Raw genomic sequence first — 72089 nt, forward strand, 5'->3', positions numbered from 1 at the left:
ATCTGTGTGGTTTTGGGTCCAGGCCAGCTCCTTTACTTGTTAGCCTAGAGTAACTTTGGGTGTTCATTCTTTACATCAAGTGTCTTTCTGTAAAATTGGAATAATAACAACAATGATATTGTTGACCTACTAAAGATGAAAAGTGCTTAGCTACTGTATGTGTAGGAAGCTCAATAAATGTTAGATATTACTTAATGTTCATTAAAAGTTTAATTTATTAAGATACATAGTAATTATAAGTCACTCTAGGCCTAAAAAGAATTATTGTAATGCATTTAAAAAATATTTGATAGCTATATAAATTAATTGACAAATCCACTATTGTAATGATATTTTTAAAATTAACCTCCCTCTGAAACTGAGAGAAAACACATTAAAAAAATTATAGAGAGATGTTAATAATATAATTAAGCAGTTTATAGTTATAGATAGATAAACATAATTGTGTATCCAAAACACTGGAAATAAACTTATATTCAACTAAATTTAGACCACTTGATAAACCAGATAATAATTTTAAATATGATATTTACAAAGAGTACCTGGTAAGCTTTTTTTTCCAAGAATGAAACAATTGTTTATCATCAGTTACTATGCTCAGGATTAATTTTTTTTAAAGATGGTTATTTAAAAAATGATAAGAAGAAAATTCTTTATCATTTTAAACACCAGTTTATGATTTAAAAGCAAAATAAAATTCAAAATACTTATTGAGGATAGAAGGAAAATTCCTAATTCTTAGATATTAATAAGAAACCCAAAACAACCCATATATACCATTTTTGTTAAACTCAGGGAGAAGGTAAAGATGCCCACTTTCATCACCTTATTCAAAACCAAATCTCCCAGATAATGAAATGATATTTAGAAAGCAATAAAATGTCTATATACTGGAAAGAAAAACACAAAAAATGTCAAATTAACTCAACTATCCAAACACTGTGATGCTTCCTTTCTTTTCAGCATAAACGTGTGGAGTCGGCAGTCTTGATGTGTCATTGCGGAATAATTATGATCCAGATCCTGAATTAGGGAGAAACAGAACAGAATGATAGAGACAAGAAAAGGCCAATCGGAGAGACAGCTATACAAAGAAATTGCTGAGCTAGACAAGTGAGGGGGTAGAAGGGAAGAAGTACAAAGAAAGAAACAGTCAAAAAAGTACGAGACATAAAAATCAGGGTAGGGTGGAGAGAAGGAAACTACCATAATTTTGACATAATTGTTTCATAAGTAATGACAAAAACATTCTCCTTTCTGGAAAGTTGTGAGGAAAGCACTTGAATTGTTCCCCACTCCCTTCCACAAGCTGCTTTCCCACTAGTGGGACAATTTTAAACTAAGCATTTGTTCTTTGTCTTGTATTTCCTAGTTTTTTCTTATATGTAGTAGAGGTATAGCTGGGGCTAAATTCTGGAGCCAGATCACCAGGTTTTGCATCTGTGAGTAGAAATCCATTCCTCTCATGTGCTACCTTCTGCTGGCTTGGTTTTCTGCTAGAATATTCGGTATTTGTGCCTGTTTATTCCTGCATTTGGAGCATTGCAGATTTTGTGATTTTCTTTATGCTGTTTACTCGACTTTCATTCTTGGATGAATGATTTTGAAAAAGTGAGAGTCTTTCTTAACCCTGGTTTCCTCATCCATAAAATGAGAATTATAATAAGACTTAACAGTTTTGTTTGATCAGCCACTAAAATAATGTTTTGCAAAATGCTAAACAAATATTAGTTATTTTTAGAATGTCAAAGTATCTTAGTATACTCTGCTCTGCTACCAGTCACAATCACTAAGCTATTATCAATAAATTACTAACAACAATTCAAAGCAGCTCTGAAGTTTCACCTGAATAACTTTCAAATTATAAAACACTCAGAACATTAAAAAAAGACAGAGAGAAAGAAAACACTGAATGAGACCACAGAATCATTCAACTTTAGATCTAAATAGGGACCTCCTATAAAAACAAATCTGTTGTCACTTAAATTTCAAGGTTCTGGGCTTCATTAATATATGTCCAGCTTGCTACGGAGTGAATGTGGCACCTTACCAAATTATTACTAATATATGCCACAGACACAATTTCTGCATCTTTAAGTAAAATAGGAAACAAGATCACAGCTTTGTTTAAGCTGTTGATGAATCTACCACAGAAGACAGAAGGGAATTGACCGAATCTAAAACATAAGACAAAACTGTGAAAGACTTATAGGGAACTAGAAATCGGTAGAGTCCTTTCGAGGGAAGAAAATGGGGACCTAAAGGTGAAGGAAGGCCAAGAGCCAAATAGAAGGACAGGCGGTGGAAGATCTTTCTTGTGTACTAGTCATCTCTTTCCTCCATGCAAGCTCGGTGGATCCTTGCTTTCTTGTGGCCTGTGTGGCAAGAAAATCTCAACATCAACTGAACACAAGGTGGAGACAGCAGCATCAACTAATTCAGTCAAGCTGGGGTGGAAAAGCAAGGCAGGCTGCTTGGAATGGTCCTGCCTCCTCCGTTCCTCAACTTCGAGGGTCACATAATGTCAACCTAACTGAGCACTTGGAAAATCGAAATAAGGTTCTTCTTTCTCTGACAGGCAAGGTCACCTAAGGGAAATGGAGTTGAGACTCCATGAGAACACCAGAAGTTCTTAGCTCTGAAGTCTTATCTCAAAGACTCTTTTAAATTCACCTGAACAGGCATAGGGTCCGACTGTGGCGTTTTCAAAAATTGAATCTGTTCAGGGCCACAAAATATGCCATATATAGTCTTTATATATATATTTTTATCATAATGCAGTAATATTAGAAACCAACAAATACAAAAACAAATATATGTAGCTAAAAAGTTCTACATGTTGAAAACTTATATTAAATAATTCTTCATTGAAGAAGGAATATTTAATGAAATTATGAACAAAACGAAGTCATTTAAATTAAAAAAGTGTGGGATACAGTGAAGGCTTTGAGAAAAATATTTGTGCAACTTAAGAAGACATAAGTAGAGCAACAAAGTAAGTGCAAAGAGTCAAAAAGGATAGAGATAATAAAGAATAATTAATACGGGTAAGAATAGAAAATCAAGATTTAAAGAAAAATGGACATGATAATTAAAAGGTTTTTATATACAAAAAACAAAATCCTTTTTCAAACTTTTAGCAAAACAGATTTTTAAAAAGGTTTCTAGAAATGCACACTATAGAATGGAAAGAGAAAGTATTTACTATAACGGAATATTTAAGATACAGATTAAACATAACAAAATATGAAAATTCTGATACATTGTCATAACATGAAGATAAGAGAATATAAACACGAATGGATTTGAAAATTTAGAAAAGATGGATACATTTTTGGAAAAATATAAAATGCTAAAATTGATAAAAGAAAAAAAAATTGAAAAATAAAACCAATAACCACAAAACAAATTAAAATAGTAATCAAAGACACTCTTCTCTAATTCAACCACTAAAAATGCAGTCCAAAGCCAGGTATAGATAAATGTTATTTAACTATAGATAAATGTTATTTAGCTATAGATAAATGTTATTTAACCTAGCCCTTTCAGGAAACATAAAATTCTTTCTTATGTAAATTGCTCAAGAAAATAGAAAATGAAAGATAGCTGTTATCTCATTTTGTCAAATTAATACACTAGTATTACAGTAGCAGAAAATAAAATTACATGATTTGTTATATTTATGGATAAATGTAAAAACCCTAGATAAAATAAGGTATATTTTACTATCCAAACTCATGGTATCCAAATTCTCAATGTTCTAGCCCCAGAGACAAGTACATTTGGAAAAATTTTCAGATGAAAGTCTTTTTATTCCAACCCTGACTACTTGTTATCCAGTAGCATGATCATTTCAATAGATGAAGAAAAAGCATTTGATAAATGTAGTGCTAATCTCTCATACCACTGCAGAAAACAAGGAGAAAATGGGAACATCCTTATTTTGAAAAGCAAAAGACTATTCTGACTGCAGTAATTATTAGTAAAACTTTTCATGCATAAGTATTAATAAAATTTTTATGATAAGGAATGGATGCATAGTAGTGGGGAGTTAAAGAAAAACAAATATCTATTACTAGGGAAGAACATAATAGAAATTTTGTCTTCATAAAGGATGGAATACGATAAAGCAGTGAAAAGTAAAGAAGAATAATTTATTCATCATCATGATTAGATGTTAAAAACAGTGATAAGTTTAAAGTAAGCAACTGAGAAATATCTAAAGCACAAAACCCATTAATATGAATTTTAAAAAACAAATAGACTATACTTTTCAAAAACATATGCATAACGTAGAATATATTTTAGATATTCTAGCTTTGGTGTCTATAAAGCCAGACTCCAGTTGAGAAAATGGACTCTATGCCAGGATATTTAATACATGGAATACAATACAAAAAAACTAGTAACATAGTGGTGAGAAGGCGGGCCTAAAAATTGCAGAAAGTGCAATGACTGCAGAAGGTACCACCACTCCTAAGATGGCAGACATGATGGAATTACAGAGCCACGAAGCCAGGCCACGTAGGGAAGCTGGAACTTGAGAAGAGGCACTCAAACATGTTCTTATGGAGCCTATGGAACTGGAAACTGGGAGTGTGACGCGCATTCCCCTGGTGGTGCTGGAACCAAGACAGTCTGCATAATTTCTTTGGTTTAGTGCAGAAAGAAAATGTGTGACCCCTTGTAAAAAAAATTAAGAATTTCAAAATATCAACAAAAGAGCATTAAATCAAGTGTGGGGCTATGTGCAAGGTCCTGTGCAAATGCACAGGTCTCACACCTATGCAGCTGGCCCTATCTGAGTGAAATGATGGTACCTGGTGGAAACAAAAACCATAGAAGGGGGCTACCTAGCAGGAGCTTGGACACACAGTCAATGCCCTGCTGAAAGCAGAGAAACAGGAGGAGAACCACCTGGCTTTTCCTCCCCTCCTCTTTCTAACATGGTCTCATGAGTACCTCCCATTGACCCAGCGTAACTAGATGTCAGAGGGTAAGGGCATGGATACTTATTTCATGGAGAATCAGTTCCTTGTGTTAAAAAGGACACCAGGGAAGGACAGGGGGAAAAGCCCTTGGATCTGAGCGTCCACAGGCCCACGACTAGCACTGGAAATGGAGGCTGAAATAATAAATAAAGTGAGGGGTTAGCTTTATGCAAATTAACACTACAGGTGCACCATGAACTAAGCAACTTTGTGTATCAGAGATAAATCATAACAAAATAATAACATTCTTAAAGATAATAAAAATAGCATTAATGAATGCACAAATCATATAGTAAAAGTTTTCAAATTAGCCAGTGTGTTTTAAATTTGATTTGTGGGAGATGAGAAAAGGAACAGTTGTGCGTTTTGATAAATCTACAGTATGTCCATGATACCATACCATTTCTAAACCCAACTTTAATGGCAATGAGTAGTGATTTGGATGATACAATTAGCTTGACATTTTGTAATTATCAATCATTACTCTAAGAAATGGTCAGAACCCAGATTATTCTAAGCTAAACTAAGGAGAGAAGCTAAGGAGAGAAAAGAAATGATAAAAGATAAACAGATATCCAGTGTTAGGCCCTAATTTGCATTCATTTTCTCAAGAATGAGAACTGTGAGAGGTGTTTGAGGTAATAGATGAGAGCAGATGAGGACACTGATGACCAAAATGGTTAAAAGCTTGCCCACATCACACTACTACTAAATGGCAGAACCAGGATTTGAACTCATTCATCCTCTCGATAAAATGAGTTAGAAAGATAAGAAATTGGTCAATTGATAGGTAGCTTTTACCCTCTAAATTCCATCTCATCTTCGCTCTAAGTAAGCCAGCTTACTCACATACTAAAAGGTCTAAGAAGTATTCTTCCCTCTTGGCTTAGAGTAGAATCCGGACAGATGGGCAGGTTCTTGTCTCTAGCAATCTCCATCCTGGCTCCTGTGTAACTTTCCAAAGGCTGTGGTGCCTCAACCACAGTAGAGGGTTGTCCAAATAAGACCTACCACAGTCTATAGGAGGTAATGGGGTTTGAGAGAAATCAAAGAGAGAAATCAAGGAGCACAGAGTGCTTATTTCATGTTTGTGCATAAATTCTTTATTCCTTTCACTGAAAACATTATACTCCACTTATCTTCATAGCCTGGGACTCCATCTAATCCTGTATATCTACTGAGGGTGTCAAAAATATATATATATAAGTGAACACTTTGGTCAATGTTGCTCAAGTTCGTCATAATCAGAAGTGTCTGGATGCTGATGGGAACCACTTTGAGCACCTCTTGTAATTGCAGACGTCAAACATGATTTGTATTCATCTTCTGTTATCGGTATATATTGAGTATTGTAATTGTAATACAGTTTTCCTTTCTTAAAATGTGTACACATGCTTTTGGCACCTTCTGTATGAGATGGCTTACCCTTTAAAATACCTTGGAGGTAGGCATCAATTTCTCCCCATGGCTGGCTGAAATGACATATGTAATCAGAGCTACTAAAATATTAAAAGTTCCATTTATTTTGTATCTATTCGAATGAGAAAACAATAGCTAGAAAGGCTAAAGGCAATTAAAAAAGAAGAAAATAAAATATTCAACCTTCTGGCCTTTGTCAATGAGTACATGGTTGTCTGTATTCATTACACATGGAATTTGTTAAAAATTCATATTCATATTGATATGTGTGTTCTCTTGATTAACTTGCTCAGTGATTATAGGCAGAGCTTTCCAGTAAATCTGAAACTCACTTGCTTCTGCTTTGGATTATTTTGAACAGGAAGCAAACAGCCCTGTATACAAAGAATCATTCTGGAAAGCCACGGAAGAATTAATGGCATCAGTTCCACATCAACATTTCAGGAAAAGCTGCTTTATCCTCCAATGTTATTTCAGGATCTGCTCCTCTTGCTTTGCTAAATGGAAATAATTCAGCTTTTGAATTTCTCCAGGAAGATGAAGTTTGAATGTCAGGATCAAGACCAGTGATTAGGAAGAGGTCAGGCCAAGGTGAAGAGTCCTTAATCCTCTATAACAAATCCCTATAAAATCAAAGAGTAACTGAGAATTCTGGAAGGATTGTGCTGTTTGGGGAGGTTTTAAGTTGTCAAGATGATGTAAAATAGAAAAAGTGCAGTGATGTTCTTCAACCCCCTTGCTTGTCAATAGCATGTATCACAACTGAAATGGCAGAGGTGACATCTGCAGAGAGACAGTGTGAGCAAGCCTGTCAGGTGTGCACCGAGAGAAATGAGAGGATACTCGGCTGGGCACTCAGGGCTGAAGGATCAAGGCGGTAGGGGGCCTGGAGAAAGTGACAAGGGAGTAATGAAGGGGTTCATCACTGATGGTCATAATCCCACTTCCTATCGCAAAAAAATTTTCTCCTCCTAGATCCTTAGAAACGTCACTGCTCATTTGGTATCAGTTAGTTAACATGAGGCATACTGAATTATTATTTGTATGCATAATTCTTTCACACATGCGAAAGGACAGCAAACTGAAAGCCCAACAAAGAAGCAAACTTAAGTTTCACAGACAGGCAGGTTCCAGGAAGGTGTTCTTTCCTCTCTGGGTCCTAGTTTTCTTTCACCTGCAGCATCTGCCTGTGCCGAGAGAAATGACAGACAGTGCACCTGAGCAGGCTTTTCACTGCTCCTTTCCATTTGTGCAGACAGCATATCTTTAATCTTTTTTACTTGCCTGCATAATTATATATTTAATAATTATAAAAGTGATATAAGCTCACTACCGAGAATTTCTCCAATTTCTTAAAGGTACAAAGATTTTAATTCAGAATCCAATTTTCTAGAAATACTACTTTTAATAATAGGTATGCTTTCTCAAGGTTACACACACACAAACACACACACGCACCTACACACACAGTTAGATATATCTGTAAATTGGAGTATCTCACTCTGTATCAAATGTGTGATTCAACATTCTCTACATGCTACATTGCAACTATTTTCTCACACCATTAAATATTTCTGGAAAACACAACTTATAGCTGCTATCTAATACATCATCACACAGATGTACCACAATCTATTTAGCTATTTAGCTACTGCTCCAACACTGAAACATGCTCATTTTTTCCTGATGTCATTTATTTCTAGTTTGTAATTTAGAATTGCCAGGACCTTTTCTCTAGTATATAATTTTCTTTCTAATGTGGGTGATTTGCTTTCTAATTTTATATTTACAAAAGTAACTAAGGAGTCTGACTCCAGGCAAAAAGCTTCCGTGTGATTTTTCAGACCTGACCACAGGTCATTATAATGTTTTGCCTGGCAGATCTCTTAGGCAAAATCTTGCCCTCCCCGTAGCAGACTTGGTGCACAGCTAGTGCATTAAATTTTCCTGGAGGGAGTTGCGGTTAAGGGCTCTGCTCCTCACCCCACCTCCACCCTGTCAGCCATGCTTACAGGAAGATCTGCATTCCTAGTTTAGGCCCACCAAGACCGCCTTATCAGCGGGCATTGGCTGAGGCACTTTGGTTGATTCTGACTCTGTACCTTTCCATTGCTGCCCTTTCCACTGCCTCTCCTACCCACCCCCTGGTATCCTGGGTCCATAAAAAGACAGGAGACTTTTCCTTAGTGCACCTGATGAGTGGGGCTGTTTCCTGAACCTGCACTACATGTCATCTGCTCATCGACTAGTGCTGTTCCATGAAGAAAATGAAACACTAGGACGCTGGATTTTATTGTGCCTCTGAATTACACTATCACAGTAAGTGAAGGAAGGCTTTGTTACTTTCAATTTGGCTCATTGTGCTAAGTGAATACCTTGTCTTCTAGCAGCTCAACACGAGTAGCTGTTTCATTTTTCCACCTTTGTGATTTACAGGTGAGCACTCTCATTTTTTTTCAGTTTCCCAAGAGAGGAGAGGAAAAACAAAAACAAAAAACAAAAAATTAAAAATTAAATGAAAATTAAAAATGCAAATGAATCAAATGAAAAATGACAGAATAATGAGATTAATATTTATGGGTCAATGTTTTACTTTGAAGAACCGTTCTAGGCATTTTTAATCTAGAGATGACATTTAATTGGTATTTATTATCTCATGCAGTCTATACAAACATTTTATATGGGAGGTAGTATTCACCCATTTCACAGATGGGAAAAATTAGATGTCAAATCAAAATAACCACCTCTTGAAAATATTCAACTTTCTCTCTGCAGAAATAAAGCTGAGCAAATTTCCTCTTGGCAGTCAGGAAAAAAGAATAGAGAGAGTCTGTATTTCTTCTTATATTTAAAGACAGTATGTGTAAACACATACTGAAGATCAACAAACATCTACTTTGAGTTCATGGCACCAAGTAAAACATTATTCTCCTTGATGTTTCCTTAGAAATGTGTTTTGCCCTTGGGGAGACAAGATTTCCAGAGGAAGTGAAAGCAAAATCCTGACTTTCATTACACTGTGTTCCCTCCTCTGGTTGGAGGTGATTGTCAGGAGAACTTTATTCCTCACAGGAAATAAAGCATATTTAATTCCTGTCAAGTTGAACTCCAAAACTCGGACAGACAGAAAGAGCACTGCAAAACACTGTAAGACAATCTCCAGCTTCCCAGTCTTACATGCTTTTACCGTTTTCAATTATTCACCCTGGAGAAAATAAAATGCAAATAACAGGATGTAATGAAAGGGGGGGGGGTACACAAATAAGATAAGATCCTCTCCCTTTAGAAAATAGTCATAAAGGCAAAACAAAAATTTGAGTCATGGGTTTCAGAGAGGCTTGTAAGATAAAATATAAAATGGATACATTAATTATGAACAGGCATGTTTACTAGTGTGCATTCTAATAAATGTTCATCTGTGTGCTGTATCTTTATGCCTGTTCTTCTATTTTAGAGATTTATATTTGATGGAATCTCAGAGAAATGACATAGAAATTATTTTTATAAGGAAATCACTGGAGATACATAAATTACTCCTATGCTCCATACTTCAGTAATTAGTTAGATAAGTTTCTTTGCTGTCAGTATTGGCTTGAACGTGCCTTATTTAAGTAAGAGCTAGACATTTCAGGATCTTGGTAGATTAATTAATTTATCTGTTACTCAAATATGTTTGAGAGCCAGTATTAGCTATGCATTACACAGTTTCGAGGATTCATTTGACAATGAATAAGAAAAAGTAAACAAATAAAGAAACCCAGGCCTCTAGGAACTGGGCCAATAATGTAAAATCAGGCATTAGAACACGTAGCTAGAATATAAAAATGGAAGCCACAGTGTTTTATAAAGTGCTGTGAAAACACATGGGAAAGAGAATGAAACCCCATGAGCAAAACCAGGTTTTTGTATCTTTCAACAGCAGCCTGCTGTGGGTTGAAATGCAGCAACATCAGAAGTTTTTGGATAAGAAAAATAAAATGGTGTGAAATAAGAAAAGCTATTTTCAATATATATTTAGGGCATTCATCCTAGCATCTACATTTGATGACCAAAGATAAAATGTTAGTTTATATTAGCAGCAAGTAAGATCAAACGGTGTATAATTGTAACATCAAGGCTAATTGTTGTGTTGTGTCGGTGTTACCAGATGTATTAGCTAATAAAAGTGAATTTGAATTCTCAAGAGTGTATTTGCATTTCACACATTTTATATTTCAAAGAAAGGACTGTTGTCCAGTCAAAAGGAAATATGTGGATATTTGTAATTAATAACTCCTGAAATGTGATCTTGATTACAGAATGGTTTCTAGGTGAGCTTAATTTACCAACACTCACCATAAAGTTCAATCTAGACATATATTTTTTTTAATACCAAGCATTTTAAAGGAAGTGTGTGGGGAAATGAGATGATAGATATTGTACTAATTACTACCTCCTTTAATTCCCATACAAAATCCCAAGAAAATGTCTCATGAGTTGGATATTCTTTTTCAGTCATGGATAGCAATGACTCTTCTGTGGGCTTTGGCTATACTGGGTTTTCATTATTTGTTATTTGGCTTATTTTTATGAGGAAAATGCCAAGGATTCCTTGTGGCTCTTAAACCATCTTTGAAAGAAGGAGATGTCCTCTACAGCATCACCAGGACATGATGGATAGCAGCTTCTATTTACACCCCTGTCCTTCAGAACAGGGCTAGCTCTCCATGTGGCTATGACTCAAGACTATCACATTAAAATGGAGTTCTTTTCTTGAATAACTTATTTCCTCCAACTATACAGTTGGAGTAGAAAGACATTTGGCTCAATGACTTAAATTTAGGGTGACAAGTTTGGACACTATTAGACATTAAAGAGTTTTGTACTTACATTAAGCTAACCAGCATAAAATTATCTTAGAAAAGAGTATGTTTTATACCAGTTTAACATCTGAAAGATAAACAGATCATTATATTATGTTATTCTATTTTAAAAGACAAAAAGCTGTATTTGTTCAGAAAATATCCAAATTACAAGCTTTCAAATTTGCAATTTAAAGTTAAATAATCACAATCAGAACTTTAAAAATATTTTTCATAGACTTTTGTGATATAGATTGATATTTAGTTATAAACTATTTCTACAATGTATATTATTTCTTTCATTTCATGAATGCATAATGAATGCTAACATTTAATAAAAGAAATGTGGCTATCAGTGTAAAACAGTATTTTTTTTCACAAAGGACAGTTTCAGAAAAGGACATTTATAGAAATAAGGGCAGAAGTGCAGAACTCCAAAAATTTTGAAAGTATCAAAAATATTAAAATTTTCCAAGAATGAGTAGTTAAGAAAATTTATAAGACTAATACTACTACTGCTAAATATCTAAGACTCTTTGAGAGTTTAGATATGTAAAATATGTTGTGATATACTTGATTTGTTATTTGTGTTATCATGTTAGACATATTTAATATAAGAAATATTTAGGAAAATATATTAATTATATTTTTTAGTTACCGATGAAAACCTAAGAGTGCTCTTGGTGTACACGAGTATATGTATGTGCACATGAGTGTGTTTCATCTTTCCTTTTTCTATGGATTTTGTTTTTACTTTGCCTCTTCCCTATGTTTCTGCATCTCTCACTAGAAATAAAAATTTTAGATTATGTCATAAATTATTCTGCAAGTTTTTATTTAGTCTTTTTTTTTAAAGTACAATTGAGATCATCGTGATTCTAATTCCTACCACTTATTAGCTTTGTGTAGATATTGCAAAGATTAAAAACATCACACTTGGTAAAATCACAATTATTAAAAGTCTGTGTGCTCTTAAAAGATAAAAGCAATAGAAATATATGTTTCTAGTCTTTCTTATTATTGATGTTACTAAAATTGGAATTGAGAGGCATAACAATTATCAAAAGGGGTATCCCTTTTGTGTGGATGAAATTCCTCTTGCAAAATTATTGCTCTAAAATACAATTATTCTAAACTAAGGAAAAAGATGTCATCTAGAATCTTCTATATTTCATTATTTTATTACTCATTCATTTTGAAAATGAAGATCAGCAATGTGTTTTATTTTTATGATGCTTTAGTTTATTGTGCATAATATAAATTGTAAATGTTTACCAATCATATTAATATGGAGCTTGCAAAGATGAAAATAGTTTAGATCATATAGTCCTATAATACCATCAGTTATTTTTTAAGCTACAGTAAAATAATCCTCCTGGTATGTTGTCTGGGAAGTGAACTCTTTTTTAAATCATCTCAATTTAGATTTTCTCCCTCCTCCCATTTGAATGCGTTTTATATATGTGTAACTAATAAATAGTAATGATTTGTGCTTTGGTTGTGCGAGCAAATCTTATATGTGACACAAAGAAGAAAGAATTATAATGATTCATCACAATATATTTGGAGAGATACAAATGCTAACAACAGTCTTTCTAATCTATAGTACTGACTCACAGAGAAATCATTGGGAAAATAACACTTAGCTTTAAAAATGCAAGAAAAGAAAGCTGATCTGTAATGGAGCAAATCACTTTGTATTACAGATGGGAAAAAAAAGGGGAAATAAAGTACTTATTAATCATTTTTTGTGTGTGACAGACAGATTTATGGATATCAAAATTATGAAGGCAGCAATGGAGGAAGGAAAAAGTGAAAATGAATCACTTAAATGACAAAGTAAAGCCCTAAAATTGTGGAAATTATAACTAAAAACCAGCCTGATAAACAGATGCAAAATGTCTCAAAAATTTAGCAAACCAAATTCAACAATATATTAAAAAGATCATACACCATGATCAAGTGGGATTTATTCCAAGGATTCAGGATGGTGTAACATCTGTGAATCAATCAACGTGAGATGCCACATTAACAACATAAAGATTAAAAAGTATACGATTATAGGTGCAGGGAAAACACTTGACAAAATTGAACGTCCATTTATGATAAAAACTCACAACAAAGTGGATACAGACAGAATGTATCTCAACATAGTAAAGACCATATATGACAAGCCCACAGCTAACATCATATTTGACACTGAAAAGCTGATAATTTTTCATTTAAGATAAGGAATAAGACAAGTATGCCGACTCTTACCACTTTTATTCAACATAGTATTAGAAATCCTATCCAGAGAAATTAGATGGGCAAAATACATTTAAAAAAAAAATTCCAAACTGGAAAGAAAGAACTGTCACTATTTGCAGATGACATGATTTTATATACAGAAAACCGTAAAAACAATACACACACACACACACACACACACACACACAACTGTTACAACTAATAAGCAAATTCAGTACATTTGCAGGGTACAAAATCAAAATACAAAAATCTGAAGGATTTTTAAACACTATGTACTAACAGAAAGAGAAATTAAGAAAACAATCACACAATTGCATCAAAATGAATAACATACCTACAAATAAATTTAACCAAAGAGGTGAAAGGCCTGTCCACTGAAAACTATAAAACTTTGATGAAAAAAAAAACAAAAAACTGAATGAGACACAAATAAATGGAAGTATATGTTGTACTCATGGATTGGAAGAATTAATATTGCTAAACTATTCATGTTACTCAAAGCAATTTACAGATTCAGTGCAATCCCTATTAAAATGTCAATGGCATTTTTCACAGAATTAGAACAAACAATTCTAAAATTTGCATGGAACCACAAAAGACTGTAAATAGCCAAAGTAATCTGGAAAAAAAAACAAATTTGGAGGAATCATGCTCCCTGATTTCAAACTATATTACACAGCTATAGTAATCAAAAACAGTATGGTATTGGCACAAAAACAGAGAGTGGTCAGAAGAACAGAATAAAGAGTCCATAAATAGGTCCATGCATACCTGGTCAATAAATATACAACAAAGGAAGCAAGAAAATACAATGAGGAAAGGACAGTCTCTTCAATCAATGGTGTTGGGAAAACTGGACAGCCACATGCAAGAGAATGAAACTGGACCCCTATCTTACACCATACACAAAAATGAACTCAAAAAGTGTTAAAGAATTGAATGTATTACCTGAAACCATAATACTCCTAGAAGCAAACATAGGCTGTGAACTCCTTGACACTGATCTTGGCAATAATATTTTGAACTTGACTCCAAACGCAAGGGCAATCAAAGCAAAAATAACCAAATGGGACTACATCAAACTAAAAAATCTTCTGCACAGCAAAGAAAACCATGAACAAGGTGAAAATGCAACCTACTAAATGGAAGAATGTATTTTCAATTCATATATCTCTTAAGCGGCTAATATCCAAAATATATAAAAACCTCATAGAACTCAATAACAAAAGAACAATCCCTTTTAAAAATGGGTAGAAGATTTGAATAGGCTTTTTTTTCTCAAAGAAGACATACAGATGGTCAATAGATACATGAAAAGGTGCTCAACATCAGTAACCATCAGGGAACTACAAACTGAAACCACTATAAGATATCACCTCAGACCAATCAGAATGGCTATTATCAAAAAGACAAGAAAAACCAACTATTGTCAAGGATGTGGAGAAAAGGGGATCCTCCTGTACTGTTTGTGAATATGTAAACAGGGGCAGCCACTATGGAAAACAGTATGGAGTTTCCTCAAAAATTAAAAATCGAACTGCCATATGATCCAACAATTTTACCTCTGGATATTTATCCAAAGAAAACAAAACCACTAATTCAAAAATACATATGCACTTCTCAGTTCATTGCGACTTTATTTACAATAAATAATCAAGATATGGAAATAATCTATATGTCCATCATGGATGAATTAATATAGAAGATATGATACACACACACACACACACACACACACAATGGAATACTACTCAGCCATAAAAAGGACATCCTGCCATTTGTGAGAACACGAATAGATCTTGAAGTTATTAAAGTGAAATAAGTCAAATACAAAATTTTTAAAAACACACCAACTCATAAATTCCGAGAACAGATTAGTGGTTGTCCAAAGAGATTGGGAGAGGGAGCAAGACTTGTGAAAGGGATCTGAAAGTATGAACTTCCTGTTATCAAATAAATAAGTCAAAGAAATATAATATACAGCATGATGACTACAGTGATATAAATATTGTACTGTCTCTTTGGAAATTCCTAAAAGAGGAGATCTTATAAGTTGTCATCACAAGAAAAAACATTTTTTTTTTGTAACTGTATGGTGATGGGTGATAACTAGACTTGCGCTGTTTATTCTGCAAATATAGAATCATTATGATAGAAACAAACATAAAAGTGTAAAAAATAATAAATATACAAAATCATAGGGTTGGAAAAACTGAAGTAAAAGTATCAATACACCAATTTCCTGTTCTTTCATGGTAGGAAGTTAATACTGAAAATATTGCAAATGTTGGAAATATTGAAATGTGTAAAATGTTTATCTAAAAATCAGTGTACAATGATTCCTATCTTTGAGGTATTTCAGGACTCCCCTGCACTTATTAGCTTCAGAGGGATCATGAAGAACTTTTGACCTTAATTCCACAATATTTGTCTTTTCATTTCAGGTTTATTTTCTTCTCTTATATTTGCATAAGTAAATATATTTAACTAAAAAGACCATAAAATACTAATAAATGTTTCATCTATCTACCCATATGTCTACTATCTTGCTATCGATTGATAAAAATATCTGGAATTATGTCAAACAAATGTTAATAATTCCTATTTATGATTCATATTTCCCTTTTACATTTTTTACTAATTTTACATCTACCAATAGGAAACCATTGCCCCATTTATTTATATTATTATTTGCCACATTTAAATCTTATTGAATACCTTGCTGAAAAACACTTAATGGTTAAGATGTAATTAAATGTAATATTAGGTTAGTTAAAGCTTACTGAGCTCAAACTCTCGAAATTTCATACAAGTTCAATTCCTCACTTATCATTAAGGAATCCAGAAAAATAAAACATAAAATTGATTAAAATTGCAATCATCCCAATAAACAGAAGATATAAATCAATAAACTGAGAAAAATTACTAAAGATATAGGAAACAAGTTTAAATAGCAAATATTATAGTTGTAAGAGATAGAAAAATTAACAGGAAAGAAATTTTCTTTTTCTCAGAAAGTGTACATACCAGTGGTGTTTTTGAAGTGTCCTTTTTGGGGTGTGTGTTAGAAAATAAATTTAATGTTTCTAAGCTACTTTCACAGTGACAAGCAAATAAAGATAATACTCAGGATATTTGTATAGCTTTATTTATCTCTTTAGCCACCAAGATTTCATTCACCTCAAGAGTTTGGTGTATGTTTTCTTCCATGGTTAATACTGTTGGGCACAAAATGTAACATGTAGTAATAACACTTTCTGTGTGTTTTCAATGTGCTAGCTCCTTTTCCTGTATATAGTGAGACTGCCTCTGCGCTTTCTTCAGAAGCTACTTCCAACACCCCAGAGAAGAAAGGACCTCTTCTATTAATAGTCAGCTGAATGCATAAAAGGACTTTGAATGCTTGAAGCAGGAATTTTTGCTGTGGAGTTTCTCACTCTTCTGCTTCAACTTCATATCATTTTGTGCACTTTTCAGACTATTAGACATTTTTAACATGCTGTGGTAGAAAGTGAATTTTAGAAGCTAATGGAGATCACAGGAGATGATCCATGGAAATACAGTTTTAAGTATCAAAGATTTTAGGACAACCATTAAAAACTATCAATAGCTGGATGAGAAACTATTTCAGCCCTTAGGAATCGAAGTGTAGGAAGCAATATATAACTAAACAGACACAAAAGGGCTTTTTCTTGAAAAGATAAAAGAATGAAAAAAAATTCTACATTAAGATACAATCAGAAAAGATAAACAAGGAATAAGATAACTTTTTGTAATATAGTAAGGAATACTATATTTACATTCAACAAGTATTGTGCCAAACACTTTCAGCTTACATTGTTTAATTTAACACTTTTTTACATGCTGCTAAACTGGGAGGTGTTAAACTGAGAACATCAACTGATAGGATGTAGCCTGCAGAATAGATTAATAAGGGATTATCTAGAAGCAACTTGGAAACAACAATCCTATATGTGTGTTTCTGGAAGGGAACAGGAAGGATTATAGAACTGTTAGGTATCTCTCTGTTCATCCTCATTACCTGTTTCCAAATCCCTATCTCTACTTTTGGGAAACACAGTTGCCCTCTGTTCTGCTTTCTTGTTTTTGAATACGTAAACATTGTTTGTTATATTTTAGGTAATTAGTTCTTCTTCCTAGGTGAAATATAGGTGATGTCCAAAAAATGGCTGTATGGAAAGATGTTGTACACTGTTGACCAAGTGACCAGAAATCTAATCAACTAATGGACAATAGGGCTAAGAAATGACTAAGAGGGCCATAAATGTCAGGGCCCTGCCTTAAGCAACAGCAGTCTTTGTTCTATTCAGGTTTTTTTCAATGATCAAGATTTAAATGCAAGAATTCAATACCTGTTCGACATCTCCTTAGAAGTGTCTGTATCCCTCTTCCTGTCTGTCAGATAAGAAAACAGGAGTGTGAGACACTAGAGGGACTAAGTTTTCCATCAAAAAACTATGTGCCTTTGATGACCTGATGCTGTTTAATTATATATTAATCTATTCTTTAATTACTGCTTTATTTTGACTAAAGATATTGTAAACTCTTTGCAGACAAAGATAATGCATTATACATGTACATCATCTGGCTTCCACCCCAGTGTCTATAGGACAAAGAACGATGTGGTAGATTCTCAAAGTTAATTCTTAAATGGTCATTTTGCTAAATTATCAAAATGAAGTATCCATATATAGAAAGACTATTCAAAAAGCGAAACTTCTAATAAGTTATTTTTGTGTCCAGTTTTATTTTTAAAGTCCCACTATAGAAATTTAGAAAGAAAAAAAAGGGAAAAGCCATGTGCTCAAATATTTTGTTCCTAGTGACCAACACCCTCTGATAATGAAGACATTAATTGAATGGTGACTTATACCATTTTTAAGTTTCTACATTTAGACAATCAAGAAATTAAACTTGAAGATTCTTAATAAAACAGATCTACACTACTAAGTATATTTATATTCGTTTCCCAACCCACAATATAGATCACAAAGTAATGATACATTTTAGCTAAATTTCAGTGGAAAAAAAAAAGAAGATAGAATTTATCATCAAAAATCAATTGGCAACAGCTAGATGAACACCAGCTACTTAGTACAGGGAAGTAATAAACAAGGCTGCATAAAGCATGAATCATGTCAGATTAATCTAATTTCCTTATATGTCAGAGTATCTTAGGAGATCAAAGAGAAGCAATAGATTAAATATATTTTGATGTTAACAAAATTTTCAATGCTGTTCCATTTAACATCATCAATCATTAACAAACAAGGAAAAATCTGGCAGAGTCTCTACTTATTAGGTGGCTTGACAGATGTATGGAACATTTTTGATGTAATGTCAATGGTTATAGGGGTGGAAAATGGGATCATACCAATTTTTACCCTATTCCATGGTGGTCTAACATGAAGCAGCAGTCATTTATGTAAACCAGTTGTTTTTCAATAGACTGTCTTTTTCCATATGTTGACAGCAGACACCAGAACCGTTTTGCTTCAATACGGCTTTACAAATTTAAGAAGAATAGGAGAATTTTGCCTTAGTTTTCTCAACTCTATAATAAGAATATTAATAGAGCCAATTCAAAGTATTGCTGTAATAACTAAATGAAGTAATATATATAGAATGCTCACCACAATGCTTGGAATATAGTAACATAATAAATGGTGTTATTTACAATTAGTATTATTCTCATCAGTGCATAACTTGGGGGTTTTGAAATATACAGACAATATCTTTTCCAGATATTGTGTGGCATATTCTCCACACTTCACTCATTGGCTACCTGATGTGAGATGGTTTGATTTTATGTGCTGTCAAACTCAGAGAGGAAAAAAACCCAACACAAATATATTATAATAAATAATAGCTCTGATTAAATTTATAAATTTAAAATAAAGTATCCTTGCACACCTAAGCAAAATTAAATATAGTAAAAAATCAGTGAGAATCACAATTTTAAAAACAATTACTCAGAAAATTATTTCTAACTATTGTGTCTCACTTCTGAGACAGTTTCACAAATCTGTCTCTATATCAGAATTTTTCTCCAGGTTTATAGTTCCAGATATACAAAGAATCTGCCAATATCTAGTTCAATTTTTTTTAAAGTAACCTGATTACTTGCTTCAATTAAGCACTCTGTAACAAATAAGTTCTGTACATAACTTATTTGAAATTAGTCCACATTCAAGGAATTTTTCTTCCTGCTCAAGTCTAACTTCAACTCTGGTTTGCAGATCCCTACAATACAAATGCAATTATTTGTGAACATAGAATTACTTGATATGAACTTATTTTTATAGACATAATGTCCATTTTATTTGCTTTTTATGTACATCGAAGTCAAAATAGCTATAAGCTTAAATATATTCCTAGATTTGGTAAAATAGTTTATACAAAATTATTTTCTAATTATTTTGCAGTGAATAGATAGATAGATAGATAGATAGATAGATAGATAGATATTAAAAATAAACAAAAACATTTCTGAAAAATAAGAAGGCATGACTAAAGCACAGTTTACTATTGTTCAATATAATAATGCTGAATAACAAAAGACCCCAAAGCTTGGTGTTTTACACGGTCAATTTTTTTATTTTATTTTATTTTTTTCCTGTGGGTTTGCAGGCTGCTTGCAGCCCTGCTAATCTAGCTGGGGTGTACTGTTGCAGCTTTACAGTACTGCTTCAGGCTATGGGTTTGCTGGGCTTGACTGCAAGCTGCAGCTTGGATCCGTATCCCTCCAACCCTCCTTCGGTCAGAGGCTATCTGATGTATATTTTTCTCATGACATATTATCAAATGTAAAAGGCAAGTCAAAGTGAGCAATCATAATTCAAGTCTCTTCTAGTGTCACATCCACTAATATCCCATAGACTAAAACAAGTCATATAGCCAAACCCAAAGTGAAAGTCTCTGTAAATTCACCGTGACATAGCAAGGATGTGGGAGCCCAATTTTCAAACATGACAGTAAAAAAGCGTCACCAATAATTCAATGCCCCACATAATGTTTGATGAGGCCAAGATCAACTAGAGGCAACATTGAGAACTACGCAAGGATATTGAGTGTGATTCTATCTTTCTATGCTCCTTTCTTCTCTTGTCATCAATCCTAAGATTCTGGAATCGTTTGCTCACCAGGAACACCCACTCTTGCTTGTTATTCATGCCTGCTCTCCCAAACTGAGACTCTCGATGTAAAACTCTTACTGTATCATCCACTATGCTGTCACATATTTATGTCCTATTCCTTTAGAATTGGATCAGTAAACAAGACGTTAATTTTCACTCAAGTGCTAATGACCAACTAAAACGTATAATATGTTGCTCAAGGATTTTACCCTATATAGCTAAAACCTTAGCAACAGCCCATTGCATCAAATTAAGATAAATGATTTCAGGGTTGTTAGACATCTAAGGAAATAGGATGTTTAAGTGTAACCACATTCCAATTGTTTATGCTAAATGTAGTGAGCTGGAAACAATTTTGGACTATTTACATATGGTTTTGAAATAAAATGAGTGTAAGAGTATATATCTTTAGTTATCTTCAACTGAGGATAAATTTGATAGATTGAAATAACATGCACAATGCATCATGTATTTACTCAGAGTTCCTTATAAGTTACCTGTAGCTCCATCTCATTCTCTCCTATTGATATGAATTTGTTACAGTAACTCAGCAGCAGCCAATGCTGGGGACTACACACAATCATGTTCCAAAAAAGGCAGTCACTGAAACACAAGTTTAAGTATTGGATCATCTAAGATTTTTTCCAGAAGATAATCAAAAGGGGGTGGGGGGAAGATATAATTATTGAATTTACCATTATATGAACATGAAGGATATAAAATTACTGACTTTTCAGGCCAAAAAGCACCTCAGAAATCAATTGTTCAAAATCTCTTCTTTTTCAAATGAGAAAAATAAAGTGGAGTTACTTACCCAACTCTCATTATTAATGGCAGAACTAGGCTTGACTCCAAATCATGTCTTCTTTCCATTATGCCATGCTTATCACTAATGGTCATGGTAGATAACCAGTAAAAGGGAATCAATTTATAGATAATCAATATCTTTAAATGTTTATAATTATTATACAAAGAGAGTTGCCTGAAATAGTCTTGGGATTTCAGTGGTTTAAAAGAACAAAATGGGCCTGAAACAATGTTATCTCAAATGGAGAGCTTGGTCAATGAATAGACTGTAAATATAATAAAAGCATATCTTTATCTCAGCCCAATTCCTGCCATAAATGATCACCCTGGGTAATTTTCTGATAGATATTTTTCATACCTGACTCCCCAGTGCAGCACTGAGCAGATAGTAACTCCCAATTCTCATAGACCTATTGTCAGGAATAGCTGATTGCAGAACATTTTAGAAAAATATGTCATATAAACACTTTACAACCAATCTTGTATCCCCAGTGGATCTGTAATGTTTAGACCTAATAAGTACAATCCTTTAACCAGTCATTCTATGGCTACAATGAGGAGGTGTTTGTGCTAGGAGTCAGCAGCTTTTCCAGTATATAAGCAAAGTCAGGTATTTACTACATGTTTATATTATGTTCATTTGTTCCTTGTCAAAATTTTAAGAGAAGTTGGTCTTTAGGTTGAATAGTTGGTATTTAGTTTGAATAATGAATACTCAATATTACATTTTGAGAACGGGCAGAATGAGCATCCACAAAAATGGATATTTATTCAACTGCCCGGGGAGCTATTCATAGCAATGGGTAGTACAAGGCTAGACTTGATGCTTTATGTATAATTCAGCCAGCAGAGGTTTATGAAAATGAAATATTTTGCAAAAATCAAAATCTGGTAGGAGAAATGAGCTATAAATGATTGGTTCCATTTCCAAATCACTATCTACAGTGGCCCGACTGTTATTTTGCAAGGCCAAAAGAAGAAGCTTAGAATTATATATATATATATATATATATATATATATATATATATATATATATATATATACATATATATGTCCACCTTTGACCCCTTTTAGTGGGAGTTGTGCTACATCTGCTGGCTGAAACATTAGCCAAATGAACCCACTGGCAGGTGTCTATTTCTTCTCATTACATTAATACAGAAAATTAACTAGAAAGCATGCTTTCTCTCCCATTAGGCCAGCAGCGCATTTATAAAGACACAGCCAAGAATGTTCCTTTCATTCCATCCTCAAATTCTCTCTGGGTAGTTGCCGCTCACAACCCATTTGTAATTTCTCTTCATTATACTGCAATATGAGGCTATGGAGAGTCTTTTGTTGCAAGTGGCTATAGACATAGCTGTCATTTTGTCCATTATTAGGTCAATGGTGTAAATTTTGAGAACAAAGGAAATGGACATAACAGTAGTTTGTATTAGATATTAAAGTCACTAAATTATCCCAAAGGATACACAAAGAGAAGAGATCATTGCCCTTGTTTTCACAGATATAGGAACAGATACCAAATGACTTTTGCAAAGTCAAGAAAACCAGCATGATGTGGAGAGATTAAAACAACTTAAGTCCTTACTTCAGTATATTTTGTGAAGTTAAAAAGTCTTGTGCTTTTTCGTTTGTTTGTTTTGTTTTGTTTTTCTTTTTTTTTCTCTACAGCTCCCCACAGTTAGATTGTGGATTGATTTATCTTCTTTAACATCAAGTTACATTTTCAGTATCGATTGCCTTATTTCCTCTTTGTATACCAATCCTTTTTTAAAAAACCAGAAATCATGCTTTTCTTTGAGCAACTCTCCTTGAAAGAGAAGATTTCAGAGAAAGCTTCTCACCATTGTTTCAAAAATATGCTAGGAAAAAGTATGACCTACACTTAGGCCATATTTTTTTTCTATTTCCTTTATTCTGGAATAAATGCGTTAAATCTTTGGAAACAAGTGAATTTAATATGTGTTCGATGAGCTTGGACCACATTTAAGATGTGGATGACAGGAAAGATGGGGAAGGCTTCCAACTCCGCATGTCATCCTTGCTCGTGTTTTTCATGACAATCTCTATGGTTGACAGCGTGATCCCAATTTATCCCCATTTTAGGACCAAAAACAACTGATATAAAATATTAAATTACAAATTAGTTGACACAGTTAAAAGGAAAAATGGGTTTCTGTTTACATGATTTGCATCTAACAATCTACCCGAGGGTGAGAAACAGACCACCAAACTCTCAGACAGGGTAAGTGGTGCAGCATAGCGATGACAGTAATGAAACTTTCAATCAATGGTCTTGACATTGCCAAGCTGAATGCTGCCCCTGCTTTTTCGGGCCTGCTCTAGCTGCCTGGAATGTTCTTTCTCTAGATACATGCTTGACTCACTCACTCACCTCCTTCAAGTCTTTGCTCAATCCTCACCCTCTTAATGAGGCCTGCCCTGACTGCTCTATATAACACTGCAACCTAACTCTGCTGGTTGTCGCTACCCCTACCCCTCTTCTACCCTGTCATCATATCCTAGGCATTTATCACATTCTGACACGATATGGCATTTGTTTATCTATTATGTTTATTTTTTATTCTTATCTCTGCCAGCTAGAATTTTATTCTATGAAGATGGAGGTCTTCATTTTCTTCTCTGACACATTCCAAATGCCTGCCTGACCAGTTCCTGGCACATAGCTGGTACTCAGCAATTATTTGCTAAAGGAAAGAATGAATTTGGCTCTGCCACTGTTTTGTGACTTTGAGAAACATTTTTTCACCTCTCTGGTTCTAAATATCTTGTTCATTTGATGCCCAATCTCAAGAGACACAAAAACACATTTTGACCTATTACTTCTACAGCTAATTTATTTTAACATATGAAGAAATATGCCTATATTGTTTCACATGTCATAAAAACAGTAACATTTTACATACTGAGGCCTGAACTTGGTTTCATTTTTGTCTTATTTTTGCACATAATATAACTCAAAGACCATATTCTATAAATGCTTAAAGAGCTTCTTTATTTATTATAAACTATTTGATACATAAAAAGAAAAATAATGATATATATGAGATTCACAGATTAATAAAATGAACAACACCTCAGATTTATCACACAGATTAAAAAATTGAACATTAAGAGTCAGTAAAACTGAAGTCCTCTAACTCTTCCTCTGTAATTACCTGTCTCATGATGTATCTCCCTCTCCTCCAAAAGGGGAACCAAAGACTCTCCTGAATTTGTGTTTATATTTCTCTGCCTTTTTGCATCGTTGTATTATGTATGTATCATCCTTAAAACTACACTGACACTTTGAATTTAATGTAAGTGAAATTATAATATATATATTCTGCTGTGACTTCCTTCTTTTACACCTCATCATATTTCTGAGACTCATTAAATTTTATGAATTCTGTGTTGTTCATTACTTGTCCTATTGCACAGTATTCCATTGAAAAATACAATTTATTTATCCATTCTCTTGGTTGTTGAATGTTTGCTTTGTTTCCAGTGTTTTGCTACACAAGCATTGCAGCAATTTTCACTCATATGTGTGCTGCTTAGTGTACATACAACAGGCTTTCCCTGGACTACATTCCTGAGGGAAGTGCTGAGATTTTAGGATATGCACAACTTCAACTTTACTTGATAATGCCTCTTTTCCAAAGTTGTTAAAAACCTTATGTATCCTCCACTAGTAGATAGGAATTCATATTACTAGTCTATGCCCTTCCCAAAACTTGATAACTTTGTAATTTTTGCCAGTCTGGTTCCCATTAAATAGGATCTCAGCGTGGTTTAGTATGGATTTCCTGAATATTAATGTTTTATGTATTTTTATATTTATTGGCCATTTCTATGTTCTCTTCTGTAAAAAGTCCATTGCTGTCCTTTGTTCATTTTCTACTGAGAAGATTTTTTTATTTGTGTTTTTAAATATATATATATATATATATATATATATATATATATATATATATATACTATGTATACTATGGGTATTAACTCTTTTCAATTTTATGTGTCTTGTATTTCTTATCCTAGCTTGTGGCTTATATCTTTAATTTTTCGAGGTATCTTTTGATATTTAGGGAACTTTTTAATGGAAATTAGCCCATTTTCTTTTAGGGTTTGTGCTTTTTATGTCTTATTTAAAAATTATAAGATTTTCCTGTTTTTAAAACAATTTTCCTGGTTCTACCTGGAATTACTGTATTTTATGTGAGGAAATATTCTCATTTTTTTACCGTGTCATATGTCACTACTTCTGTTACATATTATGCTTCTAAATATGCATAGATAAATTTGGGGGTTCTTGATTCTGTTTCCAGAGTCTATAGCAGCCTGTTTCCTCTATGAAAATCCATAAAACTTTTATTTGACAATATTAATTGACAGATAGCTTTTGCCATGAAAACATTTGTTAGAATTTTAATAGAAATTATATTGGTTCACTATATCAATTTTGGGGTAACCAATACAATTACAATATAGGTGACATCTTATTCTTTATTGGAATATAATTTTATTTTTAAAAACTGTATCATAGTACGTAGTAAGCTAACTACTAAATCTCCAGTAAAAATTTTAGTAGGAATAATGATAATAGCATTTTTGTCTTATTCCTGGTTTTAAAGAGAATGCTTCTACTATTCTCAATAAATGTTTTTGCTGTAGATTTTGATAGACATATTTTATCAGAAAAAGGAAGTTCTGTTTTATTCTCAGTTGCTTATATTTTTATCAAGAATTCGTGTTTTGTTTTATCAAAAAGCAATTTTTCACATCATTAAAATTATCAATTTTGTTTTTCTTCTTTGGTATAAGGATTTCTGATATTACCCTCCTCTCTTTCATTCACTCAATGTAGGCATGATATACTGCATTTTTAATCTGATGGCACATTTGCGTTGCCAATATTTTAGTTAAAAAGAAAGTAAGAGATGCTTCCAAACAGGTAACTTTAATCCATTTAAAAGCAAAAGCAACATTTTTTTTTAAAATCAGTAATTTAATATTATTGATTATGGTTTTAAATGTATTTTCTTAAATATCTTAAATTATATGTAGATAGATAGACAGATAGATAGATAGATAGATAGAGACTATGACTAAATAGCATATGTAAGAACCTGATCATTATTTAGTTGTACTAAATTAGACAATAATTATTGATGGTTACGTTATAGGAAGCAGCATGAATTTTAAAAACAATGCCAAATTTTTGTCCTCAAAGTTAGATATACCTGAGTTGAAATAAATTACTGACAAACATTGTTGGGGAATTTACTCAACCACTTGATATAAAATGTCTTCTTTTATTAAATGGAATTAGTCATACCTTTCTGATAAGAGCATTTTGAGGACAAAATGATATATTTGTGTATTTTAAATAGTAGTAACTTTTTGTCTTTCCTTAACTTCATCTTCAGGAGCAATAACTGAGATAAATAACTTTAATATCTTGGCAGCAAATATGAACTGCAAATGCAAATACTTAATTAATACAGGCCAGCCCTACTGAGACATGTCTCAATTTAAAGTAGTTTGACTTAAATTAGTGTGAAATTAAAGAGCTTCTAAATTAGTAATTTAAAAAGCAAACCCTTCACTCATCTCTTATATCAGAATTAATCCTTTTGCAAGTTCACTCGGGTCAAGTTTAATCAGTTGCCATCTGGGATGCTTATATTATAACAAAAAGCAACCTTGTGATTTCAGTGTTAATGGGATTGTACCGATACCGTTTCCCAACTCCAGGTTAGTAGTTCAGTTGTGACTTTCTCCTCTGTTTCCATGGTATGTTGTGAATAATCCTAATCATGGCACTTCGTTTCTATTGTAATGATTTGATTACATCCCTCATTCCCTTTCTCAGCCATGAACGTCTTTAGTTAGGCCTATGTCTTATTTGTTTTTATTTCTTTGGTCTTTTATACAGTTCCCAAAACTTGTTGAATAGTAGTAATAATAATAATAACAATAACAATAATGGCTAATGTTTTTACAGCATTTTTTTCTATTGGGTACTCTTCAGATATTCACATTATTAATTTATTGAAAGGTCACAGCGACCCTATGAGGTAGGTGCTATTAGTATCCTAATTTACCGATGAAAAATAAATGGTTGAGTGAATGATCAGGGCTCTCGTTATTTACTGTACCTTCTGTAAGCCCTAACCTATAGCTCCCCAGCTTCTTAAGAGGAGAATAATAACTGTGTGGCTCTCTTTGCCTGGGTGTTTAATAACTGTCTATTGACAACAATTTTAGCACCAACTTTGTATGTGTCAACATGTGATATTTTTGCCCCTTTAAAAGTCCTTTTCATTTCATGCAAGGGAAATCTACAGGATGTTCAAGAACTAATGGGAGTCCTAGCCAGTTTCTCCAAAATTTCTTGTTATCTACCATCTACTTCGCTTATTATACCTCTCTGACAGCCTAACTCTCAAGTCCTCTACCACCCCACACAAATCCATCCAAGTCCACTTTTGCTTGCTTAGAATCCTCCTTTCATACTAATCAATGCACCTTCAACTTTGTCAACTCCAATTTAATCTCTGGCTTCATAGAAATAATTGTGTTAAGAGTTACTCCTGCCATTATACTCTGTTAATCATCTTTTACAGCCTTTCTTAAATAGACTTCTATCCATAACTTCCCCCACATGGAAGGGGACTAAGATAAGACTCCAAAGAACAATGAGTACCTCTGGCTATACCTATCATTGCCCTTGGATGAGAGATTTGGTGGCAGCAGCTGACATGGCAACTCCATCCAGTCCCTGACTTCCATATCTTGTTTTTTGTTTTTTTTTCATACACGCATTATACTTCCTCTGTAGCTATTCTTACCTTTGAAGATTTTTTCAATACAGTCCTGAAAACTGTCCTATTTTTGCTTAAATTTTTTCTATGAGACTGAATATGCAAATTAATAATGGCTACATGAAATGTTACTAGAACTCTGACCCACAACCTCTGAAGGAATCAGCCTGCAACATCCAGTTCCCAGCTCAGGACCAACCAGAGAAAGGCAAATATGTTTTCTAAACTAATGATATGAAATTCTACTTCTAGCTAATCTGCCTCCAGCTTCCCCATGCCAATGATCTCCAATCATAGTTTAACTATAATTGATGATGACTTCTCTTTTTTCCACTATAAAGCTTTTCTACTCCCCTGCATACTTTTGAGTCACTGCCAAAAGCAAGAGTTTGTTGCTGACTCCCTTGTTATAATAAGCTCTGAATAAATAGTCTCTGTTTGTATTTATTTAGATGGGTTTTATTTATTTCTGCATCTGCATAAACAGTCACTAAGTTGCACGTCTCTAGATAAATTGGCGGTGATAATACTTGTTTTCAACCTAGAGAAAATCATGGAAAACTGGAAGTTTCATGACTTGAAGATGATATGCTTTTCTGTATACTTCTGAGACATATGATTGCTAAGCTCACCTGCCCCAAACTGCCCATCTGCATTATTCACAGACTTTTTTAATGGTTGAAATTTAATTATTCCACTGAATTTTGCCTCCTCATCAATGAATTAAATAAACTGTCTCCATTCTCCTGATAATGTATACCCCCAAAAGAAAGAGGGATAAAGTGGATCCCTCTTTCTTTTGTGGATGAAGATCTTATAATGTTTTAACCCAATCTTCACTGGCTTAACAAATTCTTCGGTCTCTGGTATATCTAAACTCTGGTGTTCCCTGCCCCTGACTATACATCTTTGGGAAATCTTTATATTGAGGTGAGATGCTGTATTAGTGAAGTGAGAGGCAGTTGTTAAAAGCACTGAATGTGGAAACATGCCTCCGATGTATAAACATACTTTGCTATTTACTACCTGCTTTATATTGGTCAAATACTTGACCAATTACTTATACTTTCATGCACATCCTCATCTTCGGAAATGGTAATAATAATTTTACCTAGAAACCATAGGGCTGTTGTGAGAATTAAATGAGTAAATTCGTGTACAGACTGGAGAAGACTACTTGCCACAATTAAATTTTCAGTAAGTGCTATGGTGATGATGATGATGCTTCTTAGCTGGGGTCAATTATACCAAATGGAATGAAAGTCACCAAGCATCAAAATAGGTACGCAGGTATTATTTTAAAGTAGTTGGCATCCCAGCTAACATTGTCTGACTGCTGTCATTTAGAACATTTGAGCCAAAAAAAGAAGCATATTATAGTTGCCAGTTTGATCTCAATATTCATTATATGTGACCCCAAGTATTAGTGCCCTATGAGTGTTTTTAGTCTGCAAAATACCAACAGCTTGCTGTATATATTGAGAAAGCTGCCTGTGGTTTATTTCTGAGTACTTTCCTGCTATGTAGAATTATTGAAGAAGGATCAACTGCTTATGGTGGATACAACCTTTCTGATTGTCACGAAATTGATGTTGATCTTAATGCTTCTATTTTCCCATGCCAGTTCAAAGACCAATTAGATCATGGGATCAGTAACAAGAATAGATGGCAGAAAGATCTGTATTTGTTTCAGCAGAAAGATCTGCATATGAGTATGCTAGAAACAGCACACTGCATGTGAGCCACAGCACTTTATTAAATGCTATTGCTCTTGCTGTTACACCGACTACTTTTCTCTGTGTGGCTACTTATTACACCTACTGGAAAGGATAAAGCATAGGTTTCTCATAGACTTTCCTCTCCACCAAAGTGAACATAGTGTTTTTCAGAGGAACAACCACAGAACTCTGGAGAACAAAATAATAGTAATTTTATAATTTTATAAGAATAATGCTTTAATAAAACAAAGGTAATAGTAATAATAAAATAATGCAAAAATTAAACTACTCAACTCTGACAGCTACCATAATGTCTCCAGATATTGCCATTTATTGAGCAGATACCACATTCTATCTGCGAAACTATCTTATTTAATATTGAACGCAGCTTCGCAATAGAGTGTTACTCCCAATATAAGATGAGAAAACTGAGGCACTCTAAGGATAAGTAACTTGTCCTAGACCAGGGATTGGCAAAGTACAGCCCATAGTTCTTATACACCACACAACCTATTGTTATATAATCAACGAATTTAAAGGATTGTAAATATACACATACTATGTACACGCAAAGCCACAAAGACTTTGTGTCAAAAGGCATATGTGGTTTACAAAGCCTAAAATATTTCCTATCTAGTTCTTGATCGTAAACATTTTCAGACCCTTCTTTAGACCACACAGCTTGTGCAAAATTGCACTGGGTGTTCAATGCAGGACCTTTTGACTACAAGTTTCAGGCCTTGATCAATAAAAATTCCTTATCTGTGCTATTATTAGGTTGGTATTAGGTGCATAATTCACCCTTTTCTCTGTCTACATAGTAAGTTTCTAAAGTCTAGCTGCCAAAAATGTTTGTTAAACTAAACTCTGGTCGAATGTTCAGTGATTTTGCATCATGGTATCTCCCTGCTAAACTTAGGACCTTACATTCCACTTTTGAAATCTAGGTTATCATTATTCCTTATGACTAGTATGCCATGTTTTGATAGCCACATATAAATCTGCACAATTTACAGTCCTTTTAAGTCCAACACTGAAAGGAAACACTTCTGTTTCTCCTCTACTCTCAATACTTCACTTTTGACACTAGACCTGTGGAAGGGATTTCCACATCAAGCAATTCTCCGACACCAGCTGACAGTCCTACAATTAAACTCAACTCTGATGCTATTTAACTGGAGATAGCTTCAGATTTTACAGGTGAACGGTTCAGTCCCACAAGACTGCCACATTTCAGACACCGATCGCAAGTCCATGTCGTCACCTGGGCTCCAAACTAATTGGCTATAAATCTAAAGTTCCCCCAATCCCCTCTAGGGTTCAGTCATTTGCTAGAATGACTCACAAAACTCAGGACAAATTTACTTACTAGGTTACTGATTTATTATAAAAACTATAATTCAGGTACAGCCTGATGCAAGAGATTAATAGAACAAGGTATGGAGAAAGAGGTGTGGTGCCTCCATGCCATCTCTGAGTGTGACACCCTTCTTATATCTCTACCTATTGGCCAACCAGGAACCTTTCCAAACCTTGTGTTTTGGGGACTTTTATGAAGCTTCCTATGATAAGCAGGATTGATTAAATCATTGGCTATTGGTGATTAAGTCAACCTCTATTCCCTGAAACTTTGGGCTGAAAAGTTCCAAGATTCTAGTCACACTTTGGTTTCCCTGGCAACAAGACCCTATCCTGTGGTTATCTTGGAGCTTTTGGAAAATCACTTTATTAACAAACTCAGATGTGGTCAGAAAAGGTTTGTTGTAAATAACAAAACACCTTTATTTGTTTTACCACTTAGGAAATTCCAATGGTTTTAGGAGTTCTGTGCCAGGAAGGGAACAAAGTCCAAATACGTACTTCATGTTAAAAATCACAATACCAAAAATGCAATTAGAGATTATTTTGAAGGAGAAGAGTCTTCCTTACATTTTGAAATAATTTTACTACTCATATTGTATGCCTGTGAAGCTGTATCTGTGTTTTCGCATCTCTGCTGGGATTTGCTTTACTTGATTGTTGAATGTAAATATAATTAGGTTTCCTTGAATTTGTCCCTCTGCACATTGATATGTATTTCTCTCGAAGCCTTGATTGCCTATTAGCCTGGTTTAGAAATACCTTCTGTGTGAAATATGCTGCCATTTGTAATGAGTAACAGATTACTTAGATGGCATATCTAGTATTTCTTATATGAGAAGATAATCATTTACATTCTACAATATTAATGCCCATTTCGACCTCTTTCACCTTTAAAAAAAAAAGAGAGTATTTAAAATAATTAAATTCTGTGAAGTTATTATTCTAAGCAAATTAGTTCCATATAGTATTTCTTATGGGCTTTCCAAGAAGTAAAAGGTAGCAGGATCCCATAACATCAATCATCAGGCCGTAATGTCCACCATGGGCCAGATATATACCTTACCTGTATAACCAGAGTGCTCACATGTACTTGATATTGTTACCGTGTTTCCCTGAAAATAAGACCTAGCTGGACAATCAACTCTAATGAATCTGTTGGAGCAAAAATTAATATAAGACTCAGTCTTATTTTACTATAAGACCAGGTATAATGAATAGAATAGAATAGAATAGAATAGAATAGAATAGAATAGAATAGAAATATAGTATAATACTGGGCCTTATATTAATTTTTGCTCCAAAAGACACTTTAGAGCTGTTAGTCTGGCTAGATATTATTTTCAGGGAAACATGGTAGCTTGCTCCCTTCATTAAAGAGTATGCCTACCTCCTGAACTTGCCACTGAATTATGATCTCAAACCATTATTATCTGCTTGAAATTCTCCATTAAAAGAGAATCCTGATAACAACAAAACAAAAAGAACAGTGCTATCAGGGGAAAGATTATCATCAAATATGTAGTTGTGGGAAAATACCAAAAAAAAGAAAGAAAATTACATGATATCATTTCCTCTCTTACTCCCCACCCACCCCCCCAAAAAACATTTTTTTTTAAAGTGATTGTCTATTTTTCTACACTCCAGTCACAAAGTTGTGTCGTTGTTGTCATTGTTGTTGTTTGTCGTTGTTGTTTTTTCTGGTATCTGTATATGTGATTTAAGTAGAGGAGCAGAACAGTCTTTTTGCTGGTTGACTGGGTGTTAAATGCTAAAACTTTCCTATACAGTTCTGTTATCCATCTAACTACCTAGATTTCTAAATTTGGAAAAGTAATTGATTCATCCTCTCCTCTTCCTTTCTCTCCTCTCCTCATTCCATTTCACTTCACTTCCCTTCTCTCTCTCTCTCCCTCTCTCTCTCTCCCTCTCTCTCTCTCTCTCTCTCTCTCTCTCTTTCTCATCATCTCTCTTTCTCCCATTCTCTCCCTCCCATTCTACCTCCCCTCTTCTCATCTAAGACCCTAAGACCTTCTTTTGTAGTCATGAGGTTAATCACTATGACCACGGATTTCGGAAAGGTTATTTGGTCCTATGTTAGTCATTATTCATGGTATAATTTTTTCAAATATTAGGCCAGTTGTTAGCTAAGATTACATGAAACTTTATTAGGTCTACATATTGAATTCACAAACTCTTAAGCAACCACCTATTGCCAAAACATATTCAAAGGAAAATATGTAAAGGAATCAATTCATTTTGTTTATTATTATAGAAAAGTGTTTCTCAATCTTTTTATCATACTCCTCAAGAAGCCTTTACTTTTCTTTACTGGCATCCTCATCATATATATATATATATATATATATATATATATATATATATATATATATGATATGAGATATATATATGAGATATATATAACTCATATATATGATATATGCATATATATTCTGTTCTTTTTTTACCACAGATATACTCATCAACATAAGAAAGTTCAAACCTACAGATAGTTTTTATAATAGTTAATTGGAGCCACAACTGATGACAATTGCCAGGAAGCAAGATTTCAAATTCTTCAGAGAATGACAGATTTGCAGTTTCTTCTATGCATTTGAAATTAAAGAGGGACTGTAAGAAAGATTACATGAAGGTGCTTGAAAGCAAGGAAGGGGTTGGATTATAGGATAGTTGGGATGATGTGTTCTTTTGAGGGTGGTTATGCCTTCAAGGGGAATTACTTCTGTAATTTCAAAGGTATATTAACCTAGATGCACAAGAACAATGGAAAGTGCTTGTTTAAAAACCTTCCAGTAAAGAAGTTATAGGCCTGGGGCGTGACTACTCACCATGACCTCCTCATTTAGGAATTTAGGATTTATTACAGTACCGCTTTCTGGCCAAAATTTCCTCTTTAGGTCATAAATCAATTGGAAGGATGCAATGAAGTCAAAACTTTTGGTCAGCTACTGTGGTCTCACAGTGCTAGGAAGTCTCATTCCTAGGATGCCTCAGTATCGACTTAGTCTTGAACAGGTGGACCATTAGGAATGGGGCATTACCATAACCACTAAATGTGAGTTGAGGCCGAATATTCTCAAAAAGGGAAAGTAAGTAAATGGAAGGCAGTGAGGTCTTCTGGCCTTCATTGTGAAAAAACACACTGGATTATTTCCGTCCTGTGAGCTATCATGATCTGAGTTTTGCCTTCTGTCTCATTTTTCCATGCATCTGTCAATGGATACTTAGGTTGTTTTCATGTCTTGGCTATTGTAAATAATGCTGCAAAAAAGGGGTGGGTGGTGGAATACAGTTATCTCTTGAACACAGTTATTCCATTTCCTTCGGATATGTGCCTAAAAGTGGAACTGATGGGTTATATGGTAGAAACTTCTGCACAGCAAAAGAAGTAATCAACAAAATGAAAAGACAACCTATGAAATGAGAAAAATATTTGCAAACCATATATCTAATAATGGGTTGATTACAAAATATATAAGGAACTCATACAAGTCAATTCAAATTAACACACCCAAATAATCAATTTTAAAAATGGGCGAAGTGCCTGAATAGACATTTTTCCAAGTAAATATTTAGGGGTCCAACAAGTACATGTGGTATTGAAAAATTATTCAATACCACTAATCATAAAAAAATGCAAATCAAAACCACAATGGGATATCATTTCACACCTGTAAGGATGTTTATTATAAAGAGGAAAAGAGATAAAAAGTATTGTCAAGGATGTGGAGAAAAAGAAACACTTGTGCACTCATGGTGGCAATGTAAATTGGTATAGCCACTATGGAAAACAGTATGGAGGTTCCTCAAAAATTGAAAAATAAAACTACCATACAATCCAGTAATTGCACCTCTTTGTACATTACTCATGTAATGTTATTAACCAATGTCATTCAAATAAATTTAATTTTAAAAATAACCAAAAAAACCACTATTGTGGCCACTTTCAGTTGCTCTAAGAACATACAAAAAAGGATACGAACCCTCAGATCCTTCAAGACTTTTTATGAATATCTTTATCTTTGCACCTAAATTCTCTGAAATCTATCAAGATAGGTTATTAAATTTACCCCAAAGCACATACTCTATTCCATAAAGATATTCCCCACTGTCCAAATTATGACAGCTCTGCTGTCTAATCAATCTCTGAAGACAGGGTTAAACGAAGTGCACCAGATGAGAGCAACGGCCTTGCTAATAAAGTGCTGAAAACATACAAGGCCTCCAGTTTACCTACACCCTATAAAACTTTAATATGTCAGCTCCCTCATCAACATATCAACTCAGTTTCCACAGAGAATTACACTTAAAACAAAATGAACTGCTCTCTTTTCTCCCCAGAGATAACTTTAGGAACAGAATATTGACAAAGCATCCCATCTCCTTCATCATGTTCTAATTAGGCTTAGTACCACTTAGAAGTACAGATCACAGAGGGGATGTGAATTGCTCTCCATGGCTGCCCTCTTTGGCAACTGATGTATGGCTTTAAGAACCACTTCAGTTTTCTAAAGTTCCAGAGTAATAACAGGAAACATTCCACACATCCAGCTTGGAAACACCATTTCCCTCTGTTCCCTAAACACCACTTATGTTCCCAAGATCCAAACTTATAAAATCTTGAGGTACAGTAATAGTAACAGATTAGAGCAGAGTAGTGTTAGTTGGGATTAACATGGTAGACAGAAAAAACATGAGAAAAGAAATAAAAGTTGTGTGTTTTTTTGTTTTTGTTTTTTGTTTTAATTTTTAGTTTGAACAGATGATAAACCTTGCCAGGCTGGCTTAGTCAGAAATTGATATCTATGAACTCTACATTTAACTGGAAGAAATATTCTATCAAAAGTCTAACTTGACACTATGCTTCCAAAATCTTATGGTGGGGGGAAGGAGGAGGAGGAAATACACCACTTAGAATGTCTTTTCTGTCTAACAGAGCAGCATGTCAAACACACGAGCGTTTTTTGTTTTTTTTTTGTAAAATTTAGAAATTAAAATGGCTTTATTGTCCATCCCTTAATTCTTTATGGAGATCACCTCCATCCTTTCATTGTCTGTACCAAACATTTAAAATTTTTATTTCTTTTTAAAATTTCAGAAGATCCTGGTATTTATTTATGTATGTATGTATGTATGTATGTATGTATGTATGTATTTATTTATTTATTTTTGTGTGTGTACCTCAATGAACAAGGAGCCTTGACTAGAGGGAAAACATCCAATCGCTAGGCGTACAGGATTCCTCATACTAATTACAGGTGATTCTCCAAGAAAATGTCATTGTATGAAGAGTCCTATAGTTCCTGTTTTCTGCCCTTATCTCGATGTTTTTCGATCCCTAGAAATATCAGAAGGCTTCCTGAACTCTGTGCTGCCATATTTCTGCCTTGGAGGTCACTTCTTTTGCTTTCGACGCCGGAATTCTGTCAATCTCAGAATCCTGTCTCTAGGCAGACTGTTACTCTATTATGCCAGTTACACCTTATAGAAAATCTCTCTCAATTGGCAACCAGACAGGAATTTTTGGTACTACTGGAGATTGCATCCTTGAGGAGCTATTAAAAAATAATATGTCATGGGCCATGTGCTCCTTTCTCAAACTGCATCTTTTGACAACTTTTGAATTTCCAAGGCCATGAAAGTCTCTCTTTTGGTACCTCATTTCTCTGGGGCTTATTTCCAGTTTTCTTTAATGCGTCCCAACTCCTTTCAAACTGCATCAAATTGATCACATTTCTTTCCTACTGTGTGTAAGGTATTCACTTTGCTCAATCTAATTGTTTCCTTATCTTTTCCTTTCTATTTCTCATAAATCTTGTTTGAATTTCAGCATCAAAATCCATTTGCATCCATCCTTATTCATCTGAGTTTCTGATGGGGAAAGCCAAGGAAAAACTGTGATAACATGCCTAATTGTGAACTTTCTTAACTCTTTTTGTAATTGCTTCTCTGTTTTTTATTCAGTTTCCAAAATTCCTAAACCTAAATGTTTCCAAATGTTTAAAAGTCTTTGTTGTTTCTTCCTTAGTCTTGGATTGTTTCACTTCCATTGAGATTTATTTCTTAAGCAATTGAGAAGAGAAAACATCTCCTACCCATTCCTGCACCCCTGCATTGAAAAAGAAGTGGTCTTATTCCTCTCTATCTGTTCAGAACCCCACGATAGTTAAAACAAGGTTCCAAATATTCCAAATTTATGACTGTTATAAATATGCAGCCCCTTGCCAACCTTTCAGTCTTATGTGTAATACACAGTAAAAAGAAAAAACAATCATGCCAAGAACCAAAATATCCAACACGACCTTGCCCTTCTTGCACTGATGGGCACCCTTCCCAAGCTACTGGTCCAGGGAAAAGATAACCCATCAGTACTTGATGCTGGCCTGTGAAAATCTGCTGCCTACCAGCAGTTTTTGGTTTCCTTTGAAGTGTGTCCAGGTCACTGAAATGAATCCCTATCTTTCCAATAGCAGTTTTCAACTTTTTCTTTATGGGATATACAGTTCAGTAGGTCAGAAGTTTCAGAGGAATTACTGGATGCTTCTCACAATCTTGCACAAGACTTTCTTCCCCAAACAAGTGATAGCATCTGTTGTTAAGATTTTGTATTGCTCATCAGGGTTCCTTATTGATTGGGGTTCTTCAGGGCCACAATTGCCCTACAATTTTCTTCCACATCTCTAAGTTAGTCTCTTGTTTACATAAGCTGGTACACTATAGAATGTCATTGCATTTTATAGGCTACTAGTGACTATGATGCCAAAAACCCCAGCAGGCTTAACAGTACCCTCCCTCTTTGGTTCTAGGATCGCACCCTAACATCAGGCCTTTGGATTAGGCTTATACGATAGAAATATAATGCCAATTTCATACGTAATTTAAAATGCTCTTGTAGTCACACTGAAAAAGTAAAGAAATGGGTGAAATTATATTTTATGTAAGCCAACATAGTCAATATATTTCATAGAAAATTACTAAGGACGCGCACACACACACACACACACACACACACATGCAGTAAGTCTTTGAAATCTGGTATGCATGTTACACTTAAAGTTCATATCAATTTGGAATAGTCAACTAAAGCAAAAGTGCTTAGTAGCCACATGTGGCTAGTGGCTGCTATACTGGGCAGCATAACTCTAGATGTTATCATTGAGCCTTCCTGTGGTGAAGAGATGCCCAAGCAGATGGCCCTTCATCACCTTCGCCATATCACCTTTGCAGATGAACAATGAGAAAGAAATCACAAGTGAAAGTCCATTGCTTACGTTTGAACTGGCTCTATCCCAGCCTTCAGAGCCCAGTGAAGGTAGATATGGGAGAAGGGAGGATGCTTTGACTCCCCCTAGAGGCAAAAATTAGTGCAGCAGAAACCATGTACATGGACTTGACTCAGACCCAGGTTTGAACTTGTTAGCACCCTGCTAATTGTGGGCCCAAATTAATTTCCTTAAGTTCTTTTTGCCTTAGACACCTCATGTATAAAATGGAGATAATAGCATATAACAAGCAGAGTATGAAGAATACAAACCATTGGTTAGCAAAGAGTAAGTGCTTAATAAGCAGTATGTGGACATGAACCAATATCCTTTATTTTTATTTTAGACACAGGAAACAAAAATAATAGTTGTGTCTTCATTGGAGTCATAATTTTTTGAATTGAAGACAGTGACCTTGGATTTTATTTAGTACCTCACCCTCATTTTACAGACAAGGAAACTGTATAAAGATGGGCCACACATCCATCAGATTCTTAATTATTCCTTCTGTAAAGAATTTAATCATATAACCATCCTATTGTCTGGATTCATCAGAGAATGAATCATTTTTGGATAACAGTATTTCTCATATGGTTGGTGATTTATGTTCCAAATAGGTTTGCAAAGCTTTTATTTTGTGAAAGTATCACTGCAATGTGTTTTATGTGATCACGTCTTATTAAATGTATGAAATCTGTTTTATATACCATGGGAAAATTGAAAAGCCAAGAAGTAGTTAGAATACTAAAAGAGAGTGGAAGTGTTCTTTTGGGTCAATAAGGAAAAATCAATGGTGCATTGAAGGTGTACAATATGGTTTCTACATCCTTGCAATATCAGAGAAGATTCCCACAACTCCCCCTTTACAGGAAAGAAGCCGTGTGTAATATCTACAGCCAAACTCACCAGAAGAAAAAAGAAATCACAACATGACTGAACTAGGAAGGGCATAGGAGAGACGTGGGACTGATTCAGGTAGACCTAAAATAAAATTCTTGATGCCTCCAAAAAGCCATGTATGCTGGATTGTTTGTTTTCAACTCAATATCATTCCTGTCCCCAGTTGAATTCTCTTCTAAATCACACCACAGAAGACTGACACTACATTTCCCAGAAGCCCATTAACCTTATGGTTTCGGGTTAGAGAAACCCTTGTGAAGAGAGGCATTCCCAACAGATTTGGAAGGTGGAAGAGAAAGAGAAATTATTATTCTTCCTAAGGAGCTGGGGTTAGGGGAGACAGCTGAGATTGTTGATGGTTAAAGTGTCCTTCAGTCAATGTAACAGTCGGGATGCATTCTCATGCTTCAAAATTGTCCCTTATTTGGTTTTCTGGATAAAGAAATGGAGCACATTTGCCAGTACTCCTGTAAGTCCATAAAAGCTATGCCCAATAAAGTATTTTCCAATAATGCAGAACACGCATCCTATATTTGCCTGTCTAAAGAATCTAATGAAGCAAAGAAAAAAAAAAGTCTTCTTCCTAAAGGATGGAATTTGGAGGTAGCAGTTTTACAGTTGCTGAAAGAATTATTTACGTCTGCTTATATTCAAATATGGCATCCAACCAGATGGGGCTGTGTTTTCACTGTCACTCTACTGGATTGGAAGGTGTTAGGACAGGCTAGAACTTGGTACAATACCTATTTATTATGACAGAGAAAGCATAAGAGACTCAGTGTCAAGATACTTAGAGAAACTTCATGTTGGGCGGCAACTTGATCGAGGGCAGTAGTTTGACCCACACAGCCATCAGAGATAAATAGCTTAATCTGAAGTAGTAGATATGCCCCAATCTGATACAGTGACAGGGAATCCAGAACCAGGCTAAATTCAAGATGAGGCAGACCTACAGGCAGTGGTCAACAGGACATCAACCAAAAGGCTGTAGTTCAGAGCAAGAAATCGATTCTTTGGAAAATGGATTATTAAAGATAAACCAGCCTTCGAGAGTCTGAGGTATAAAGAATTTGTTAACTCATAGGAGATTGTTCATAGGGATTAAATGGAAGGTTCTATTCCATAATGTTATACTTAGTGTGGCCTTATCAACAAGACCAAAGTCCAAGTTTTCACAGCTGGCCTACATTCAGGGCCAGACTGAGTTAGCTTGGGTCAAAATGAGAGGCTAGGATAAGGCTATGAAAGAACTCTAATTGAGAATAGTTCAAGAAAATAGGAGTGTAGGACATGGGAGAGTATGAGAAGAAAAAGCCAATATAGAGCATTTTAGAAGTACAAGGGCCATTGGGGCATTACCCCTTCTGAGATCTCTTGAAAAATATACAGTGAGTTTCTCAGGATGGGGGCAGAGGAAGTATTTTCTATCTTGGATCCATCTCCTATTGTATTAGAATTGCTTCACGTACCATGCCATCAACTGCAAGATCTCCACATTTCAGGTTTGGATGTTTGCTGAACAATAGCTTTCTGGCCAATTTCTGTACACTGCAGAAATGAACCCAGAAAATGTCAGTAGGGGTTCATTAAAGAGTTGAAACCCATGTGGATATGTCCACTCAGCTGTAGCTGAATCAGAGGCAGAATGATTGAATACGAGCCTGGTACGAGAAGAATTCTACCTACATGGTTATGAAACATGGCTTAAATTTAAACACAAAATTCTACAGTGTCAACTTGGGGTTCCTGAAATCCCTGGTGAAAAACATTACTTCTATATATAGGGGGAGGGGTTGGCATAGAGATAAGGGTTATGGTATATTCAAGAAGGGAGGGGAATGAGGTGGTCTTTGTTAAGACATGCTCATATTTTAGGGACTACTGAGATATCTGAAGTTCCACAACTGTCCTCATTATATGGAGGACTCATTTTATACTTCCTTGTTCCATTTCCCTGGCTAGTCTCATCATTGCCCTAGATGGTTTCGGAGAATGAATGGCATTGAGAACAACTGGCCTGGTGGAGAACTACTTCAATAGATAGAATTTATTTTAAAATTGGATGAAATATTTGTATCCATTGTGATTGGTTCCACTCAGGTGATAGGCTAGGAGAGGCAAACAGGGAGAACGTTAAACAGATTAGCTCAAGGTGTCTCAGTCATTTGGTTCCAGGTTGGTATTTAGGAAACCATGCTGCAATTTCTTCAGGATTGAGAAATACTGACTTCTGGTCCTCCCTGATCCACAGGTCTCTGACTGACTTAAAAAATACGTTTTAAATGTGTTTTTGGAAAATCACTTAGTGTTTTGCATTTGTGTAGTGGAAACAGGTTTTTGGTACCAATATATCTGAATTTAAATCTCTGTTCTAATATTCATGAATTACATAAACTCCTGAGATTTAGTATTTAAACCTGTTGATTCTTATTTTACTTAGCTATATGGAAGGATACCTAGACTATCATTTCTAATTCCTTTTCCAGGTTGTTGTAAAGTCAGATCCCATAATGCATGCAGAAGTGTTTTGGGAACTATGCCATGAAAATGATGAAGTTGAGGGGCACTTTTGTATGTTATCTCATGTGATGAAATGGGTAGCAATTCATGTTGGTCATGTAAGTTTTAGGTGCATATTGTATGGCTGTGCTTCAATATGTTTCATTTAATAATATCTATTTAATATATTAACAAGATATGACTTGAGAAGCAGAATAGATAGAAGAGAGAGCTAGCAAGACAATTGCCTGCGCAGCCTTTCTATAAGACATACTGAAATGAGTCCGAAGAACCAAAATATCACTGGAAATGTAATCAGTAAGAACAGACAAAACCCAAAACAAACACCTTTGTGGTTGAACATTGCAGGTGTTTGAAGGAATATTTGGTAAGACTGTGGGTGGAGAAGACTGCAGTAATATAACAATGTTTTATATACTTTATTTGAACTATTTTTTGGACTATCATTAAGGCTTTGCAGAGATTTAAATTGTTTGATCACATATTCAATAATAATATGTTGCCACAATTGTCAGAACATGACCATGGGGCTGCTCCCAAGCTGATTCTTCATTCTTCAGCACTGCCCCCCACCAAATCTGCTAATGATTCTTGCTTTTATTATCATGAGGATATTCCAAGTTCATTCTGATATTCTCCTATGGGAGTACACAGTCAGCTACTTTCCATGGAGAGAGGTACATCAGACAAGAGTAGCAGGACCCAGAGAAGCCACCAGAGGCCCAGGTGAGCAAATGACGTGCTGCGACCGCTACTATTACTAGGAGGCTTGGTGACAGGACTAGCAAAGGTATTTCTTCTGGGGAGTATAATTTTACTTTCTATATTCTAGAATTTTTATCTTTCTAATTTAAGTAATCAAGTTGTTCTACCCTACTTTTCTCATAATAGGAGGTTCAGGCAACCATTAAGATGTTCTATTACGCTGACAAAAATAAAAGTAAATATTAATTTTTGCCAATTGTTCACAAAACAATCAGTCTTTGGTAATGATTCATTCAGTGATCTTCACAACTGAAAATTGAGTTCTCCTTCTGTGATATGACTAACACTTCTTTTCAATTATAATGAAGATTAGTCCACTGTGCTAACATAATATTGTGAGAGGTAATAGTATAATGGAGTAGGAAAGGATGGAATTCTTTTAAGTAGAAAAGGAATTTAAAGACACACAGAACTTAAAACCAGAGAAAATAGGAAACAAGACATAAATGAGTGAGCTAACTACCAACATCCTAATTAAAAACCAAATTTGTTTGCAATTTTAATGTTTCTTTGACTTCAGATATGAAATAAGACCCCAAAAGAGAGAGCAGCTGAAAGAAACAGCATCTACAGAAATTTTAGAAAATTCCTTGTTTTGAAAAATTAAGAACAAATAGAAATTTCAGAGTTGATGAGAATTGTTTAAATTCTTTTTAATTTGGAGGCAACTCCTTACAGATACAGTTTTTTTGGTTTTTGTGTGTTTTTTTTTAAATTTCTCTTTGCTCATCTTTTATTATTAAGGAGATTTGCATAAAAATAGAATCTTTCCTGTTTGAGGCTTTTGTTTTTTTTCTAATGACCTAATAAAAATAAAAGCTATAATATGTACAACATTATCTGATTCACCACATAAAGAAATGCTGTTTAAAAATAGGACAAGGTAGACAAAATTCCATTTTTTACTTCAAGCAAGATACCTCATTTCACCTTGCCTGGAAATCTAATCTGATAAATTCCTATTGTGCTCAAAATACTGTTTTGTTTGTTCTGGATAACACTGTATCTATTTCCCTAGCAGTGATATACCTGCTGCTGATTATTTCAATTAAAGTATTGACATTCAGGTTTTGCAGTGAGAAGGAAAAATATAATCAACAGAAATGATAGTCAATAAATAAAAGTATAATGTATTTTAGTTTAAAATAAATAAATCGATATACAAATAAGATTGCTCATATTTGCCTTCTAGTCCATTGTATTTTGACAAAGCACAGCTTTGAAATACATGTGTTCTGTGTACATTTTTTTATTATCTTAACATATTGTTAATTTAATTTATTTTTTTCTGAATTTGGTTTGGATATATGCTGAATGTAGGAATAGATCTAAGTTTCTTGTGGCTTGAACTTACTCAAATTTTCTTGGAGAGGGCACCTATTTCAAGAAAAAAAGTACAAATATGTAAATAAAATGTTGGGTGCAAAAGTACAAGTATGTAAATAAAATGTTGGGTGCCTAAGTAATTATTTACTTGGGATGAAGAAAAAAATAAACATAACTAGTATTAAAAATGTGACAAACCCCACTAAATTCACTAAGTCTAGCAAAAATAAGATAATTTAATTTCCATAATATGTTTTCTTACATTTTTAGCTTCTTAGTTTATGATCACCTACCTGTTCATATGACAATAATTTTACATGTTTTCAGAAGAGAACAGAAAGAAATTAGTCTTTCCTCTAACATGATTGATCAAAATCTGATACTATGAAAAATGTTCATTTCAGCTTCATGCTCATATGCTAATATATTGCAAATTTTTAGAATTTCTGTCAAATTTAGAAAACTTATATCAAGGTTCTTTTTTATATGAGCTATAAAATTTCAAGGCATTTTAAGTTTTCTTGGGCAATGACTAAATTTAAATACTCTTTGAATTGACTATACTCATTACCAGTTTGTCACTTATGTCCTCATGTCATAGATTGGAGAAGAGTTGGTCCTGAGGGTGGTTTGAGGATTCCTGTACAAAAATAGTGAGTGACAACTGTATATGCAAACCACATAAATATGTCCTAATAAACCAATAGTAAACTTCCCCATTAGACATGTACCCCCAAGTCAACTTCCTGTTAGCCAGATCCCCAAGTTGCCCTCGGTATTCCATACTATATGATAGAAGAGGGTTTATGATGTGAGAAAAGTCAGAGTGGACAGAGACAGTGATCTTAGTAAATTACAGTTAAAATACCTTATTCTGAAAGTATCGTATGAACAGATTTAGGCTACTCAGTAAGGACACTGGAAGGAGCCCATGTAAGCAAAAGACCCCGAAGCATGCGTGTCATTAACTTCAGGGAATTTTTGTTTTTATTTTTTTATTTTTTGCCTCTGGTTGAGGAGTTTGAGGACTGTAGCGATTATAATGGCAAGGTGATACTCTGACTCAAACTAGGGTCTGATAGGTTGCCTTAAATTCAGTCTTATGCATAAAGAGACAAACACTCAAATATATGGAAAACAAATATTGTAACACTCTTAACAAGTCATCCAACAACAGGAACACTGGAATTTTCTATGTGTGTCTGTAAACTGAGAATGAAAATATCCCCATCCCCATTCCTCGTGTGTGTGCGCACGCACATGCATGAATGCATGCATGCGAGTGCACATATGTACATGGGCTCTTGAGTGAGCCCATGCTGACTCTAACAAGATAGGGTACTGGGGGGATAAATGTGATCCATTCCTAGATGAAGAAAAAAAATAGCACCTAAATAGCAGCACATAATGAAAAGTATATTTTACGTTCTACATAGATTCATGGTTCATTGCTCCATATAAGAGCTAGACAACAGGAAAGGGGTCAGCTATACACAAGTTAGCCAGAATTTCAGTTATTAAAAATACACAAGGAATCTGAAGTTGGAATGGAAATTATGTATGTTGACATGCCTTCAGTTGTAGACAGAAAAAGGAAGGCCTTCTATTGAACAAATGGAAAAAATGAACTTGAAGGCAATCCAGTTACACTGTTGTTAGAAAATCGTAACATCAATAAGATCTTATCTTGTTCTCGAATTAGTTAAAAGAATGAAAGTAGTGTGAGTCCCATGAAAAAGGCTTCAGAACAAGAGAAATGGAAAATATTACAAAGAATCAAAAGAAAAACGTACCATTAAAAATAATCTAACTTAGAGTCCAGAAGAAAATGTCAGGAGGTTGTATGAAATTCCAAATGCAGTATAAAAAGACATGGTTTCAATGAAAAAAGAGGGATGATGGGAACTCACAGATTTGGAGGATGACTGAAAGACAAAGTTGGAAAATAGGCAAGAACCAAAGGAATTTCTGAGGGTCAAGAAAGTTCAATAACCACCTCTTAGATGTCATTGCTATCATGGATTACAAGACAGAATTTCAATATCAGTAGAGCTTTCCATTGGTCATGTGACCAGAAGAGTGACAACTCCCCTTGTGGGAAGTGAAGCTCTGCCTCCTATCCATACCATACAAAACTGGGGATGATCCAGAAGTAGAAATTGTGAGATACATGTGGGGACTCCTCATAATGATAAATGTTCACTAGTCATTTTCCTGGACAAACAGTATAGTCAGCTGAAGGGGTTCTTCAAGACGAGCATTTAGAGTAGAACGTGGAGATGCAGAAAGTATCTTAGTACTCATGGGGTTCCACAAGGATTGTATATCAATATCCTCGTGCTGGCTCATCTTTTAGATTATTTTTTTAAATCACTTTCCCTTCAAAATTAGAATAATTGAAAATGTAAACATCATCTCCCTCCAGTTTTAAAATAGAGAATGTCTAAGATTTTCACTATTTAGATAATTCTTTTTGAGTTTGATGTACTATCGAATACAGGATGTTGTTGACTTGGTCCTGATTTTCACCTAGGTTGGTGGTCTAGGCTCACTCAGTGTGTCCTCTACAATTTCCCTCGTTCACTAGCACCAAATCATGTTCAACCCCAAGACTATGGTCTATCTGTCAGCCTGTGTTCTTCCTGATACCAGCTTAGAGTCACACAAAAGTAGCAATTTTTACTTTGTATAGGTGAGAGCCAGTAGGCCCTGGGAACAGACTACCTGGGTTCAAATCCCTTCTTCACCCCTTGTTTATTATATAACTTTGGACAACCATTCTCTGATTGGTCATATTTGGTCATACCATCTGTGAAATAAAGATTATGAAGGCACTCACCAAAAGGGTTGGCATGAGGTTTGGGGTTGATTCACACAAAGACCTTAGAACTATGTTCAGCACAAAGTGCAAACTCAATCTTAACCAGGTTTACTGTAAAGTCTTGGCTGCAGCTTGTGTTAACGCAGATTAGTATTTACTTTATTATGTTTTATTGTGATTTAATTATAATTAGTAGAGCCCATCAGAGGCTCCATCTCCCTAGAGACATGCAATTGAGCTGTGGGATTGAGCTGTTTTTTGGGGGGATCCTTAGTTAATTTATCTTTGCAAAACATTGTTGGCCTTTTCTGCCGCATTGCCACTCCTAATCATTTCTACCTTCTTTTGGTACATTTATTTTATTTCCTATATTTATTTGGCCTAAAGTTCCCTTTACCCTCCCTTTGTACTTACACCCACAATAAATATGTGTATATAAAATTCATAGACATGATATACACTGAAGTTGTTTAAAATCTTTAAATATTGTCGGGAAAATTCATATTCAAACTTCTTGGATAATATTTAATATTGGAAAGAGAACATTATAGATGTCAAAGCATGTCAGCAGTGCTTCTAGTTAGTGACATCAATATTATGCACATAGGCTGTGAGTTGTCAAGGCTTCCAATTATCAGGTTGGGGCAATGTGACTGGACTATATAAGAGGACCTTGGGCATAATAAAGGTCAGCCACCTACATCATGTTATCTTTACCAACAAGTATCAAGCTAACCTGACTAGAAGTATCCTGGGCACATACTTCCCATCTTTGAGAAGGGCTCATCTTGGGTATGTGATGGGATGAGCCATTAGCTCATCCCCAGGTCCTCCTAAGTAACACTCACCACCATTTGGATTTTCTATAAAATCTGATTTTCACCTCTGAGTTGGGACAGATAGGAATAGGCCACTGATCAGGTAAACTCTTCAATAATTTTACCTTCCTATATGTAATAAAGTTTAATTATTGCAAATGAGCTAAGTGTTTAGAAACCATTATCAATAAGGCAAACTAGTATGAATGAATTCACTCAAGTCCTTTTGAAACATTTCAACTCTTCAATTTGTTAACTAAACCCTTGGAACTTATAAAGAACCCAGAGAAGACAATGTAACAAATGTCATTTATGTCATTCAGTTAAACAAGACTGCTATTTTGCCTTTATTTTTTCTGCCAAAAGGTGTAAATTGATAACAGACAAAAGGAAGTTGTTTTTACCCCAAAATGAGTGTGTAAAATATAAAAGCAGATCTCTCTTTTAGGATTGGAACTCACTGACGGGCTGCAAAGATTTGAAATGCAATATGTTTATGATGTGGAAAAACACTGACAATCCCCTGGGTACTTGATAAAAATTGATATTTAAAAACGACTTAATATCTACATGACTCAAAGTCTGCCTTAGACTTATTTTGAGAGAATTTCACACAATTCAGTTCAAACTAAAGCCCCTTCCTACTTGGTTAAAATCAGAGCTCTTCTCAGTAGCACTCTTAAAAGCATACACTCATTTGTGAAGCATAGGAATCATAAAAGAGAATTGAAATGCTGATTCACAAGCACACAAGCAGGCGTGTGCACATGTATATCCAAGTTCACTGCACTTCTCATTATCCACTTCACCAGGCTAGAACTATTTCGTAATTACACTACTCCTACAACTCCTTTGGTAGCGCTAACTGACAAATAGGAGTGGCTGCTAAAATAGAACTACTCTACGAAATGTTCAATAAAGAAAATGATACTAATATAATAAAAAGAGGGAGGAAAGCTGCCTTTAAAACATATATAACCACTCCCTCTTTGAAGGTGGTTTAAAAATACATTGACTATAAAACGTGGTATGCTTTCTTTTTGTGTGTAACTGATAAAGGAATTCATGGGAGAGTTAATGAAAGTAAAATATTTCAAAAAGAGAAGGCCAAATGTATGGAAAGTGTTAGTTAACAGGCAGGACTGGTTCAAAACAGCATCTCAGTAGCAACCATTAGTGAAACTATTACTTAAAACAGTCCACAAACTCAAATAAGCAGGGATTTTGATTTTGCTTGCTTGTTTGCCTCAAATTTAACCTAATTTCAAACATCCCTTTTTAAGGGGTGACAAAGACTTTATTTCAGCCAGTTTGGTTCCTGCCTCCTCCTTTCCCCCAACATTGTCAGATTCCTGCAGGGCTTTAAATAATGCCCATGAATTGAGCTGCTGGGATAAGGCCAAACTCTAAAGGGCAGGGGCATCTAATTATTGATGCCACCTTCCATTTTGGGATCTGTTCATATAGCCTGTTCATACTTTGTTTGGATCCACACAGGTCAATCATGGAATTTCCCGTATATTCTGTTCTACAATACTACTTCAGGTATGGTGACTATAAACTCTGTGCCACTGTTAGACACATAAAATCTATTCTGTTCTTATACTATGGGATGTTAAAGGAAAGTTGTTAAGCTTTCTAAGACTCTCTCTTCTATAAGTACTTGATGAAATTATTTCTTTTCTGGGAACTTTATTCTTTTATAAACTAACTTGAGTCCCCTCCCACCCCCCATTCATATGTTAAAGCCCTAACCCCTAAAGGAGTTGTATTTGGAGACAGGGACTTTGATTGGTAATTTGGTTTAGATGAAGTTCTGAGGGTAGAACCCTCATGATTAGATTAGTACCCTTATTAGAAGGGACATCAAAGAGTTTGCCCCCTTTCCACCAAGTGAGGACACAGAGAGAAGATGGCCAGAAAGAAAGCTCCTACCAGGAACCAGCTATGCTGGCATACTGATCTTGGATTTCCTGTGTCTAGACTGTGAGAAGTAGATGTCTTTTGTTTAAACCACTCAGTAAGGTATTCTGTTATGGCAGCCCAACCTGACTAAGACAATTCTTAGCAGTCAACTGGAGATATAAGCCCAGATTCCCTCTATGTTCCATTTTCACAAACTTATCCTTATTGTCTCTATAGGGCTTGACTGAGGAAGCAGGATTCAGAGACCCTCTTGAAGGACCCAAATTCTCCTCACATTTCTAATGTTGCCTCTCTCCATAGCCTTGAGAATCATTTTCTATTTTGAAGGTGGTTAAATGTGGTCACCCACAGGGGCGTTTACGTTTTATACACATTTGATGACTGCAACACTATGGACCCATGCACATGTGGTTTGGACTCATGCACTGAGCAACAGAAAGCAACAATAAACCACAGCTTCATTTTCTTTTCTTATTCTCTCTTATTTTTCCCTTTTGTTTTACCTTGAAAACCCTATGATGAGACTTTCCAAAATGAAAGATGAAATAGTGTTGGAAGATGAGACTCCCAGGTCTCCCAGCATGAACCAAGGAAAACTGGAAATGATACAGCAAGTAATGGAATATCTAGATATTGACAATGAAGACATTGCAATAGTTAAAGATTTTGCTTACCTTAGCTTAGTCATCAATTCACATGAAGACTAGAGCCAAGAAATCAAGAGAAGACTAGGACTCAGAAAGCAGCAGTGAAAGAATTTGGAAAGATGACCAAGAGCAAACATGTGTCATTAGAGACCAAGGCTATGATCATTCAAACCCACATATTCTAATTACTATGTACAAATGTGAAAGCTGGACAGTGAAGAACACTGATAGGGAAAAAAAAAAGATTCATTTAAAATGTGGTGTTGAAGGAAAGCTCTACAGTTACTCTGGACATCCGGAAAGATGAACAAGTGGGTCCTAGAGTAAATTAAGATGGAAACGTCACTGGAGGCAAAAATGACAAAACTGAACTTGTCCTTCAGGCACATCATGAAAAGGCAGGGTTCTTTAGAAAAGACAGTAATGCTGGGAAAAATAGAAGGCAGCAGTGAAAAAGGGAAACCAAATATGGATGGATTGATTTAATAAAAGAAGCCATAGGCATGAGTCTACAGGATATGAACAGAGCTTTTGAAGCTAGAACATGAGGACATCACTCATTTATAAGGTCGCCTGGCATTGGAGCTGTCTCAGTGCCATGTAACACACACATACCGTGTTTCCTTGAAAATAAGACCTAGCTACACCATCAGCTCTAATGCATCTTTTGTAACAAAAATTAATATAAGAACTGGCATAATACAATACAATACAATACAATACAATACAATACAATATAATATGATATAATATAAATAATATAATAAAGACAGAGTCTTATATTACTTTTTGCTCCAAAAAACACATTAGAGCTGATGGTCTGGTTAGGTCTTATTTTCGGGGAAACACAATAGGTGGTCAGTGATAGCTTTTTTGCTCTTCCTCACCCCAAATGTAGTCTGCCATGGGTTCTTTCCACTCTATTCTGTATCTAGGCCACTGAAACTCAAAAAAGCAGGAAGATACTTATTCTTTTCTCTGCTTTCTACAGTCATATTCTCTACTGAGATATCACCTATTTCCTGTGTGACAGGGTACTGGAAACAGATATAGATAGAAAGAACAAGAGATGGAGAGATAGAAAAATAGTTCCAGCTATAGTATAGATTTAGTAAAGATGCTGATATGAAAAAGAGATTTTATATATGTATGTGACTTCTCATTTAAATACTGTAATCTGTAATTTTGTATTATTATCTTGATTTCATTGATAAAGACAGTGAGTTTGATTGAAGTGAAGCCTCTATAAAATTGGAATATGATTGAAGATGAATTTCTGGGCTTCAAAAGAAAACCCACATCTATCTAATTATAACTCTCGTGTTCCCAAATTCTAACTGTATAATACCACAAGTATTTTGACATAAGGTGTGTGTGTTAGAATAATATATATTATCCTACATATTAGAATAATGTCTGTATTTGATTGTTTTCATGCAATGAATTGAAGATGGGAAGCACGACATCTATCACTTATGAATGTTTGATCTGGAATATAATGGAGTCTAATAAAATTCCAAACAATTCTGCAAATTAACTGGGAGAAAAATATCAACAACTTTTCAGATTGGAATTGGTGGAACTTTTGGCTGTTTGGGGTGGTGTTCTAAAATATAAGTGCACACATTGGAATTTTGAAAGTTTCCACAGACTTCTAGGACCACTTTTGAAAATTACTAGTTAGTTTCTTAACAGTTAATTCATTCCATTGACTTGGATTTTCAATTGCAACTGACAAAACTCGCTTCATCCTTTAAATAACAAAACACAAACTATTAGTGACTGTTTATTCATGCCGCCTTTAAATTACAGCAGTGAACACAGCTACACAGCTACATAGTCTGAACACTAATGCTTCAGTCATAGATAATTTAGGATGGAAATAAACACTCCTTTCTACATGTTGATTATAAAATATTTATAACTCCCTTTTAAAATAACATAGCATTTTTAACAAAACAGATTACTTCAATTTACATATTGTTTTTTCTCATAAAGCACATAATTATTCTATTAAGTTAATTAATTAGTACTTTTTAAAAAATGATAGCCTAAAATATATTTTGTGAATTTTCCACTAAGCTTTAATTTTATTAAAGCCACTTGAATCTTGGCCTGAAGTTAAATATTCTTGCTGGGAATTTATCTTTATGGTTTTCCTTTGCTCAGCTTCAGAGTGAGCTTACCTTTAAATGGCCAGCTAGACATGTTCTACAATCCTTAGTTCTATGAGTAGCTAATAGGATATTTTCATTTAACAATGTAGCTTTATGAAAGAAAGAAATAGAAATGCAATTATTTTGTGTTTAAAATAGAAACTCTCCGGATGTTGTGTTTATTTACCAATAATTTTTCTCGTACAGAATTTGTGTATAAGAAATGTTGTGGAATGCACAATTATTAAGGAAGAATACTCTCTCCTTGAAAGAGAGTGCCAGAAAATTCTCATTCAGTTTATCTAGTTTTCTGGCACTAGGAGAGAATATCTTTCCTAGTGCCAGAAAACTAGATAAGTTATTCCATTTATCTTTGCTCAGCATACAGTCCTGAGCAAAGCAAGATGGTGTCATTAAGCACAGAAAAGAAACCATGAAGGGGGAGGCAATATCAAAGTTAAATTGTTTAAGTCTTCCTGGATATCTTGCTCATGAATTTGCTTTAGACATCTGGTTCACTGAACCTGCATCACCCACGCAGCTTAAGATCCAATGGTTCTAATAACATCAAAGTGGAAAATGTGGCATCACTTAAAAAACGTAATATCTAAATTTTGAGACAAAGAGTATGGAAAAGACTTTCATAGTTCAAAAATGAGAAAAATACACATAAAAAAGATTCATAACATAAAGATAAATAAATGTAATTCTCAAGAGGTAGAACATGAACATGATTTTGAAAACAAATTATTTCAGGAAGCAAACATATTTCAGCCTCCGTTTATTTTAATTCCACACAGAAATTAAAACTAAACTTAAAAATGATTTTAATATATTTACAATATATTTCAATACACTTATGTAATTTGTGAAATATTAGATTTTTAAATTAGTCATATAAAAATGGGAAAACAAAATCACCACTTTTATACATTATTATACTAATAAAACTCCTATAACTATAAAAAGGTTTTGGAAAAATTACAATTGAATTCATTCAATTGCTTATATTTATTTTAAATATAAGCAAGTCAATAAATATTATTTTACAAGTCAATAAAAATTATTTTACATTATTTTACATATTAATATCAGAAATATAAGTTCAATTAACTTTTAATGTAGAAGCTTATAGCCATAACAATTGAAATAAAAATAATAATTGGCATGTGTATATTTTCAAAAGTAGAAAAAAAGAATAAAAATCACGAAGGGAATAACAATAATAAAATAACATAAAATTTCATGTCTGATATTGAGTTAGTGTTCAATGTATAATAAATCCATAGGGTCCATTCTAAAGAGCTGGTATCTGTCTTGCATTGATTGTTAAAGATTTTAAATATTATCCTACTTATCACAGGTTAAATGGATTAAAATTTCCCAAAACACATAAATAAAAATTACAACAACACCATAACAACAAAAATAAAAATAAAACAAAGAATCAGCATTTCTAGTTAAATGTAGGGGAGAAAAAGTATAATGACAAAATTAATTCCACAAACCAATAACTGTTTCAGGAAGTAGTACAGAAAGACAAAGACATAAAACATAAGAAAGTTAGATGACAATCATAGATGATCAATATTTGATTAATAGTTGTTCCAAAAAGAAGGAACAGAGAAGATTAAGGGAAGAAATTATCAAAAAAATGAAATGCCAGAAATTTTGCTATAACTGAAGAATATGAGTTTCTATATTGAAATGCTTACCTACAACCTATACATTTAATGATAAAAGACCTAAAAACATAATAGTGAAATTTTCAAAACACCAAAAATGCAATTAACTGAACTTTTCTAACAGAGGGAAACAACACACGAGGTCTGACAATGAGGTTCGTGAACTTGTCCTAGAAGAAATGCTACATACCTCATTGCTGAATATCACTACAGTCACCTTCAGAGTACTCCTCTTGGGAAGCTATGAACCAACACCCGTGCCTTGTCCACCCTTCAAAGCAATTTTGGAACTCTTTTTCTGGAATGGTCATCAGTGCTGTCATTGTATTAGCCTTGATGTCCTGAATGTCATCAAAATGTCTTCCTTTCAATATTCCTTTCAATATCCTTTATCTTCAGGTAAAGAAAGAAGTCATAGGGGGCCAGATCAGGTGAGTGGCGAGGGTTTTCCAATACAGTTATTTGTTTACTGGCTAAAAACTTTCTCACAGACAATGAGAAAGCTGGTGCATTGTCATGATGCAAGAGCCATGAATTGTTGGTGAAAAGTTCAGTTTATCTAACTTTTTCACGTAGCGTTTTCAGCACTTCCAAATAGTAAATTGGTTAACTGTTTGTCCAGTTGGTACAAATTCATAATGAATATCCCTCTGATATCAAAAAAAGTTAGCAACATTGTTTCAACAAGTTTGCGAACATTATTGTTAGACCTCGTACCATGGGATGGCTGTAGCAAAAAGTCAGTGGAGCAACACCTTCGGAATATTGAGGGAAAATAATTTCCAATCTATATGTTGGTACAACTAAAATGATAATTACATGTAAACATAGAATCAAGTAATTTTCAGACATTAACAGTCTCAAAATATTTACATCTCAATTACCCTTTCTCTGGAAATAAATTAGGAAACAAAAATATGGCATCCACAAAGAGGAAATTCATATAGTAAAGAAGGAAAAAAAAATTCTCAGGATACCACTGAAAGAATTACAGTACCACAGCAGAGAAGGCAATTTAGAAACTAACCAGTTAAGAGCACAGTTGTCCAGACTGCCAAGTCTGCCCAAGATGTCTGCCACCAACTGCAATGAGTTTAGCCAAACTGCAAAGTCTTAGGGAACAGTCTCTACAAGACTGCCCTCATTTCACACAACAGCTACAAATTAGGAGTTCCCACAAACATTTTTACTTCTGACCAGCTCACTACAGATTTGGGGTACCTATGGAATCCCTCAGGCTCAGTAATTTGCTAGAATTACTCATAGAACTCAGAAAACTGCTATATTTAACCATTATAGTTTATTATTGCATAAAGCAAAGAAATTAGAAGCAGCCAAAAGAAGAGATACATTGGACAAATTCTGGAATGGTTACAAATGTGAAACTTCCAAAATCCTGAGATTTCTAATTCCTTTGGCATCAATGTGTGGCAATGTGGAAAGAGTATTGCCAAGCCAACCAGAGAAGTTCACCTGAGTCTCCTTGTTCAGAATTTTTATTGGAGTCTTATTCCCTAGTCATAATTAATTGAATAAATGCATTTATGGTTGAACTTCATCTCCAGCACCTTTCCATCCCTGGAGGTCAGAATGATAGTACATGACTCATGTTCTAATCCTCTAATCACATTTGGTCTTTCTGGAATGACCACCTCTCCCACCCCACCCCATTCTACCCCACCCCGATCCCAGGACTATCAGTGTATTTAGCCCGATCTCGAGTTACCTTGTTAGCATATCTTACTAGGTGTGATCCAAGGAGCCCACAATAGGTAACAAAGACATTCTTTTCTAGGGGTTTAGAGGCTATCCCCTAGCCCCAGGAGCTGTGACAAAACTAGATCTCTTTTAGATGAAACCAAATTCCTACTACAGATATTAATTATTTTAAAGTGAAAGTAATGAAAGATCTAGGAATGATATGTTTGAGCACATGGGGTAAGGAATGAATATAAAGGACTACCTGGTGTACTTGGTCATAACAAAATGTTTTTGTTTTTTTGTTTTGTTTTGCTAATTTTTATTATTTTGTAAAGTTACAGGCTAGGGATTTATTAACTCTCGGGACAGAAACAGGAACTATACAAAAAAGGCAATATCCTCCTCGCACACTTTGTAACTCCATTATGAAAAATCCTTATATAGTCAACATAATATAAACACCAAGTACTGATTTAACAAAATAGTTTTATAAATAAACATTAAGGAAGAAGAATGCTTGGTGTATGGGAAGGAGATATAAATATAAATGTAAATGTAAATAGAATAATATAAGTATAATACTATGAACATGGATAATATGTATGTTTATTTTTTTAGAAATAAAGGATGTTGAAACCATAGTCTAGAGGGATTTAAACATCATCAGCATACCTACTATTGATTTTAATCCCCTACATTGGAGAACACTGCCAAAATCAGAAAATCCACAAAACTATGTAGAAATGCACCCAAATATTTTGTTCTCACCGTGGATGCAGCCATCGCTTAACAAACTTGTGGAGTAAGTGGGCCTCAAGAAAAGAAATTGATACAGGATGCAATTAAAGGGATATGATATATACAGTTAAATAAATATGCATATACATGCAATATGTGCCATACATGATATATGATACATATTATATACACTGATAGATAATCTGCAATGATGAAAAATAAGTTGAAGGAATCCAAATTGGAAAGGAAGAAGTACAATTGTCTCTGTTTTCAGATGGCATAACCTTATATATAGAAAATCCTAAGGAATCCACCAAAACTATAATATTAGAAGTAATAAACAAATTCAGTAAAGTTGCAAGATACAAAACCAATATATGAAAATCAGTTGCTTTTCTGTACATGAATAATGAAATGTCAGAAAGAGAAATTAAGAAAACAATCTCATTTACAATTGTATCACCTAACCAAAGAGTACAAAATATTTGTACTCTGAAAATTATAAGACATTGGTGGGAAAAAAAAATTGAAGAATACACAACTGAAACAGAAAAATATTCCATGTTCATGGACTGAAAGAATTAATATTGTTAAAATATTCATACTACCCAAAATAATGTACAGGGTCAATGCAATCCCTATCAAAACCAACAGCATATTTCACTGCAATAAAAAAGAAAAATCCTGAAAATTTGTATGGAACTACAAAAATCCCCAAATAGCCAAAGCAATCTTGAGAAGAAGAACGAAGCTAATGTCATCACAATTCCTGATTTCATATTGTATTACAAAGCTGCAATAATCAAATAGTTGGTATTGACCAGAAAAAAAAAGAAAAGGAAAGGAAAGGAAAGGAAAGGAAAGGAAAGGAAAGGAAAGCGAAAGGAAAGCGAAAGGAAAGCGAAAGGAAAGCGAAAGGAAAGCGAAAGGAAAGCGAAAGGAAAGCGAAAGGAAAGCGAAAGGAAAGCGAAAGGAAAGCGAAAGGAAAGCGAAAGGAAAGCGAAAGGAAAGCGAAAGGAAAGCGAAAGGAAAGCGAAAGGAAAGCGAAAGGAAAGCGAAAGGAAAGCGAAAGGAAAGCGAAAGGAAAGCGAAAGGAAAGGAAAGGAAAGGAAAGGAAAGGAAAGGAAAGGAAAGGAAAGACACATAGGTCAAAGGAACCAAATAAGGGAGCACAGAAATAAACCCATGCATATATCGTCAATTAATTTTTGACAAAGACACCAAAAATACACAATGGAGGAAAGAGTCTCTGCAGTAGGGAAAACTTGATAGCCACATGCAAAAGAATAAAAATGTACCCCTATCTTAAACTGCACACAAAATTCAGCTTAAAATGTATTAAAGACATGAGCGTAAAACCTGGAATTGTAAAACTCCCAGAAGAAAACATAGGGGCTACGTGCCTTGACATTTTCTTTGGCAATGATTTTTTTTTTCCAATTTAATACCACAAGCAAAGGCAACAAAAACAAAAAGAAGAAATTGGGATTACATCAAACTAAAAAGCTTCTGCATAGTAAAGGAACCCATCACAACAAAGTAAAAAGACAATCTATGGAATGGGAGAAAATACTTGCAAACCACATATTTATTAGGAGGTTAACATCCAAAATATACAAGGAATCCATACAATTCGATAGCAATAAATAAATAAATAAATAAATAAATAAATAAATAAATAAATAGCCAACCCAATTTTAAAAATGGACAGAAGAACTGAATAGACATTTTTTAAAAGATGACATACAAATGGCCAACAGGTACATGAAAAGATGCTCAACATCACTAATCCTAGGGGAAATGCAAATCAAAACCAAAATGAGGTATCTCATGCCTGTTAGGATGAGAGGACGTGGAGCAAAGGGAACCCTAGTGCAGTATTGGTGGAAATGTAAACTCACACAACCACTATGGAAAACAATACGGAGGTTCCTGAAAAAATTAAAAATAGAACAACTATATGATCGACCAATCTAATTTCTAAGTATGTAACCAAAGGAAACAAGATCATTATATTGAAGAGACATCTATACTCTCAGGTTCATTACAGCATTATTCATGATACCCTAGATATGCAAACAACCTATATACACAATAAAATGTTATCCAACCTTAAAAAGAAGAGAATATGCAATTCGCGATAACATGGATAAACCTGGAGGACATTATATTGAGCAAAATAAGCCAGGTAGAGGAAAACAAATACTGTCTGGTATCAATTATATGTGTAATCTAAAAAATAATAATAATTAAACTTATAGAAATAGAGAACAGAAAGGTGTTTACCAGGGACTGCAGAGTGTGAGTGTATTGGAAATGGGTAGAGGTTTACAAAAAGGAACAAACTTTCAGTTGTAAATGGAATTAAGGTCCAAAGACCTAATACTATATAACATGTTGACTATAGTTGATAACACTGTCTCATACAATTGAAATTTGGTATTAGTGAAATAATAGACAAATGAACCAAAATGAAACAGAACAGAGAACTTAGAAAGAGACCTAAAAATATAGTAAACAGATCTTTGATGAAGGACAAAGGCAATTCAATGAAGAAAGTAAAGTCTTTTCAACAAATAGTGCTGGGAGAACAGGACATCTACAAGCAAAAAAATAAATCTAGACACTGACCCTACATATTCACAAAAAAATTACTAAAAACAGATCATAGACCTAATGCTGCATGCAAAACTATAAAACTTTTAGAGATAACATTAGAAGAAAATCAAGATAATCTTGGATTTGGCAATGATTTAACAAAGCCTGATTTATGAAAGGAAAAAAATTGATATGTTAAATTTTACTAAAATTAAAATCTTCTGCTCTGTGAAAGACAATATCAAGAGAATGCAAAGACAAGCCATAAACAGAGAGAAAATATTTGCAAAATGCATATCTGATGAAGGACTTGTATACAAATAAAGAACTCAAATCTTAACAGTAAGAAAACCAACAATCCAACTAAGAAATGGGCAAAAGATCTGGACAGCTCCCAGAGAAAATATACAGACGACAAATAAGCATTTGAAAATATGTTCAACATTATCTGTCACTAGGAATTGAAAATTAAAACAACAATCAATGAGATACCATTATACACCCATTAAAGGTCTAAAATTCCAAACACTGACAGCACCAAATCCTGGCAAAGATGCAGAGCAACTGGAACTCTCATTCATTACTGGTGGGAATGCAAAATGGTAGAGCCCCTTTGGAAGACAGTTCAGCAGTTTCTTACAAAGCTAAACAGCTTTACCATAAGATCTAGCAATCACACTCCTACGTATTCACTCAAATAAGTGGAAAACTTATGTCTACCCAAAATCTGTGCATATGAATGGTTATAGCACCTTTATTCATAATTGCCCCTAATTAGAAAACCAAGACATCCATTAATAGATAAATAGATAAACATACTGTGGCACATACAATAAAATATTATTCCATGATTAAAAACAAAAATGAGCTATCAAGCCACAAAAGACATTGAGAAACCTTACATATGTATTGCTAAGTGAAAGAAACAAACAATGAAAATGCCGCATACTGTATGATTCCAATTATATGAGATTCTGGAAAAGGAAAATCTATATACAATAAAAAGATCAGTGGTTGCCAGGGTAGTGGGAAGGAGGAAGAAGGATTAATACGGAAAACACGGGAGTTTTAGGACAGTTAAACTATGCTGTATAATAATATAATAGTGAATACATGATATTACGCATTTGTAAAAACGCATAAAAAGCATAATATAAAAAGTGAACCCTAATGTAAACTATGAACTTTAGTTAATAATACAATATATTAATATTGATTAATAAAGTATAGCCAATGTATAATACTAATACAAAATGTTAATAATTGTTAGGAGAAAGGAACCGTTTACTATCTGCTCCATATTTCTGTAAACCTAAAACTACTCTAAAATTAAATGTTTATTTTTAAAAAAGAAGGCACTATACCACAAAAACAAAAAATAATTTTGTGGTCAAGAAAGAAGTACATCTATAATTATCAATTTTTTTTCTAATAGACCTTAACTTTTTTAAATTAATAGGCAAATTCATAGATTTTGCTTTTATCTTTATTTTTGCTTTCAACTTAAAAAGATACATAAGCAGGATAAATATATTACTGTATGTAAATTATGTTAATATAGAGGAAAGCAAAATTAGTGAACCAGAAATGAAGAAATTTAATTTATGATAAATCCAAGCACTTTATCTTTGAAGAAATGAATAAAAAGAGCACTACTAGACTGTCTAATCAAGTATAAAGGATGAGAATGATAAATACATAGTAGAAATGATAATATGTGATTAAACCTCAGATAGTACTATTAGAAAATTATAAGAGATATGTTATTATGTGCAAAATAATGTTAAATTTTAAAATCAATCACTTTAGATTCTTGCCAAAGTGGAAAAAAAAAAAAAAGTCTGTTAGAGTAAGATTAATCTGTTCTTATTTTAGAATAAAGCAATGAAATAAAAGTGTCAGGGCACCAAGAAGTGTAGAAAATATCCAAATGTTATTTTTCTATCCCTATATTCTTTACCAAAAACAACTGTTCCAATTATTATTATTGAATAACAAATTACCCCAAAACATACCCACTTGAATTAAACATTTTATTTATGATATTTGAGTCACATCAGGAATTTGAGGAAGGCTTGATTGGGCAGTCCTCATTTGCAACCTTTATGTGGTCGCTGTCATATATCCACTGAGGCTACAATCATCTGGCAACTACATGAGCTGGGCATCCAAGATGGCTCTGTCACAAGGCTGGCAGGTGATATTGTGTACAGGCTGGGCACTCAGCTAGGGATTCCACCAGAGCCCCTCAGACATGGAGGTCTCAGGGTAGTTACATTTGTAACGTGGCAGGTAGATTACCCCAGAGCTAGCATTCCCAGGGAACCATTGGAAAATTCTTTGTTTCTGAACTAGCCTCTGAAGTAATGCAACATGATTTCTGCTGCATGCTAATGTGCCAGTCACTAAGCCTAGATTCAAGGGGAGGGGGAATAAATGGCTGCAACAATACTGCACATTATTCAGATACAACCTCAGAAGGCTGAACCTCAGCTGGTAAAATTAGTTCTTTTCTTAAAAAAAAAAATATTTTGAGGTGATAAACATCCCCAAAATATATTTTTTGGGATAGTGGAATTTGGACCCATAGAATTTTGACTCCAAGTAGGCCTCTCTTTCTCAAAATGGGGAGGAGTTCTGGACTATTTGTATCCTCTCTTGAGTAATAAACCAGGCCCTGTTGACATCATTCACAACATTTATTACCTCTGTTCAGGCAGATTTGATGGCCATGCTATCAAATTTATTAGCAATAACAACAGAAAGCTGGCACAATTTTTGGACAAAAGGAATGTATAGGAATTCTGTTTGTATTATGAATTCTGTTTTTTTGCATTAATGTGAAATGTATATTTCTGGAAAAGATGCACAAAGGACTTAGTGAGATTTATTTGAAAAACAAAAGTTAAGTCTCAATTTGTTGTATATATCTATCTTTTGAGAGCGAGAGAGAGAGAGAGAGAGAGAGAGAGAGAGAGAGAGAGAGAGAGAGAGAGAGAGATCATGTTTTAAAAGACTTTGAAACATATAAGCCCAAAGAATTTAAACAAAGATCAGATGACGCACTCAAAAATTTTATTAGGGAAAATAACTTACTGTTGAGTAAAATGAAGTTAAAATATAATATACAGATAAAAATAGGAAAAACCAAATAAGGTATTGGAAAACTATTACTGAAAAGATGATTACAAAGAGCATTTTGCTCATTATACATTTTAACCATGATGGAACAAATACTAGCATATTACACTATAGAGATTATAAAAGGTTAAAAGTCGTAATTTGAGCAATAACATACCCAGATATCAAAACTAAAGAAAAGATATCAAAAGAAAATTACAAAAACCTTCATCTTGCATGGTAGTGATTACCACTCTTGTATCTATCACAAGAAATAAATCAGTAAAAGGAAATACAAGCATCTCGGTTTTTGATAGATATTTCTCAATTGGTGATTTGTATGTTTTGAATTAATGCGTCTCTTATTCCTATCCAGTAATTAATGTTTTCCTTAAATTTTTTTAAGCCTCTGCTGATTTGATAAGATAAAAAGATATATTATTGTTGCATCAATTTTTATTTTTTTAGTAGTGAAGTTGTGTAATGTTTATTGGCCATGAATATTTATTTAAACTTTTGTAATTTATTTACACATCTGTAATTTCATTTTCTAATGACATAAGTAGACTGCTCTTTTAGGTGTGAGAGTTCAACAAACACGATTAAAATGAAGTCTTCAATGCCATGTGAATTGGAAATAATTTTCTCACGTATTTTTAAACATTTAACAGTTTGAAGTTTATTTTTAATATAGGCTTTTTAATTTTTATAAGAAATTTTAGTATCTATCAGTATCTATTTTTCTATCTATTGGTATCTATCTATTTGTCTTTAAGCTCATGTTTAGAAAGAACACTCAATTAAAAGGTTATATAAAATATGACCTGTGTTTTCCAATAAACATTTAATTTTAGTTTGTTGTTATGCCAAGATATTTAATTTACATACCTCATTTTGGTATATGGTGTGAGGTAAAGTCTATCTTGTTATTCTTATGAACAACAATAATGCATTTTTCTTACTGATTTGGAATTTTACTTTTATTAAATGCTTATTTATCTGTTGGGTCTGTTTCTGTATTCATAACTATTCTATTTACTCAACCTTTTATTTATTATACTATCTAATAAAGTAAAAGCCATTTTCATAAAATGTTACAGACTGATCATTTTTATTTTTTTAATGATCATTGATACCATCTTCTTGGGTTGTATTTTTAGATGTGCACACATTTTATATGTGTTAGAATTTTAAAATTGTAGACTAATAATTAAAATTTTCACAACATTTTTTTCTGTTTGTGAATCTGATATCTCTCTTCATGTATCCTGGTCCTTATTCAGTTTTTTTAATAAAGGCTTCATTTTTCTTAATGTAGGCACTTACTCATTTCTCATTTCATTTGTTCCTAGATGATTTGTGGTTTTGTTCATATTGTGTGAATGAGGTCATTGTTTTGTCCCTGAATTTTTCTTTTGCCTCTTCATAAATAGTAACTGGTAATTGAAATATCTATTGCTTCTTAATATATTTTCCTTGAGACTAGTTACTTTCCTAGACTGTCAAGTCCAAAAGAATTTTCCATTGATTTTAAAAGATTTCCAGTTAGACAGTTACATCATCAGGGTTCAAACAGAAGCAAAATTATTAGTAAATATAGCATTGGACCTTTCACAGTTCTGGGAGCTTGTTAAGCTGCTTCTGTAAGGCTGTTGTCATTGGGTCTCATGATGGAATTTGAAATCCACAGGCAGGTCATTGATAAAGAAAGATAGATGTAAATTGAGGAAGAGCAAACAAATGCCGAATCTCACAAATGAGTTGGGGTCTGTGAAGACAGACAAAAATCCTTGTCAGTTCTTTTTGTTTCTGACCTCGATGTTGTGAATGTCCTGTAAAAGCCAGGACTCATCATTTTCATCTCGCAAGAATAATGGGGTGTTCAGAAAAAGGCAGAGCAGTTGCAGGCTGCTCTCTTGTCACCCCAAATTCATATGTTGAAATCTTAATGCTCAATATGATGGTATTAAGAAGTGTGGCATTTGGAAGGTGATTAGATCATAATGGCAGGGTTCATGAATGAGATTATCACCTTTATAAAAGAGACTCCAGAGAGCTCTCTTGCTCCTTCCACCATGTGAGGATACAACAAGAAGTCTGTGACAAGAAGAGGGTCCTCACTCCATGGTATCAGACTTCCCAATCTCCAGAACTATGAGACATAATTTCTTTTTCATAAACAACCCAGTATGTGGTATTTTGTTATAGCAGTCCTAACAGACAAAGACATGAACCAATGAGGTGAGTCGCAGACAGCAGCAACCTATACGGGCTACAAAATGGCTGTTGCTTTATTTCTGCCCTCAAAATCTGTCATAAAAACCTCTGTTGCTGATCTCTCTAACTGGAAGTCAACAGGCAAAAAATTTTGGGAAATGTAATTCACCTTGGCCAAGTTCACACATTAAAATGTCACATCAGACAGTTACATTAATTGTAAATAATGTTAGCACAGTGCCTTCTTTTCTTATTTATATTTCCTTATCAAGAAATATTTAGACATCAAAAAATGGCGGCGTTAGGTGAGCCTCTGTAAAGCTCCCCTGGAATTTACAACTAATCGAACAACAATAACTCCACAAAGGACTCCCTGCACAGCAGACAGGCAAGATGAAGAGGCCCACTACTGAATTCACCTCCAGGTGGGTGAATCGCGCAAGCGGGGCAGGAGGGAAGAAAGAAGTGCAGAGACAGAGCCGTGAGGGCGCAGGACACAGACCTAGCTCAGTGCTCCGAGCTCGCTGCATCCCGGAACTACCGCAGCTGCGGGAGAGGGAAGAACTCGGACTGCTAGGGCTCCGCTTATAGCCCACAGGGCTGAGGTGGCAGCATATAACACGGCTGAACCCAACGCTCACGACAGAGACGTCGGAGAAAAGACTGAGGGAAGAAGGCTGAAAACAGTGGTTTAAGCCCTCACTGTCGAGCAGAGAATGGAAGCCTTAAGCACTGAGACTAGCCGCCCCATCCCTCCCCTCCCAGAGCTTGCCCCGCCCCCACCTGCCCAGTGCTAGAAGCGGAACAGTAGCAGTGCCAGATCAAAAGAACAGAATATTTGCTGTTTTGAGAACTGTGGACCACAGACACAGATTCGCAGCCCAACTAGTTCTGGCAAAGGGGAGGGAGCTGTGGAAGCAGGACCAGCTGTGCTGGTTGCTGCCAATGCTCTGGACCACCTCTCAGAACTCACCCTGCCCCTGGCCCCACCTATCTGGGCGGATCCCTGCAGGAGTAAACAGAACTGCTGAAACATATTGTCTCTGAATCTGGTGCAGAAAGAGCTTTGGAACTTCAAAAGCTCTCTGCATCCCCACAGGGACGTGGAGCCCTGTGACCAAGGCGAACTGTTAACAGAGGAGAAACCCGTCTCCCAGGGAATGCCCCCATTGTGTGAGAAGCTGGAATAATAAAGAGAAAACATAACAGTACTGTGTGAGAGAAGAAAAAAAAGGCTGCTGTCGGAGAGAAAATAAAACATTCTACCAACAAGTACTGGAAAACAAAAGAACAACCTGTTCCTATCAACCTGTTGCAGAAGCCACTCCTGTAGATGTCTAGGAAGAGAAATGATAAATCAGCAATTGCCATGAATAACCAAGGGAACAAGACAGCTCAGAAAGAAAGTCAAAAGTCTCCAAAAAAGGAACTTAAAGATATGGAAATATGTGACTTGAATGACAGAGAATTCAAGATTGCAGTTCTGAAAAAACTCAACGCGATGCAAGAAAACACAGAAAGGCAGTACAATGAACTCAGAAACACAATCAAAGAACAACATGAGCATTTTACGAAAGAGATTGAAATTTTAAAATAGAACCAAATGGAATTTCTGGAGATTAAGAACTCAATAGAAGAAATAAAGAATGAAATAACCAGCTTAGGTAGTAGAGTTGACCAGATGGAGGAAAGAATCAGTGACATTGAAGATAGAAACCTGGAAATTACACAGATGGAAGAAGAAAGAGACTTGAGACTTAAAAGAAATGAAAGATCTCTACAAGAACTTTCTGACTCTATCAGAAAGAGTAATATAAGAATAATGGGCATACCTGAAGGAGAAGAAAGAGACAAGGGATCAGAGAATATACTCAAACAAATTGTTGATGAGAACTTCCCAAACTTGTGCACAGAACTGGATCCTCGAATCCAAGAAGCAAATAGAACACCTAATTACCTCAATCCCAATAGGCCTTCTCCAAGGCACGTTGTATTGAAGCTGTCTAAAATCAATGACAAAGAAAGAATTCTCAAGGCAGCCAGGGAAAACAAGATGGTAACCTACAAAGAAAAGCCCATGACACTATCATCAGATTTTTCAGCAGAAACTCTACAAGCCAGGAGGGAGTGGAAGCAAATATTCAAACTATTGAAAGAGAGAAATTATGAGCCAAGAATAATATATCCAGCAAAGATATCCTTTAGATATAAAGGAGGAATAAAGACCATTGCAGACATACAGAAGCTGAGGGAATTTTCTAATACACAACCTGCACTACAAGAAATAGTAAAGGAGGCTATTCGACCACCATCAACAGGGACAATTTGTGGCAACATAAAAAGTGGAAGAGTAAAGGCCTGAACCGGAATATGGGAATGGAGAAAGTAAGTGTGCTGAGAAAATGGAATACTCTAAATATTAAAATTTCTTTTACATAAACTTAAGGATAACAACTCAAAAAACATCCAAAACTGAAATATATACTGTAATAAAAGAAGAAACAGAGGGAAACATCATAGAATACCACCACAAAGAAATAATAGACAACAAAAAGGCAAAGAAACAACAGAGACACAGCCTTACCAGAAAACTAAAGCTAGAATGACAGGAAATCCTCACGTATCAATAATCACCCTAAATGTAAATGGACTGAACTCACGAATAAAAAGGCACAGAGTAGCAGATTGGATCAGAAAACTAAACCCAACCATATGCTGTTTCCAAAAGACACATCTCAGCGACAAGGACAAGCATAGACTCAAAGTGAAAGGGTGGAAATTAACACTCCAAGCAAATGGTACCCAGAGAAAATCAGGTGTAGCCATAATGATATCAGATGAAACAGACTTCAGGGTGAAAAATGTAACAAGAGACAAAGATGGACATTTCATAATGGTAAAGGGGACTATACAACAAGAAGACATAACAGTCACGATATCTATGCCCCCAATTAGGAAGAACCAAAATATAACGAGCAACTACTAATAGAACTAAAGGGAGAAATTGACCAAAACACAATTATACTAGGGGACTTAAATACATCATTGACAGCTGTGGATAGATCATCCAAACAGAAAATAACGAAATACCAGCCCTAAATGACACATTAGATGAAATGGACATAATTGACATATATAGAGCACTTCATCCTAAAACATCAGACTATGCATTTTTTTCGAGTGCACATGGAACATTCTCAAGGATAAACCATATATTGGGACATAAAATCAGCTTCAGCAAATTTAAGATACTGAAATCATAACAAGCATATTCTCTGATCACAACGCTTTGAAACTGGATATCAACTGCAAAAATAAAGCAGGAAAAAACACAAATACATGGAGATTAAACCACATACTTTTAGAGAACGACTGGGTCAAAGAAGAAATTAGAGGAGAGCTCAAAAGATACATAGAAACAAATGACAATGAAAATACATCCTACCAAAATTTTGGGGATGCAGCGAAAACAGTTTTAAGAGGGAAATTTATATCATTACAGGCCTATGTCAAGAAACAAGAAAAATCCCAAATAAATAACCTCATGTTACACCTTAAGGAATCAGAAAAAGAAGAACAAGTGAAACCCAAAGTCAACAGGAGAAAGGAAATAAGAAAAATCAGAGCAGAACTAAATGAAATAGAGAACAAAAAGACAATAGAAAAAATTAATGTGACAAAGAGCTGGTTCTTTGAAAAGATTATCAAAATTGACAAACCCTTGGCTAGACTCACTAAGATAAAAAGAGAGAAGACACTAATAAACAAAATCATAAATGAAAAAGGGGAAGTGATCATGGACACCACAGAAATACAAAGGATCATGCAAGAATACTATGAAGGACTATATGCCACCAAATTCAATAACCTAGAAGAAATGGACAAGTTCTTAGAAAAATATAGCCTTCCAAGTCTGCACCATGAAGAACTGGAAAATCTAAACAGACCTTTCACCAGTAAAGAAATTGAATCAGTCATCCAAAATCTTTCCAAAAGCAAAAGTCCTGGACCAGATGGCTTCACTAGTGAATTCTACCAAACCTTCAAAGAGGATCTAATACCAATCCTGCTCAAACTCTTTCAAAAAATTGAAGAAGAGACAGTACTCCCTAACTCATTCTATGGGCCAGCATTACCCTGATACCAAAACCTGGTAAGGACAACACAAAAAAAGAAAATTACAGACCAATAACTCTGATGAATACTGATGCAAAAATCCTAAACAAAATTCTAGCAAATCGAATACAACAATGCATTAAAAGGATCATTCATCACGACCAAGTGGGGTTCATCCCCGGGGCACAAGGATGATTCAACATCCGCAAATCCATCAATGTGATACATCACATAAACAAAATAAAGGACAGAAATCATATGATTATATCTATTGATGCAGAAAAAGCATTTGACAAGATACAACATCCATTTATGATTAAAACACTTAATAAAATAGGTATAGAAGGAAAATACCTTAACATAATAAAGGCCATCTATGACAAGCCCTCAGCTAATTTCATAATCAATGGTGAAAAACTGAAGCCCTTTGCTCTACGTTCAGGAACACGACAGGGCTGTCCCCTATCACCTCTGCTTTTCAACATAGTGTTGGAAGTCCTTGCCAGAGCCATCAGGCAAGAGAAAGAAATAAAAGGCATCCAAATTGGGAATGAAGAAGTTAAATTGTCACTCTTTGCAGATGACATGATGCTATATATAGAAAACCCTAGAGACTCCACCAAAAAGCTGTTAGAAACAATCAACGAATACAGTCAAGTTGCTGGCTACAAAATCAATGTACAAAAGTCCATTGCATTCCTGTATACTAACAATAAAATCTCAGGAAAAGAAATACAAAAAACAATTCCCTTTGCAATTGCAGCAAAGAGAATAAAATACCTAGGAATAAACTTAACCAAGGATGTGAAGGATTTATATGCTGAAAACTGTAAGACATTTTTGAGAGAAATGGAAGAAGCCGCAAAGAAATGGATAGACATTTTGTGCTCATGGATTAGAAGAATCAACATAGTTAAAATGGCCATATTACCCAAAGCAATATAGAGATTTAATGCAATCCCCATCAAAATTCCAATGGCATTTTTTAAAGAAATAGAACAAAAAATCATCAGATTTGTTTGGACCCACAAAAGACCCCGAATAGCCAAAGCAATCTTAAGAAAAAAGAACAATACTGGAGGTATCGCACTCCCTGATTTAGCTTATACTACAGGGCTACAATAATCAAAACAGCATGGTATTGGCATAAAAACAGACACATAGACCAATGGAATAGAACTGAGAACCCAGAAATAAAACCACATAAATATGGACAGATAATTTTTGACAAAGAAGCTAAAAACATACAATGGAGGAAAGACAGCCTCTTCAATAAATAGTGCTGGGAGATTGGATAGCCACGTGCAAAAGAATGAAACTGTACTGCTATCTGTCACCATGTACCAAAATTAATTCAAAATGGATCAAAGAGCATATTATGAATTTGACTCCAAAAGCAAGGGAAGTAAAAGGTAAAATAAACGAAAGGGACTATATGAAACTTAAAAGTTTCTGCACAGCAAAAGAAACCATCGACAAAATAAAGAGGCAATCAACTGAATGGGAGAAGATTTTTGCAAACAGTGCCTCTGATAAAGGGCTAATATCCAAAATATGCAAGAAACTTATGAAGCTCAACAACAAAAAAACAAACAACCCAATTGAAAAATGGGCAGAGGACCTGAAGAGACAGTTCTCCAAAGAGGACATACAGATGGCAAATAGACATATGAAAAAATGCTCAGCATCACTAATCATCAGAAAAATGCAAGTAAAAACCACAGTGAGATATCACCTCACCCCAGTCAGAATGGCTGTCATCAACAAGACAAATAGTAACAAGTGTTGGAGAGGCTGCGGAGAAAAAGGAACCCTGATACACTGTTGGTGGGAATGCAGACTGGTGCAGCCGCTATGGAAGGCAGTGTGGAGGTTCCTCAGAAAATTACGAATAGAATTACCATATGACCCAGCAGTCCCTCTTCTGGATATCTACCCAAGAAATCTGAAAACATTTTTGCATAAAGACACGTGTGGTCCAATGTTCATTGCAGCTTTGTTTACCGTGGCCAAGACATAGAAACAACCAAAATGTCCTTCCATAGATGAATGGATAAAGAAGTTTGGTATATATACACAATGGAATACTATTCGGCGGTAAGAAAAGATTATATAGGAACATTTGTGACAGCATGTATGGATCTTGAGAGTATAATGCTAAGCGAAATAAGGCAGACAGAAAAAGCAGAGAATCCTATGATTTCATTGATATGTGGTATATAAACCAAAAACAACAAAAGAACAAGACAGACAAATGAGAAACAAAAACTCATAGACACAGACAATAGTTTAGTGGTTACCAGAGGGTAAGGGAAGTGGGGGGAGGGAGATGAGGGTAAAGGGGATCAAATATATGGTGATGGAAGGAGAACTGACTCTGGGTGGTGATTACACAATGGGATTTATAGATGATGTAATACAGAATTGTACACCTGAAATCTATGTAATTTAACTAATAATTGTCACCTCAATAAATTTTAAAAAAAGAAATATTTAAAACAATATTGGATTCCCCCTTACTTAAATTGAATGCCTATATTCCTTCTGATACTAGCAGCTGTTGGTTTCACATAAAAATGCGTAGGCTAGAATATTATCAATCTATTCATCTCCTACCAAAAAATGTACTGAATTTTATGGATTTTTTAGCAGCTATTGTTACAATTTTTTTTAGATACCTTTAACTGATTACTTTTATTGATGATTACATCTATTGATGAAGTTTACAATTTTTGATGATTCTTTTTATTCTGTAATAAATTATTTTTATTCTGTGATAGCTCTACTTGTTAATTTTTTTTAGATTGAGGTTTACCTTTCACTATTTTATTTTTCACACACTGGGAATGAGATGGATTTATACATTTCTTCCTGCACTCTAACTTTTCAGGTTTGATAGCAGAATTTTTCTAGATTTATCCAACATATTGAGAATATTAGTGCAGAAAAGGTTAAATAGCATAAACAACTTATTTTTAAATAAGCATATTTGCTAAATCTCAGTTATAAAAATGAGCCAATATAGTTTAGAGTAGTAGTTTGTTTAAACCTCATCCTTATTTACATATATATTATATATATATATACATATATAATATATATATGTGTATATATATATATATACATATATAATATATATATATGTGTATATATATATTTTTTGATATAAAAGTCTCCTCAGGTTTTTTTAACATTATTTTTTTTAATTTTTTTTTTTAGAAAAATACCCTCCTGGTGTTTTCCACTCTCAAGATTTCCCAAAGTATTAGATAATAGAGTATTTATATAATTACTAGAACTAGAAAGGCCTCTGAAAGATCACAAAGGACATCGTGATGCTTCCAGGAAAAACAAGCAAAATTTTCCCACATTTTGTACA

This window comes from Rhinolophus hipposideros, assembly GCF_964194185.1.
Source record: "Rhinolophus hipposideros genome assembly, chromosome: 12".
NCBI lineage: Eukaryota > Metazoa > Chordata > Mammalia > Chiroptera > Rhinolophidae > Rhinolophus > Rhinolophus hipposideros.